Source organism: Telopea speciosissima, chromosome 9 (genome assembly GCF_018873765.1).
Source record: "Telopea speciosissima isolate NSW1024214 ecotype Mountain lineage chromosome 9, Tspe_v1, whole genome shotgun sequence".
Taxonomy (NCBI): domain Eukaryota; kingdom Viridiplantae; phylum Streptophyta; class Magnoliopsida; order Proteales; family Proteaceae; genus Telopea; species Telopea speciosissima.
The window spans coordinates 55,040,835-55,101,782 of NC_057924.1; the positions used below are offsets into that span (position 1 = coordinate 55,040,835).

General features: G+C 39.1%; 3 protein-coding genes and 1 long non-coding RNA gene across 4 annotated transcripts; 2 read left to right on the forward strand and 2 right to left on the reverse strand.

Annotated features, from left to right (window-relative positions):
• Nucleotides 1-7,999: 7,999 nt before the first annotated feature.
• LOC122639119 (disease resistance protein RUN1-like) lies at nt 8,000-17,590 on the reverse strand. Its single transcript, XM_043831948.1, has 6 exons — nt 17,267-17,590; nt 9,490-9,990; nt 9,037-9,390; nt 8,525-8,824; nt 8,077-8,438; nt 8,000-8,006 (listed from the first exon to the last, which is right to left on the reverse strand). The coding sequence occupies exons 1-6, from the start codon at nt 17,588-17,590 to the stop codon at nt 8,000-8,002; spliced, it is 1,848 nt and encodes a 615-aa protein (XP_043687883.1).
• Nucleotides 17,591-35,224: 17,634 nt separating this feature from the next.
• LOC122640138 (splicing factor 3A subunit 2) lies at nt 35,225-49,887 on the forward strand. The gene is made up of 8 exons (XM_043833283.1): nt 35,225-35,241; nt 40,709-40,901; nt 41,020-41,189; nt 48,090-48,166; nt 48,644-48,709; nt 48,840-48,914; nt 49,012-49,086; nt 49,257-49,887. The coding sequence occupies exons 2-8, from the start codon at nt 40,750-40,752 to the stop codon at nt 49,713-49,715; spliced, it is 1,074 nt and encodes a 357-aa protein (XP_043689218.1). The 5' UTR covers nt 35,225-35,241; nt 40,709-40,749; the 3' UTR covers nt 49,716-49,887.
• A 1,653-nt stretch (nt 49,888-51,540) lies between these two features.
• On the forward strand, nt 51,541-53,407 carry LOC122640682. The gene is made up of 2 exons (XR_006329721.1): nt 51,541-51,736; nt 53,061-53,407. It is a non-coding gene; the product is annotated as an uncharacterized LOC122640682 (long non-coding RNA).
• A 4,917-nt stretch (nt 53,408-58,324) lies between these two features.
• On the reverse strand, nt 58,325-60,644 carry LOC122639635 (pentatricopeptide repeat-containing protein At1g79080, chloroplastic-like). Its single transcript, XM_043832504.1, has 2 exons — nt 60,481-60,644; nt 58,325-60,354 (listed from the first exon to the last, which is right to left on the reverse strand). Exons 1-2 carry the CDS (start codon nt 60,562-60,564, stop codon nt 58,735-58,737), a joined length of 1,704 nt encoding a protein of 567 aa, XP_043688439.1. The 5' UTR covers nt 60,565-60,644; the 3' UTR covers nt 58,325-58,734.
• Between the last annotated feature and the right edge of the window lie 304 nt (nt 60,645-60,948).

The window sequence follows — 60,948 nt, forward strand, 5'->3', positions numbered from 1 at the left end:
TAATTAGAACATAATTATAATAGTGAATTGTGAACTAGTACCCTCTTTGGTAAAATTTCTCCCCCTGGGAAACCTTAATTAAGCTCGTGTTTGGATGGGCCAAAGTTTAAAATGGTACTTATATGTATACATTTTCGAGTTTCGAGTTGTAAGTTGTGCAAACTAGAAAATTTATTTATGGTAGAGTAAGTTTGAAGAACGTACCTGGATGACTCTGGTGGGAAGACAGAATGTTGTTTGGCGAAGACATTCGAGATTTTCCTGAAATCGAAGCAATAAATGTTTTTAGATTCTAATCTTCTTATGGATGACCACCACAATCAACAGAATTGGTTCACCATCTATTGACGGACCAGGCCCAACCGAATAGACCGATCCAGGTAATACCTTGCCGGATCAGTCATTAATTGGGACCGGTCTGACTAATACCGATCCGATCGGTCGATTTTTGACCGAGACACCTCAAAGGCTCAAACCAATGCTTTTGGGGATATTTTTCCCTCTCTTTTTTAAACTCTCGACCAACTTTACTAATTAAGACGATCAGACACTCTACATATGATCGAGTCGAATCAATCACTAGACTTCGACTCAGAACGCGGGAGTACAACAGTTATTAACACATGTATGTATATCTCTGGTATCAAAATCTTTCAAATGACACTCACAAACCCTGGATTCCTCGAAGGCTACATCAGAGAAGGACTAAAACCGAGCAAAACTTGAAAACAAATAGTGAAAGCTAGCTAGATGGATTATCAAACATATATAAAGCCACTGAAACTTGCTCTCACCCAAAAGAGAGAGAGAGAGAGAGATTCAAACAGAATAAGCATGGAAAATGGTATTTAATTTGCACGCACCTGAGCGTCGCACTACGAATTGATCGATCCAATTGTAGCTGGAATCAAAACCAGTATCCGGCTCTCAGCTGCAAGAGAAGACGTTAGAGAGAAAGAGAGAGATTCAAATAGTATAAGCATGGAAAATGGTACTTTGCACGCACCAGATCGAGTGTCGCACTACGAAGTGATCGATCCAATTGAAGCTGGAATTAAAACCAGTTCAGGCTATCAGCTGCAAGAGAAGAGAAGCTATGGCAACGCTCGTTAAAGCACCACGGCTATGATGAAGTCTTTTTATAAATGGGTTTTAGTCTTTTTGATAAGACAGTCAAAAAAACCAAAAACATAAAACATGAGGATTTCAGGAAACTACGCAGTGCATTTCTTTGAAAAAATTACTTTTGCCTACAAGGCGCGCCGCAAAGGAAATGGAATGATTCACTTCCTCTTTGGTCTCATAAATACCCTCCTAGGTTTTTGTATTTTCTAAAATACCCTTTAAGATTAGGGCTGTAAATGGATAATCGAAAATCCGAATTCGATCCGCATCCGTATCCGTATCCGTTTAGGGGCTTCCGTATTTGATTAGAGATATCCGGAAAAAAATCCGAATAATCCGATAAAAATCCGAATCCGAATATTTAATTATAAAAAATTAAGTAAATAACGATCTTGAGGGTTTTTGAAGATTCAATAGGTTCTACAATATGAGGAGAAGAGAATCATGATCTAAAACTATGGATTGAGAGTGAATTGTATCCACTAGGGGGAGGAAGGTTTGGGTTACACAAGGCAGAAGTGTAAACGGATGGTCGAAAATTCGAATTCGATCCGCATTCGAATCCATCCGAATCCGTTTAGAGGTATCCGTATTCGGCTAGGAAATATCCGAATCTGATTACATCCGATCCGTATCCGATCCGTTACAGGCCTATTTAAGATCCCATTTTCTTGGCTGCTAGCCTTGTAGCAGGAACATTCCTGCTACAAATGCAACAGCAAAATTATGTCCCATTTCTTTGAGCACGTTCACATTACCCGATTTTCAATCACAAATTTGCCACATAAGAAGAAATTAATATATAATAGTCTAATAAAACCAACAAATCCAGTAATGTTATTGATATTTTGAGACTTTTAGGATGAACAAGTACAATAGATTGCCTAGTATTATATGGAATCGACATCCTCTACTTCCGCGTGCGCCCTATATACAACGAGGCGTGCAAGGACCACCTTACCCCCGCTCAGGCAACACGTTTGGGCAGGGGAAAGGCAGTTTGCGCATCCCACTGTGTGTAGGGCGCACACGAAAATACAGGCAAGTGAAATTAGAGGATCCGGACTCATACAATGGTTTGTGCTCTTGGGTTAGCAAGGAAATTTAATAATATAAAGTCAAAAAACTACATTGTTGTAATTGCACCCATCAACCATGATGGATTAGTTGTGATATTGATTTTCATAGTCCCAAAGTACTACTAGGGTTGGGCATAGTCCGGAATCTGGATTAGGGTTGCAATCACACTGGGCTGGGCTGGACTGGGCTTTTTTTGGAGAATCCAGCCTCAGATGCTCAAGGCTTTGACCAACCCGGTTTGGTCAGCCACAATCCAAGAGCTAAGTCAATGCTCTGACTGGCCTGATTTTGGGTCTGAAAATCATAACTTTTTTTTTTGTTTTTTTTGTTTTTTGATAGGTCCTATTTTATCCTATTCTGTGGGGGAGGAGAGGTGGGAACCAGGAGAAGAACTCCTAGTAGCAATGGGTTTCCACAAACCACATGCTACCACGTGCACTAAGCATTTGTTGATGAAAATCTCAACCTTATTCTAGCTTGTAGTACGAAAAGCCCACTCAAGGACCTGAATTATTTGGATAGGCTCAGGCTTGCCGTGCTAAAGTTGCTCACCTTAATCAAAATGTGAGGAGTGAGTCAATCAGCTGACTCAAAAATGAATCAATAACTATATATATTGACTCAAAACTTGGTGCTGCTGAAGCCTGCGAGTGTTAGATTTGGAATGAATTGATTGCATTAACTTAAAAAGATTAGAATGAGAGAGTGAATGCTAGCTGTTTAAAATAGCACAACTAGGATCGAAGATACAAAGGAGGAAATTAGAGTCCTAATCACATGTGATAATAGAAATGCTTACATACATATATATAGATTATGGGAATTGTATTATTATCACACACATTTGTGATAAACAAAATATGAGATAGAATATATAGGAACTGTCAACACAAGTAGCAGAAGAGAAGAAATTAAGGAACACGTACACAATATATACCTCCGCCTCTAAATTGGGTTTCTAATTCTATATCTCCGTTGTTGGTTGTTATAGAAGAGCTTGTTGGCTTCTTTTAATCTTCTCAGTTATCGTTTTTAGACTTGTGCATGCGATGATCGATGATGTCTTGGAAACAAATGAAGTTTTTAGTTATTAGGCAGGTGGAGATATACAAAGAAGATGAGAATAATTAAGAAGCTAGGAACAAATTAATGGGGCAAACAAAACTAACCTGAACCACAATGGAAATAAAGAGAGAGAAAGAGAGAGCTGAACAATACAAGAATGGAAGATATGGTAATTTGCTCCTGATGCAACTGAGCGAGAGTTGTGCATGTTAGCCTCAGCTAAGAAGAGAATTGAATTGGGCAGGAGACGGTCATCCAATATATAACCGGTAAAACAAGGTCAGGAGGAAATTTCCTTCCTTCTTCCTTAACGGCGCAGGGAATAGATAGATAGCTTGGAGGATTTGTCAAAGGAGAAGGATAAATGAGATGTGATAGTGACTGGACCCTCTCCTAAAGACAGATGTCGTCATCAGAAGGCGGTGAAAAGATGAATCCATAATGTGTGTTAGAATCTAACAGTCATCACGCTGCCACGTTCCCATGGTGTGCCACATGTATATATTCCTATCTAACAGTTCCTTTTAGATTTTTCCTAAACATCGGCGAAGACGAAAATATCTGGAAGAAGATATAACGAAGGGAATTTCGAATTTTCAATCGCTTCCTTCCTATTTCCAAATGACCAGGGAATGAGAAAATAGCTTTTTACGACTCTTACTTACTTGACCAAATACGGGCTGAGTCGGAAACGGCAGTATAGGCTGGATCGGGTACCGGGTGTTTGGGTCAGATTCTCCGTTGATCCATTGCACATTTGGATCGGTACTGGCAGTCGGATCAGAATCTGCGTTCACCCATTGCTCATATTCCGTAAGGGAAGAACATATATACCACAGTCGTTCAAACTGATGATACAAATTAGGGGTGCAAGTTTGGCCTTGTAGGCCCGAACTCTCCCTAGTCCGCCCTGGGAGTGGGTCAGGGTTGGAAATTTCTAACCCTAAGGTAGAGTCGGGTTGGGCCAAGGTTGAGGCTTCAGGCTTAATCCAATCTGGTCCAGCTCAACCTTGTTTTAAGTTATTTCTATAAAATATATATTGATATACTATATATATTATAAGGGAAAATGTTCTCTGTCCGAGAGTGTGGCCTATGCCAACACTCTCATGAGTCTGTCTCTCTCCTCCCCATGTGAAAAGACACCTCTGCCCACTTGTTTTAATGAGGAGAGAGATAGACACATGGGAGTGCTGGCATATGCCACACTCCCATATAGAAAACTGCTTCCCATATTATAAATTTCAAATGTCGCATAGATTTTGTTATATAATATATTATATGTGAATACAATAAGTGATAAGATTTTTTATTATAGTGTTATTTTTTGGGTTCGAACAATAAATTATTGTGGCAAACATGAATAACGAATAGCACTTAAAGACTAATATTACAAGAGAACATATATGACACTGAAGACTAAAACACTCCTCAATTTAGATAGAAGTAGAACTTCTTTGGAGGTTGAAGGCTATTGCCAAGCCATAATCTGAAATTATAAGCGCCAGTGAAACTCCGATGACCAACTTCAGTACCCAAGTCATCCATGCAGACGTTGACGGGATAAAAGCAAGTACCAAACATAGAATTGCAACAACGACCGATGCCCCCAAAGATACATTGCAAGCAATGTAGTTGAGCTTCAATGCTGGTTTAACTTTTCCATTGCCACTCTGCACTTGCAAAAAACCAAAGATTCCGCCAATGGATACAGAATTCAGTGTTGTAGTGACCTTGAGAATCTTTTTCAAAAAACTAACCTTTTCTTCTTGAGGTCCATCTACCTCAGCCATAGGAGGTCCAGGGATGTCCACACTGAGATGGTTTTGCTATATGCACATTCAACAAGTCATTAGGAAAACACAATTAACTGCATTAAAGAAACCTAAAAAAATATTTACATTATTTTGCAAACAACTTTTAAAGGTCGTTAATTGGTTATGTGATTGTTTGAAACTTGAATTAGTATACAAATAAATGAGCAAATAGTTTACATTGCATTTTTTTTTTTTGTAAATAGAAGACATTATTTTCAACTTTTTATACTTGCTACTATGGGGAATATGGTTAGAAAAATCATCCTTAGAAGGGTTTAATGAATGCTATTATTTCTAATTTTATTTCCTGGTGAAGAAACTCAAGTATCAGATCGAGGCCGAAATGGTACAGGTCAGATCAAAATAATCAATTTTTTTGATTTTTTTTTTTTTTTTTTTTTCATATCTTCTCTATTTTATTTTAGCACTCAAAATTACCTTAATCTCTCGTATCAAGAAATTATTAAATAGATCTATTTTGAAGATATTTGACCATAGTACTAATTCATAATAAAGTTAATAATGGTGCAGGCTTAGCATTTTTTAACTGAATTTTTCTTCCTTTATTTAATAATAATAATAATAATTTATCATTATTATTCTTGTCACAAAATTGATTATTTTTTCAAATGTCACAAGGCATATATATTCCGATAGTTGACTAGAGAAAGCATCGTCCAAATCAATAATGTGCCAAATCTTAGAATCTAATTTATTAGAGGAAAAAAAAAACCCTGAAAGATAGCATAGCCCCTTGCCTAGACACTAAGAGGCACAATCGCCCAGCCCCCATGAGGCAAAAATCTCACCCCCTATTGATGCTTCTGTGTATGCTCCCATTGTGTAGAGTCACGCTGTGTTTCAAGAAACCTCTCCCTCTACTCAAATACCCTATTTGTATTAGCATATTAGCATAGCGTCATGCTGCTTTTCAGGGAATCCTCTTAATCAAATACCCGGTTTGTATTGTCATGCATATCATGCGTTCTCCAAAATTTTAAATAGAAAAGACAATTTAAATTAATAAAATTATAAAAATAGATGGTTCAGATTTTGTCTGTTTAAAACATCACAAGCCATTGCTTAGATAACTACCCTAATAACGGGACCATTTCCTTGTAATCAAATTAAAAAGAGAAAATATACGAAGTTGAGTGAATCAATCAATCTTGTGAGAAACGCGGTTGGTCAAGAAGCAAAGTGAAATAACGCGGAAACCACTCCCCATATGGCCAAATGAGGCATGAGGAGGAATGTGATCACTTATACGGACTTAAGAGCTAATTACTCAGAGCTCCTCTGACCTTTCTGACAATTGCCCTACTGACAACTACTCAGATCTCCCTTATTTTTTAAATTTGGTTTCAGTTAGCCCAAGTCCGTTAACGGTGTTAGTAATAAACTGTGACTGACCAAAATACCCTTATATATCGCCATTACAATTTATCCGGCCAACAAGTAATCAGTCCGACGACTTCTTCACCTCCGGCGACTGCAACTTCACCTCCATTTTGATCTGCACTCCCTTCTACTACCTGTTGCGGCCGCTGTGAACTGACGAGGTCGCCCTTGCCTTCACCTCAACCATGTTGGAACCTAGATGACGATCAGATTCTCTTCAGGTTGGGTCATTGTTCCCCCGTCAATGGGAGTTCTGTGATTCTCAACCATTTTTTTTCAGCCACCAGGGAGAATTAGGGTCTTTGGATTATGATGAGAGATATGGATTTAGACTTTCGAAGATCGTTGGTTCAGGATTTCTTTTCAAGACAGAGGGTTTCTCGTCGTCGGATGGCGCTGATGAAGATGGTAAGGGTGAAGGAACTGGTAAGGCGGTTTCAGACAATGGAGAAGAAGGGGATCTCTCTCTCTCTCTCTCTCTCTCTCTCTCTACAGGGGGCTTTCGTTTCTACAGGGGGCATCCTCCAACCCCCTTAAACATTCCCTCTTCCTCCTCTAATTGTTGAGGAACAGAATTTGATGCTTCAACCTCAGCTCGTGACCAACTTGATAAGCTAATCCAATTAAGAGAAGCTAATTCATCAACATCGTCCACATAGGACCAATGGAAGAAATCTGCTCCCAAAATGGGGTTTGGATTTTGTTGGTTACGCGGTTCCCTGTTCTCAATCAACACCTTCCAGAATTTCACTCTGCATTCGCCCCAAGGTTCATTCATAGCTAAAATCTCAATAGAATCTTTTCCCTGCAATGGAATCCCAAACCAATCAAAGCCATTGAAATACTGAATGTAGATTATATCTTGATCAGTTCCCTCAACATCCTCAATTGCCAGCGTATGATAACACCTGATTGTTTTATCTTTATTATGGCGGATATACGCTGTAACATGTAGATCTAGATAAAAAAACTTGACCAATCCTTTGGGAGATTGAATGTAATTCCAAAACAATGCACAGAATTAACCACTTATTATACATCCGATCATTAGCAATCAAGGAATATCTATTTTGCCATGACCGGTTGGGTAAAAGTGTTCCCTGCAAATCAATGGAAAGGTAAGGAGAAGTCAATCATCAAAGTATTAAAGTAATTGGCAGCTTCTAATAGTTTCAATTTGAATTTGATCGAGTAGGGTAAAAGCGCAACCTGTCCAAGTAGCTTCCTTGGAGTACATGTCATTTTATAGCATCTTCGTGCATTCAATTCTTCCAAGGATTCTGTTCCTTCGAGGCCTCGAATGGCCTCCAGCTTTTCGCAACTCTCAAGATATAATATCCTCAAATTTTTCTGCCTTGATAAATCAGGTAGCCGTACCAATGAATGGCAACGTTTACAATTAAGTTCAATTAAACTTGAGGGAAGTTCTGGGAGGTATTCCAACTCCCCGGATTTATCAAAGAATGCACCTTGTTTCATTGCTCTTTGTACCTTTGAAATGTCTAACTCCACTAAATTCTGGAGCATTGAAAAATCATCAGGAAATTTTAAAATACCGGTTTCTCTCAAGTTAATGGTACGCAAACACCTCATTCTCCGCATTGATCTTGGTAGCTTCACTAGATCATTGCATTCCCCAGCATCTAATACCTCAAGCTTCTCCAATAGTCCAACACTATCGGGCAATGCCTTAATTCCTGAACAATTCAATTTCAGCTCAACCAAAGATTTTAGATCTCCAATAGACTCAGGAACCTTTTCCAATGACCAACACTTACTAAGAATAAGACTTTTTAGCTGACTCAACTGCCCAATGGACTCGTCTAACTTAACTAATGAATAGCAGCATCGAAGATCTAATCGCTCCAGGTAAGGAAACCATGAAAAGTCTGGGGACTTGGACAGATATCTACATTCACTCAAATCGAGAACTTCCAACTTTTTGAACCGCTGTCAAACAAAGAGAAAACATTAAACATTACAGCAATCCATAAAAATTAATAATGAAATGAGAATAAAAAAATCAAATATTATACCTTATTTTTATCTTGAGGGATGATATTCCAAGCTTGTTTAATAATGCTCTTCGAAAGGTCGAGATAAACTAGTCTCTCATGACAAAAATTGGTTGGTAGAATATCCCAAGGGCAATTCTTCCACCTGAGCCATCTTAACGCAAAAGGAAGGCACGAAAACTCACCCCTGAATTTTGCTGAACTAATTTCGAGAAATCTTAGCCTGGACATCATCTCAAAGTGTTTACGATCTGGATAAACTCCATCTGGATAAACACTTGGTAAGTTAGATGGAAGGATCATGCCTTCTAGGTCAGTTCCCTACAAAAGAAATAAACCAAAGTAAATTGAAATTGGACACCATAATCCAAAATAAAAAAAATGGGCAGTGATAAGGGTGTAACCCATAGCATTTGGTGTCTTTTTAGAGGCAATGGAATGCACATAAATCACTGCCAAAAAAATTTTAGAATGTAAAGTGTCACACTATATTTTTGTTGTACTTGAGAGAGAGGCATGTGCTTAGGCCTTACCTTGTGTCCATCTAATACTTCCAAGATTTCGTCATGACACCATAACCTACTACGCTTAACCGGCTCCATAAGATTTTCTTCCTTGACAATGTTCCTTCCCATGTCACGGATTTGATCATGCATCCTCAAGTAGCAACCATCAAATTTTAGAAGGGACATTGTAATTAATCTCTGTATTGCAGATTCAGGATGATACCCACAAGCTTCCCAAATAGTGATTATTGTTTCTTTCTCCCATCCAATGAAAAAGCATGCAGCATCGAGAAATATGGCTTTTTGATAACCATCTTGCAGATTATCATATCTTATCTTCAACCTTCTATGGACTTCTTCATGTGGAATTTCTTTCCACTTCTGTAATGAACTTTTCCACACTTTTTTGCTTTTTACATTCGTTAGGTAAGACCCCAGTAACTCTTGAGTCAATGGCAACCCATCCGATTAGAAAGCTACATCATGTGCAAATTGTATAAAATCTTCAGGAGGTCGGTCCATTGAAAAGGCATGCAAACTAAAGAGTTTAAGAGATTCCTCATAGTTGAATAGTTGAGGCCTGCAGATTTTAGTTTCTTTAACTTTAGTCATATCTAAAATTTGTTCGTCTCTGGAGGTTATTATGACCCTACTTCCTTGACCAAGCCAGTTGAGCTTACCAACCAAAGCATCTACCTGTTTTTTATCATCCACATCATCAAGAACAAGAAGAACCTTTTCTCTACGGAGTCTTTGTTCTATCACTTTTTTTCCTCTATGATAACCAGCTATGTCACTGTTTCTTCCAAGAATATCTTCAAGAAATTGCTTCTGCAAAGATGCTAGACCCATGCATTGTGCCGCTCGTTCTCTAACGTTTGGAAGAAAACTATGCTTATTGAAGTCCAAATGAATCCTATTATAGATAGCCTTGGCAATAGTTGTCTTCCCAATGCCACCAATACCACAAATTCCCACGAACTGAACATCATAGGAATCAATATCTAATAAAGACAATAGTTTATTTACATGGAAATCTATTCCAAGGCGGTATTTACATTCAACCAACTTGGTGCTACTAATCAAATAATTTAGAACCCTTTTGACAACTAATTCAACTAGCTTTGCTTGATCCCTGCAATCATTTCATATCAAAAGTAAACCACAACAACAAATAATGTGATGAAAATACAGAGTAAAAAAAAGTATGGTTTTTGATACGAGTACAAATTGGAAGTATGCACCCTTGTATACAGATTAGGGGTGTAGTGGCTTCTAATTTAGCTCATTTGTGTTTGCATCTAAAATATAAACATAAATACCATTGGAGTGATAAAAGAGCATTAAGACAAACTAAGTTACTAGTTTATTCCAGTACTAACTACTAAGTGACTTAGAGGTATTAAATTTTTCACAACCTAAGAGGAAAACTGAATCTCTTACCCAAAAAAAAATAAGAGGAAAACTGAATCTCTATGATTAAGCTAACCACCTTGCGCTTTAAAAAATATAGAAGATCCTAAGTAGTATGTCAAAATGGGTTTAAATGTGTCTTGAACCAGTTGAGGAACAAAGGGAAGGATCTAAAACATGATCAGCTATTGAGATAAACTAGTCTCTCATGACCCAGCCGCATGATGCGCACTTGACCGCCCCCAGTACTGGGGGCGATAATTTTCCGGGGGAGGGGGGTTGAGATAGGCCTCAAGATAGTTTGAACTGATGACCTCTTATCTGAGGAATTGATGTTTTGCCAACTGGGCTAACCCCTGAGGGCCAGGCCAAATTGATTTCATAGTAGGGAAATTATCAGCGTCACTCCTTGACGGTTGCCTATATTTTAAGGCACATGCTAATTACCATATTATCAGTGCCACCCCCTTGTTTTACCAAACTAATTCCATACAGACCCCCTACCCATACAGACCCCTATCGTTTGTTAAGAGTTGTTAAGTGATGATGTCAGCTATATAATAATTTTTAAAAGACAATTCTGCCCTTCTTAGTGGGTGAAGTACCTAACCTACCCTTTCAATTAAAACACCCACAAAGCCGCCTTCTTCCTCACACTCAGCCGACAACATTGGAGAACATCCACTGCAACCTACCGTCTTCATCTCTACCCGCTTTTATTTTTCCCATTTTCATACTGAAACTCTTATTCCATCATCACTGAACCATTCTACCTCTACATTCTGCCCTTCCAAAAGAAAACCTAACCTAATCGTCCCATCATCTCCACCTTCTAATCCACTGACCAAACATCTTCTTTCTCTATTTTTCTCCCAACCAAAAACTCATTTCTCTCATCCTCCACTGGTCTTCCAAAACCCATCGATCAAAACCCCTATCCATTATGACTGAACCCATTACTAACCTTCCATTTCCATTCTACTATTGCTAAAATCACCTTTCCATTCCTCACTTTCTATTCTCTTCTATAATTTTCAGCTATTACACCATTACCGTGGTGTTTCTGTGACCATATGAACCTATAACCCGTTCTTCCCCCGTCTTTCTTCTATTTGATTTCCTCACCTTCGATTTATCCTTGTGACCCCAACTGTACGAAGAAACAACCACGGTCGTCCTCCCTGAAGTAGCCACGGTACAATCGATGAAAATAATTTTAGGATCCATGGCAGCTCAGTTCGTCCTAGGGAAGAAGTGATTCGAACCATTTGATTTTGGCGACCGTGAGAGGGGTAACATTAATTCTTCATCACGGTACCAACCTGGGGAGCTCAGGGAAACCCTTTGACTTCTTCATTGTTGCTGCTCCACCTCCATCGGATTAACCACGATTGAACCTCAACGTTTCTGCCATTGCAATTCCTATGGTTTCTGTTTAATTCTATTTGTTTGTGTCAGTTTGTAATATGAATTCCCACCCTTGTTTTTTATTTTGTTCATCGTACCATTCTGCCCGTGACTGACCTTCGTCGATCTTCTGCCACCGTTCTGCATCGCAAGCGCATACCAGGATCAGAGAGGACCGACCCCCATTGCCAATATTTGAGATTGCCACAGCTTCAGGGTGGTAGAAATGGTTGGGTACTGGTTTTCACTAGAATAACATTGTTTTTCTTCGTGGCCATGGCCGTCGCTACCATAGTTAGTGGTGTTGTGGTGATTGTTTCCGGTGCCGCTTGTTCTAGCAGCATTGTGGCTTGGGAAGTTAAGGAAGAGAGGGCTTCTTCTTCTTCTTCTTCTTCTTCTTCTTCTTAGGGGAGTATAGTGTGTCTTTAAGAAATGATTTAGGTAAGGTTTTTTTATGTTTTAGTGTAGAGGGTATTTTGGTAAAAACAATTTTAGAGGTTGACACCATTCAAAAATGGGTAACCATTATATTATGATAGTTAGTGGGTGTGCATTAACATATAGGCAAATGTGAGGGGGTGGCGCTGATAATTTCCCAAAAATAATAAGGAAAGTATCATGCAGCTTCTAAGAATTAGAAATTGGGAAAGCGCGTGGGTTCCATTGTGGAAAGGGAAGTCTGACCTGACCCTTCAGGTCAATCATCGCTGGGGAGTGCTATTGGAAATTACGATTTCTCTGTTACCCAAAAAAAAAAAACAAAAATAAAGAAACTAGGATTTCCTCACCATTTGATTTTGAATTTGTAGAATTATCTTGGGGTAATCTTTTCTTTTTTTGGGGAGAGGGGTGTCTCTTATGAAATGTTTGGGATTATGGGATTGTTTTGTACAGTCCCATGGGATAGCTATGTATAGTAGTGATGGAATGATAGTCTTATGGGCAAGAAGATTGTGTGGTTGTAGTGATAATAAAAAAGGGGAAATTATGAGTGCCACCCCCTGACGTTCAATAAATTAAGAAAAAAATTTTGGTAGAAATAAATTAAGAAACACCCTAGTGAAATTAAATATCAACCGTTACCCAATTTTAAACACATTTTACTAAATTACCCTTTACACTAAAACATAAAAACACAGCCCAACACTTCTTTGCTTGCATACTCTTACAGAAGTTGTACTGTTGTGAAGGGATTGGATTGACAATAGCCTCGTCGTCAAATCTATCTAAGGCCATGAGACTATAAAAAAGGCAACCCTGTTTTGGTTATCTGACTGTCCCCCAAAGCCAGTAAAAGACACAACCATAACCCATTAGCTTGTAGATATCAACAAGGCAAGGAGAAAGAGTAGTTTGCTGAGTAGTTGATGGTAATGAAGAGGTCCAATAAACCACTTTGAGAAATGAAGTTGGTTAAACTTTGACTGTCTTGGTGTTCAGGTTTTGGTCTTTTATTGCTTCTGGGTTTTCTAGTAGGGTTTATTGGTGCTTAGTGATATAGCTAAATAAGGCTCGTCAATACTAGCACAGCACATGGTGGACCATAACCGAGTGGAACAGCCTGATCAATCAGGCTACGGCCCACGCGGAACCCGACTGGCCTGACCAACCCAGTCAGCAAACCTAGTCATATAGGGAAATGACCCCCACAGAAAAGATAACAAAACTTCCCTATAAGGAAACAAGATCTCCCATCTATCAAGAGAATAGAAACCCCCATTGAGGGAAGACTCTTCAACTAATACTCTCCTATTAGGACTCTCACCATAACAAGCTCAGTGTGGAGCGCAAGAATCACAATCTATGCCTGGTCCATCCTATAAATAGAGGCTTAGAAATCAGGTAAGAGATCGATCACATTCTCATTCTTAAACTCTCTTGAGTTATCTATTGCTAAAAGAAACTTGACTTAGGCATCAGAGATTCCCCCGCTAGAGAAGACCATTTCTCCCTTGGTCATCTATCCCGCTTTTTGCAGGTCATACCCAAGAGAGATCCATTGGAGGTTTCTAAACGCAACATATTGGCTCTGTCTATGGGAACGATCAACTTAGTCTAACCCACACGAATCTCTGCTAATGGCTGGATCACCACTTCGTCTTAGAGTGGGTTGTCCTCCCCGCCGAGGAACACGGCAAACTCAGGGCCGCCCGACCGCACTGCCAGAGCACCAGGCAGATGCCCAGAATCCAGCAATAGGCGGGAGTAGTGAACCAATTCTCCCAACTAGTGAGTAGCTACCGCCGCTACAGCCTATTACTCAGTCTCTTGTCCCCAATGCACCAGTGACGAATGCGCAAATCCACGATCTACAACTCCAGTTATTGCAGTCCAACGCGTTATTCAGGGACTTCATACATGCAAATTATGAAAATTGAAGATTGAAAAACATCAATTCAAGACCAAGATCCATCAACAAATGGAAGAAGACATTGTACTTAGCCTAGAATAAGTCACATTAGCATGTTGTAATTTGCATATATAGTCTAGATACACCTTAGGTGGTGACAAATGACCCACTAAAGTGACCCATACTTAGTGGATATAGGTTGGTGAAAAGAAACCCAAAGTCAGATGGTTGAAATAAAGCCAAATGGTCTGACAGTCGACTAGGAAAACAAACATGCAACCGTCAGAGAAACAGAATGTTGATGGTTAGTTGATACCATTAGAGGTGACGGTCGCTTAATGGTCAACCAGACATCAACCAACAGATCTCCAACGGCTCTTTGCACCCCAACAGGAAATAGTCATATCTTGTCAACCGACCGACAGTCGTGAAGGTCGACCGTCAAAGGCAAAAATATAATCGTTAACTCGTTATAGCTTTCTCTTCACCAAAATTTTGATAAACAAAGCGCCTTTATAAAATCTATCTATTATCTTTACACCACGCCGCCGCCCGGTGAATGAAAAACTATCACGAAACATTTTTAAAATGATTGAAATGCCCCTAGATCTTAGGGTTTCAGTAAAACATGGATAACTCCCTCGTTTTAAATAGGAATTGAGTTCCGCGAAGTGCTGCGCGTTCACAGCGACTAGAGTAAACTTCCTCAAGAGTAAAAAAGGTGAAAAAAACCTTCTGCATAACACGGTTTTGCATAGAAACCATTTTGATGGTTTTCTCGATCGTGTGCACATGGGGATGCGTGTAGCATACTGAAAACATGTCAAACATACAGTGGAGAGTGGCAATACCCAGGGAGAGGTATTTCTGAGTTGAAAACCCCTTGTTTCATGGTGTTGAAGGTTTTTCATGTTTGAGAATATTGAATAAATTATTTGAGAGCGTTCAAGGTTGCAAGAGCACGTCAAGCAATTGGTTAACGGCGGGAATACACAGGCAGATGTTTTTCGCAACTTCAAAATCCCCTTTTTAATTTTTATATGGTTTGTTGACTGTTGTTAAACCATAGATTGTTGATGTAACGAGAAGGGTTTATTTTTGAAATTTTATTGTGAACCTAGCAAGTTGGGCTTATCTAGGGTTTGGGATTGTTGCCCTTGTTTGAGTTGCAGCTCAGATTGAAGCAGGGATTGGAGTTTCTGGGTTGTTGTTGCAGTAAAAAACATTGAGTAGCGTATTGAGCAATATAATAAACCTTTGGTAGGGTATTACTCCGTGGACGTAGGCAGTTTGACCGAACCCTGTAAATTTCGTGTCTTGTATCTACTTTACTTTTCATTGCATATATTGGAGTGTGTTTGATTTGCATAATGGGGTGCACTGTCTGGTAGACCTGACCACACAGTGGTTGCGAGGTGGACGTGCATGTGTGTTGTGATTGGTTGGTAAAATTAGATTTGCTTGAAGACATCTCTGTGAATGCTGCCAGTGTTGGAAATTAAGGTTTGAATTTGAAGAATTGTGTAGACAGTAGACACTGATTCACACCCCCCACCATCTCAATGTCAACCTAGGATCAACAAGGTTGTTGAAGTCGAACCCGACTGAGAGGCAAGGAAGTTTGGTGAAAACATTGCTCATGGATGCATCGGCAGCACGGTGGGGGCGGAGTTGCAAGAAGAGGAGGAAGAAGAAGAACGAAAAAAGAAAAAAAAGAAAAAAAAAAGGGTAAAATGGTCATGTTACATGAACCCAGGGTTTGTTTGGGGATTAAAAAAATGCTACTTAGCCATGTCACAACTCACAACTTAACAAACAAGGGATACATGCATAATAATGCAAAGTCGAGGGGAGGAATGTTTAATTAGGGCACATTATATGGGAGGGGGATGTAATTTTTCCTTATTTATTTCCTCGCTTACCAGTGGGATACCCAGTGGATGCCGGTTGGAGGGCACGGTGCAACTATAGTCGTGACGGACAGGGGAGTGTGTTTTCTTCGATTCCACATTAGTCATGCGATGACGACATATGTTTGGCAATCTTTGATTGGGGCGTACCTCACTCAACTTATTTTGCGCATTTGACATTCACTTAAAGACTTGACCATATGAGTTGTATTTATTTTTAAAATGGTAATTTACATGTCATGATTTTAGATAGACTTTTCCCGGTCATTCCATCGTCGCCCACAAAGGTGAGACCTATTACTTTTATCAAGGTTTGGATAGTTTACAATTTTAGACTATAAAAACACAAGGGTAAATTACACGTCACTCCCTTGTTTTCAAACGAAACTCAAATCACCCCCTAGTTTAGACCCCAATATGACAAATTAGTCCCTACCATTAGTTTTATGTTGTTAAGTGATGATGTCAGCCAGTTAAATAAATTTAAATCCCTAAACTACCCTTGACATCCAAACATAGATTTTGAAGGGTACTATTGTAAATTTAATTTTAATGTTTTAATACAAGGGTAAAATAGTCCTTTCACACCAATAACTAACACCAGACTAACACCGTTACTGTAGAGGGAGTGATTTGAGTTTTTTAGAAAACCAGGGAGTGATCTAAGTTTCATTTGAAAACAAGGGGGTGACGTGTAATTTACCCAACAAAGAAATTTGGATCCTCTACTACCCAGTAGGACCGTGTAGCGCAGACACAGCAAGGTGGGAAATGATCGCCTTACCCCTGCCCCAACGCCTTGCCCGAGTGGGCGTAAGGCAGTCATTTCCCGCCTTGCTGTGTCTACATAGCATGGTCCTGTCGGGCAGCTCGGCAGTAGAGGATCAAAACCGGGAACAAGTAGTGGCTAATGCAACAGGGACACACTTTTGCAACCTCCCACTAGTTGGATGGTCTGATCCTCATGTGGTGAAGGTTGTCAGTCTTTGATCAAGTAGACGGTATCAACAAGCATATAAAAGGCAAGAATTTGTTTTTCTTCTCGGGGTGATAAGAACACATTTAAGGTTAGAGTAGAAATAATGTAGCTAGATTCAACTAATTAACCTGGTTGTGCTTTTTGAAAAAATATAAAACAAAAAGCAAAAAAAACAAATGAGATAAAGTAATTACATACCCCTGAACCAGCAGCTGATGACTCATCTACTTCCTCCTTCACCACCCTTTCAGGAACATTGTTGCCTTCTCCAACCCCCTTAAACACTCCCTCTTCTTCCTCTAATTGTTGAGGAACAGAATTTGATGCTTCAACCTCAGCTCGTGACCAACATGATAAGCTAATCCAATTAAGAGAAGCTAATTCATCAACATCGTCCACATAGGACCAATTGAAGAAATCTGCTCCCAAAATGGGGTTTGGATTTTGTTGGTCACGCGGTTCCCTGTTCTCAATCAAGACCTTCCAGAATTTCACTCTGCATACGCCCCAAGATTCATTCATAGCTAAAATCTCAATAGAATCTTTTCCGTGCAATGGAATCCCAAACCAGTCAAAGCCATTGAAATGGTGAATGTAGATTATATCTCGATTAGTACCCACAACATCCTCAATTCCCAGCGTATGATAACACCTGATTGTTTTATCTTTATTATGGCGGATATAAGCTGTAATATGTAGATCTAGATAAAAACCTTGACCAATCCTTTGGGAGATTGAATGTAATTCCAAAACAATGCACAGAATTAACCCCTTATTATACATCCCATCATTAGCAATCAAGGAATACCTATTTTGCCTTGACCGGTTGGGTAAAAGTGTTCCCTGCAAATCAATGGAAAGGTAAGGAGATGTCAATCATCAAAGTATTAAATTAATTGGCAGCTTCTAATACTTTCAATTTGAATTTGATCGAGTAGGGTAAAAGTACAACCTGGCCAAGTAGCTTCCTTGGAGTACATGTCATTTTACAGCATCTTCGTGCATTCAATTCTTCCAAGGATTCTGTTCCTTCGAGGCCTCGAATGGCCTCTAGCTTTTTGCAATTCTCAAGACATAACATCCTCAAATTTTTCTGCCTTGATAAATCAGGTAGCCGTACCAATGAATCGCAACATTTACAATTAAGTTCAATTAATCTTGAGGGAAGTTCCGGGAGGTATTCCAACTCCCCAGATTTATCAAAGAATGCACTCGAGTGTGACCCAGGAAATGGCGCCCCTTGTTTAATTGCTCTTTCCATCTTCGAAATGTCTAACTCCACTAAATTCTGGAGCATTGAAAAATCATCAGGAAATTTTAAAATACCGGTTTCTCTCAAGTTAATGGCACGCAAACACCTCATTCTCCGCATTGATCTTGGTAGCTTCACTAGATCATTGCATTCCCCAGCATCTAATACCTCAAGTTTCTCCAATAGTCCAACACTATCGGGCAATGCCTTAATTCCTGAACAATTCAACTTCAGCTCAGCCAAAGATTTTAAATCTCTAATAGACTCAGGCAACTCCTCCAATGACCAACACTTACAAAGAATAAGACTTTTTAGCTGACTCAACTGCCCAATGGACTCGTCTAACTTAACTAATGAATCGCAGCATCCAAGATCTAATCGCTCCAAGTAAGGAAACCATGAGAAGTCTGGGGACTTGGATAGATATCTACATTCACTCAAATTGAGAACTTACAACTTTTTGAACTGTTGTCAAACAAAGAGAAAACATTAAACATTACAGCAATCCATAAAAATTAATAATGAAGTGAGAATAAAAAAATCCAATAATATACCTTATTTTTAGCTTGAGGGCTGATATTCCAAGCTTGTTTAATATTGCTCTTCGAAAGGTCGAGATAAACTAGTCTCTCATGACAAAAATTGGTTGGAAGAATATCCCAAGGGCAATTCTTCCACCTGAGCCATCTTAACGCAAAAGGAAGGCACAAAAACTCACCCCTGAATTTTGCTGAACTAATTTCGAGAAATCTTAGCTTGGACATCATCTCAAAGTGTTTACGATCTAGATAAACTCCATCTGGATAAACACTTGGTAAGTTAGATGGAAGGATCATGCCTTCCAGATCAGTTCCCTACAAAAGAAATAAACCAAAGTAAATTGAAATTGGACACCATAATTCAAAATTAAAAAATGGGCAGTGATAAGGGTGTAACCCATAGCATTTGGTGTCCTTTTAGAGGCAATGAAATGCACCTAAATCACTGCCAAAAGAATTTTATAATGTAAAGTGTTACACTCTATATTTTTGTTGTACTTGAGAGAGAGGCATGTGCTTAGGTCTTACCTTGTGTCCGTCTAATACTTCCAAGATTTCGTCATGACACCATAACCTACTACGCTTACCCGCCTCCATAAGATTTTCTTCCTTGACAATGTTCCTTCCCATGTCACGGATTTGATCATGCATCCTCAAGTAGCAACCATCAAATTTTAGAAGGGACATTGTAATTAATCTGTGTATTGCAGATTCAGGATGATATCCACAAGCTTCCCATATAGTAATTATTGTTTCTTTCTCCCATCCAATGAAAAATCATGCAGCATCGAGAAATATGGCTTTTTGATAACCATCTTGAAGATTATCATAGGTTATCTTCAACTTTCTTTGGACTTCTCCATGTGGAATTTCTTTCCACTTTTGTAATGTACTTTTCCACACTTTTTTACTTCTTACATTAGATAGGTAAGACCCCAGTAACTCTAGAGTCAAAGGCAACCCATCCGAATAGAATGCCACATCATGTGCAAATTGCATAAACTCTTCAGGAGGTCGGTCCATTGAAAAGGCATGCAAACTAAAAAGTTGAAGAGAATCCTCATAGTTGAATAGTTGAGGCCTGTAGATTTTAGCTTCTTTAACTTTAGCTACATTCAAAATTTGTTCGTCTCTGGAGGTGATTATGACCCTACTTCCTTGACCAAACCAACTGAATTCACCAACCAAAGCATCTACCTGTTTTTTATCGTCCACATCATCAAGAACAAGAAGAACATTTTCTCGACAAAGTCTCTGTTCTATCACTTTTTTTCCTCTATGATAATCAGCTATGTCAATGTTTCTCCCAAGAATATCTTCAAGAAGTTGCTTCTGCAAAGATGCTAGACCCATGCATTGTGCCGCTCGTTCTCTAACGTCTGGAAGAAAACTATGCTTATTGAAGTCCAAATGGATCCTATTATAGATAGCCTTGGCAATAGTTGTCTTCCCAATGCCACCAATACCACAAATTCCCACGAACTGAACATCATAGGAATCAATATCTAATAAAGATAATAGTTTATTCACATGGAAATCTATTCCAATGCGGTATTTACATTCAACCAGCTGGGTGCTACTGATCAAATAATTTAGAACCCTTTTGACAACTAATTCAACTAGCTTTGCTTGATCCCTGCAATCATTTCATATCAAAATTAAACCACAACAACAACTAATGTGATGAAAATACAGAGTAAAAAAAAGTATGGTTTTTGATATGAGTACAAATTGGAAGTATGCACCCTTGTATACAGATTAGGGTGTAGTGGCTTCTAATTTAGCTCATATGTGTTTGCACCTAAAATATAAACATAAATACCATTGGAGTGATAACAGAGCATTAAGACAAACTAAGTTACTAGTTTATTCCAGTACTAACTACTAAGTGACTTAGAGGTATTAAATTTTTCACAACCTAAGAGGAAAACTGAATCTCTTACCCAAAAAAAAATAAGAGGAAAACTGAATCTCTATGATTAAGCTAACCACCTTGCGCTTTAAAAAATATAGAAGATCCTAAGTAGTATGTCAAAATGGGTTTTAAATGTGTCTTGAACCAGTTGAGGAACAAAGGGAAGGATCTAAAACATGATCAGCTATTGATGATGAACCAAATTATGAATAGGGTCCATCAAAGTGATACCGCTAATCCAATGCAAGTTATTCTTCTTCCATTCCCATGGTCAGTAAAATTCATTCTAAAAAAAAAAAAGTTATGAAACGAGACTATCCTTAGAACAAGTTTGTGGAATTGAGACTCACCCATTTGCGTCGTGCTTGAGAACATATCCCTTCAGTTCTCCTATCATTCTCAAAGCTTTCCTCCAACCCTCAACGATTTCAGGCTGAGAAGAAAATTTCTTCCCATGTTCCTTAAAAGGTCCCTCAAAAGTTCCAGTCTGATTCCGCACATGCGATGGCTCAACGTCGAGGAATTCCGGGAGGATCATTTGACGTTTGGACTGGTGGCAATGAAGTATCTTAGAAAGTTCAAGGAGGCACCATTTGCTTGAAGCGTAGCCTTTGGAGAAGATAGGTATAGAGATTTTGGAGCCCTGGATCGCTCTAAGGAGGGCTGGGCCAATGGCTTCTCCAGTCCACAATTCTTCGTTATCAATAAAAACATTGATTCCTCTGTTCTTCAGAGCATAGTGAAGGAAACCAGTGAAGTTTTTGCGAGTGTCTTCACCCCTGAAGTTGAGAAACACATCGTAATTGGAAGATCCGGATGAAGACGCAGAGGCAGGGGCGGAGGAAGATGCCTCGATCAGTTCCGCCATGAGACTGCAATAGTAGTTGCAATAGTAGGAATTGCAGAGATGTTCAAAAGGGCTTTCTTCTCATCAGTAGCTTTCTTGGTGGCCAAATTGATTCCATGAGGAAAGTATCAGGCAGCTTCCAAGGAGATAAATTGTGAAAGCGCGTGGGTTCCACTCGCTCGACCCCAAAAGGACCTTTCTTTTGTTATACGGAGACTAACCATAGCAGTGGACCTCATCTGGAACTTTCATGGTGGCCAAATTGATTCCACGAGGAAAGTAACAGGCAGCTCTCAAGAATTAGAAAGAGTAAATTATAGATCCCCCTCCGGTTTTTTTGAAAACTCAAATCAGCCCTTCTATAGTAACAGTGTTAGTCTGCCGTTTAATCCTTGTATTAAAACATTAAAATTAAATTTACAATACTATCCTCTTTCATCTTCAACCTAAAATACCCCACCCTTTCCTGCAACTCCGCTTAATACATGAAAGAAATCAAAAGCAAAAGCAACTCTGAAAGAGGGAAGAACTACAAAAAAAAAATTGTGCTGGGATCAAAAAGTGAGAATTTACCTCAGCTTTGAGCTTATCTCTCTCCTTAAGCATGGATTCGTAATCGGAGAGAATGGATTCGTAAGATGACTTGAGGACATCATAATTTCTCTCTCTCCAGCTGCTTCGTCTTCCAACGAGCCCTGCGGTTCTGGAACCACACGGTAACCTACCTCGGTTGCAGACCGAGCTTCTTGGCAAGCTGTGTCTTCCTCTCTCTGTAATAGCACCTAATCTGGTTTAATAAAAATAAAAATTAAAACTTTTTGTAAAAAGAGTAATTGAAGAATTGATGCAAGTATGATAGATACGTCTGAAATTGAGAAATTGAGAGCAACCAAGAGCAGATCTTAACAATGAAATGAAATCAACAAATCCCAACTGGGTTTCTGCAATTCTATTCTCTAAACTAAACTTATATCACTTCATCTTCGGGAAACACCCATTCCAGTAAGTATTTTTTCCGTTTTTGTAGTATCTTCTCCTTTCGGTTCTTCTTCTCTTTTCTTATCCTTCTGTGGTTCTTCTTCTACAATGGTCCAGTAAGTTCTTTTTCTTTTCTTCATTTTTTCTCCGCTGATATTCCGGTTAGCTTTGGTCGATTCCCGCGGCTCGAGGTGCTCTCACTCGTCGGGCAAGCAGTTCCTTTAAAGTTCTTCTCGTTAATTATTCTCTTTATTCTCTCCGATGAAGTTCAGCTTGAGATTGAGTTGCAGGTGAGTAATAGAATGTTGTGAGGAAGAAGATAGAATTTGGGGTTTTTAATTAAAAAGGTAAAATTATAAATCAACACTGGTCAAGGATAGTTTAGGGATTTAAATTTTTTTAATTGGGTGACATCAATACATCATTACTTAGCATAAAACTAACTGTTATGGACTAATTTGACATTTTGGGATCTAAAGTAAGGGGTGATTTGAGTTTTTTTAAAAACCAGGGGTGATCTGAGTTTCAATTGAAAATTAGGGGATGATTTGTAATTTACCCAATTAAAAATTGGGAAAGCGTGTGGGTTCAATATTGGTACCAATGTAGTTGTTACCATTCAGTAACACACCATATTGCTACTCTGTTAGTCTCGTTATGTATTTAGACCTCTTATTGTTGTAATCCACATGTGATCATAACACCTTCTATTGTTATCACATGTGGAATCTCAATCCCCATAGGACTCTCGTCTATTTATACACATCTATCGTAATCACAATACTTTCAAGGAATACAATACAAACCATTACATTACAATATGGTAATCAGAGCCTTTTAGCTGAAACAAGCAATTTTTTTTTTCCAATCTACTCTATATCTTCTTTGTCTAAGTTTGCTGCTGCTGCCATGGTCGAAGGCGGCCTTACTGAGGATGCATCTTCTAGGGCTATTCTCCCTCCATCCTCAACTCCATGTCTTGGATCTCCTTCTCTCCACCATGCCCATCACTATATCTTGGTGAAGCTAACATTGAAGAACTATCTCTTTTGGCATGCCCAACTAGAACCATTCCTTGATGGTCAGGGTTTATTTGGTTATCTTGACAACACCATCCCCTGTCCGACACATCCTGTTGATGTTCTCACATAGCGATGCCAAGATTCTCTAACTCGCAGTTTACTAATTGCATCTCTATCTGAGGAGGTGTTTCCTTTGATTCTTGGTAAACGCATGAGCAAGGAAATCTGGGATTCTCTCCATACAACCTATTCCTCTCCTTCAGAGAGTCATCTTATGTCTCTCAATATGGCTAAGCAGGACCATCAACAATAACCGGATGAATCTGTATCCACTTTCCTCAATAGTGCCAAATCGATCTCTAAGGAATTGAGTGTCGCAGGCCAGCCTCTTCGCCCAAGTGCCTTTCAACATGCATGTCTATCATAGATCAAAGAATAATTTCAGCAATATTGTCTCCTTTCTTCTCACGCATACTACACCCATTACGTATGATGATTTGCATTCGATCGATGCTATTGAGTCATGAATTTCTTCATGGCACCAAGCTTTCCAAGCTCTCTCTTGCGGATTCTTCCAAGCCTACCGGTTCTCCATCAGCACTGAATATCCAACCCTGACTCACGGTCTTCTCCATCTGGTCGTGGGGGTGAGGTTCCTTACCGTGCGCGTGGAGGCTGAGGCCGCTCTAACCGTGGTGATGGACGCTCCTTCAACCAAAGGCAGTGGTGTCACTGGTGCAACCGTGACACCCATGACACAGCTCAAATGTTTTTCTAAACCAAAACCCCCTGACTATCAACCCTACCACCCCCAACCTAAAGTGACCCATACTTAGTGAATATAGGCGGGTGAAAAGAAACCCAAAGTCAGATGGTTGAAATAAAGCCAAATGGTCTGACAGTCGTCTGGGAAAACAAACATGCAACCGTCAAAGAAACAGAATGTTGACGGACAATTGATACCATTAGAGATTTAGAGGTGAGGATTGCTTAATGGTTAACCGGATATCAACCGACAGACCTCCAACAGCTCTTTGCACCCAAACAGGAAACAGTCATATCTTGTCAATCGACTGATAGCCATGAAGGTTGACCGTCAAAGGCAAAAATATAGTCGTTATAGCTTTCTCTTCACCAAAATTTTGAGAAACAAAGCGCCTTTATAAAATCTATTATCTTTACACCACACCACTGCCCAGTGAATGACAAACTGTCACGAAACATTTTTGAAATGATTGAAATGACCCTAGATTGCAGGGTTTCAGTAAAACATGGATATCTCCCTCGTTTTAAATTGGAAGTGAGTTTTGCGAAGTGTTGCGCGTTCACAGCGACGACAGTTATCTTCCTGAAGTGTAATAATGTGAAAAACCCTTCTGCGTAACACGATTTTGCACAAAAGCCATTTTGATGGTTTTCTCAATTCGTGTGTACATGGGGATGTGTGTAGCGTACTGAAAACGTGTCAAACATACAGTGGAGTGTGGCAATACCCAAGGAGAGGTATTTCTGAGTTGAAAAACCCTTGTTTCATGGTGATGAAGGTTTTTCATGTTTGAGGAGATTGACTACATTGCTTGAGAGTGTTAAAGGTTGCAAGGGCACGTCAAGCAAATGGCGGGAATACATGGGCAGATGTTTTCCGCAACTTAAAAATCCCCTTTTTAGTTTTTATATGGTTTGTTGACTGTTGTGAAACCATTGATTGTTGATGTAATGAGAGGAATTTGATTTTTGAATTTTTATTGTGAACCTAGCAAGTTGGGGCTTGTCAAGGGTTTGGGATTGTTGCCCTTGTTTGAGTTGCAGCTCAAATTGAAGCAAGGATTGGAGTTTCTAGGCTGTTGTTGCAGTAAAAAACATTGAGTAGTGTATTGAGCAATATATGAAACCTTAGGTAGGGTATTACTACATGGACGTAGGCAGTTTGGCCGAACCCCATAAATTTGGTGTCTTGTGTCTGCTTTACTTTCATTGCATATATTGGAGTGTGTTTGATTTGCATAGTGGGGTGCACTGTCTGGTAGACCTGACCACATAGTGGTTGCAAGGTGGATGTGCATGTGTGTTGTGATTGGTTGGTACAATTGGATTTGCTTGAAGACATCTCTGTGAGTCATTTTTTAAGGACTATATGGGTATTTCGGTAAATTTCCTATATAGGGTTTCGCTATACATCTGTAGCGAGAGTTCTTTCTTAGTAAATCTGAGAGAGGTGTGAGGAACAAGTGATTGTAACCCTATTCTCCATTGATAGTGAAACAGGTCTCATCTCACCGTGGATGTAGGCAACCTTGCCGAACCATGTAAATCCTTGTGCCTCTTTGATTAATTGTGTTTGCGATGTCCATTCTTCTTTGCATCATGTTAGGTTTTACAAATCATCTCTATGAGTGCAGGCAATGTTGGAAATTAAGGTTTGAATTTGAAGAATTTGTGTAGAAACTTATTCACCCCCCCATCATCTCAATGTCAACCTGGGATCAACAAGATTGTTGAAGCTGAACCCGGCTGAGAGGCAAGGAAGTTTGGTGAAAAATTTGCTCATGGATGCGTTGGCAACACAGTGGGGGCAGAGTTGTAGGAAGAGGAGGAGGAAGAAGATCAAAAAAAAAAAAAAAAAAAAGAAGAAGCGTAAAATGGTCATGTTACAGGAACCCTGGGTTTGTTTAGAAACATACTACTTAGCCATGTCACAACTTAACAGACAGGTGATATGGGCATAATAATGGAAAGTCAAGGGGAGGAATGTTTAATTAGGGCAAAGAATAGGGGAGGGGGATGTAATTTTTCCTTATTTATTTTCTCGCTTCTCAGCGGGATGCCCAGTGGATGCCGGTTGGAGGGCAAGATGCAACTACAGCCTTGACAGACATGGGAGTGTGGCTTCTTCGATTCCACATTAGTCATGCGATGACGGCACGTGGTTGGCAGCCTTTGATTGGGGCGTACCTCACTCACCTTATTTTGCACATTGACATTCACTTAATGACTTGACCATATGACTTGTATATATTTTTAAAATGGAAATTTGCATGCCATGATTTTAGATAGAGTTTTCTCAGTCATTCGATCGCCACCCGCGAGGGCAAGACCTATTACTTTTATCAGGGTTTGGATCATTTACAATTTCAGACTATAAAAACACAATTTGGATAATCTACTGCCCAACAGTATCGTGCAGCGCAAACACAGCAAGGCGGGAAATGACTGCCTTACGCCCACTCGGGCAGGGGTAAGGCGGTCATTTCCCGTCTTGCTGTGTCTGCGCAGCACGGTCCTACAAGGGAGCTTGGCAGTAGAGTTTCAAAACCCGGAACAAGTAGTGGCTAATGCAACAGGGACACACTTTTGCAACCTCCCACAAGTTTGATGGTCTGGTCCTCATGTGGTGGAGGTTGTCAGTTTTTTATCAAGTAGACGATATCAACAAGCATATAATAGGCAAGAATTTGTTTTTCTTCTGAGAGTGATAAGAACACATTTAAGGTTATAGTAGAAATAATGTAGCTAGATTCAACTAATTAACCTGGTTGTGCTTAGTATTAACATCTCACATTGAAAAAATATAAAACAAAAAGCAAAAAAACAAATGCGACAAAGTAATTGCATACCCCTGAACCAGCAGCTGACTTTTCTTCTTCCTCCTTCACCACCCTTTCAGGAACATTGTTGCATCCTCCAACCCTCTTAAACATTCCCTCTTCCTCTAATTGTTGAGGAACAGAATTTGATGCTTCATCCTCAGCTCGTCCACATCGGACCAATTGAAGAAATCTGCTCCCAAAATAGCATTTGGATTATGTTGGTCAGGTTCCCTGTTCTCAAACAAAACCTTCCAGAATTTCACTATGCATACGCCCCCAGATTCAATAGCTAAAATCTCAATAGAATCTTTTCCCTGCAACGGAATCCCAAACCAGTCAAAGCCATTGAAATGGTGAATGTAGATTATATCTCGATTAGTACCCTCAACATTCTCAATTGCCAGCGTATGATAACACCTGATTGTTTTATCTTTATTATGGCGGATATAAGCTGTAATATCTAGATTTAGATTGCCAACGTAACCAATTGTTCGGAACACTGACTGTAATTCCAAAACAATGCACAGAATTAACCACTTTTTAAACATCCCATCATTAGCAATCAAGGAATATCTATTTTGCCATGACCGGTTGGGTAAAAGTGTTCCCTGCAAATCAATGGAAAGGTAAGGAGATGTCAATCATCAAAGTATTAAATTAATTGGCAACTTCTAATAGTTTCAATTTGAATTTGATAGAGTAGAGTGAAAGTACAACCTGGCCCAGTAGCTTCCTTGGAGTACGTGTCATTTTATAGCATCTTCGTGCATTCAATTCTTCCAAGGATTCTGTTCCTTCGAGGCCTCGAATGCCCTCCAGCTTTTCACAACTCTCAAGACATAATATCCTCAAATTTTTCTGCCTTGATAAATCCGGTAGACGTACCAATGAAACGCATTGTTTACAATTAAGTACAACTAAACTTGAGGGCAGTTCCGGGAGGTATTCCAACTCCTCAGATTTATCAAAGACTGTTATCATTTGGCAACAAAGAAATGACTCTTCACTGAGGTGTGACCCAACAAATGACTGTGCTTCGCTGCTTTCATCTAAACTTGAGGGCAGTACCGGGAGATATTCCAACTCCTCAGATTTATCAAAGAATGCACTCCAGTGTGACCCAAAAAATGACTGTTCTACGATACTTTCTATCTTCGAAATGTCTAACTCCACTAAATTCTGGAGCATTGAAAAATCATCAGGAAATTTTGAAATACCGGTTTCTCTCAAGTTAATGATACGCAAACACCTCATTCTCCACATTGATCTTGGTAGCTTCACTAGATCATTGCATTCCCCAGCATCTAATACCTCAAGCTTCTCCAACAGACCAACACTATTGGGCAATGCCTTAATTCTTGACCAATTCAATTTCAGCTCAACCAAAGATTTTAGATCTCCAATAGACTCAGGCAACTCCTCCAATGACCAACACTTACTAAGAATAAGACTTTTTAGCTGACTCAACTGCCCAATGGACTCGTCTAACTTAACTAATGAATAGCAGCATCGAAGATCTAATCGCTCCAGGTAAGGAAACCATGAAAAGTCTGGGGACTTGGACAGATATCTACATTCACTCAAATCGAGAACTTCCAACTTTTTGAACCGCTGTCAAACAAAGAGAAAACATTAAACATTACAGCAATCCATAAAAATTAATAATGAAATGAGAATAAAAAAAATCAAATATTATACCTGATTTTTATCTTGAGGGCTGATATTCCAAGCTTGTTTAATATTGCTCATCGAAAGGTCAAGATAAACTAGTCTCTCATGACGAAAATTGGTTGGTAGAATATCCCAAGGGCAGTTCTTCCACCTGAGCCATCTTAACGCAAAAGGAAGGCACGAAAACTCACCCCTGAATTTTGCTGAACTAATTTCGAGAAATCTTAGCTTGGACATCACCTCAAAGTGTTTACGATCTAGATAAACCCCATCTGGATAAACACTTGTTAAGTTAGATGGAAGGATCATGCCTTCCAGGTCAGTTCCCTACAAAAGAAATAAACCAAAGTAAATTGAAATTGGACACCATAATCCAAAATTAAAAAAATGGGCAGTGATAAGGGTGTAACCCATAGCATTTGGTGTCTTTTTAGAGGCAATGGAATGCACCTAAATCACTGCCAAAAAAATTTTAGAATGTAAAGTGTCACACTCTATATTTTTGTTGTACTTGAGAGAGAGGCATGTGCTTAGGCCTTACCTTGTGTCCATCTAATACTTCCAAGATTTCGTCATGACACCATAACCTACTACGCTTAACCGGCTCCATAAGATTTTCTTCCTTGACAATGTTCCTTCCCATGTCACGGATTTGTTCATGCATCCTCAAGTAACAACCATCAAATTTTAGAAGGGACATTGTAATTAATCTGTGTATTGCAGATTCAGGATGATATCCACAAGCTTCCCATATAGTAATTATTGTTTCTTTCTCCCATCCAATGAAAAAGCATGCAGCATCAAGAAATATGGCTTTTTGATAACCATCTTGTAGATAATCATAGCTTATTTTCAACCTTCTTTGGACTTCTTCATGCGGAATTTTTTTCCACTTTTGTAATGTACTTTTCCACACTTTTTTGCTTCTTACGTTCGATAGGTAAGACCCCAGTAACTCTAGAGTCAAAGGCAACCCATCCGAATAGACTGCCACACTATGTGCAAATTGCATAAAATCTTCAGGTGGTCGGTCCATTGAAAAGGCATGTAAACTAAAGAGTTGAAGAGATTCCTCATAGTTGAATAGTTGAGAAGATCAAGTCATTACATGCTCTCCATAGACACCATACTATAAAGCCACATTAGCTTGCATTTTCACAACCTCGCTTCTTATCAAAGCTCTCAAAGTGCTTTTATCCCTTAATCCAAGAATAAATTGATGAGTCACTCGACATACTCATCCTATATGATAGCACACAACCAAACCATACCCCTTGTTCAAAATGACAAGTTAAGAAGATGTGAAATGGGGTCTCCACAATATTGCCGCATCATAGGTGTTCAGAAAACAATGCCTAGAATGGCGACTTGCAAAAGAAAACAAAAACAAAGAAGACACACAACACCAGAGATTTACGTGGTTCATCCCCAATATGGGAAGCTACATCTGTGGCCAAGCAATAGAACATATTTCACTATCTTTTGGAAATGTTACAAAACCTCTCATACAGCCCTCCTAGAGACAAGATCATTATATAGAGAAGCCCTAACCCGAGAAAGTACAGAAATGCCCCTAGATCTAAAAAATATCAAACCGGACAGGATCAGACCAAAACATAACATATATTCCAAAATATACTGTTTCGAAGATCTCGACGAGCCCAACACAGTATACCTGCCTGTGGCAATGATGTATGCCATTTTTCGATAATCCAAGGTCGTTTCGAGGCCGAAACGGTCCTCCGAAGATCCCAACTACACTTTCTGGATCAAAATCAGGCTTCACCAATAACAATATGCATTTAGAATCAATTGGGATTTACTACCATACCAATTCTTTTTCAAAATCAAATCCAATGCACATCCTTGCCAAAGAAAATTCCTCACGTTTAAATAAAATACTCTGCTATGCACGGAAAAAAAAATTACCATGAGTATCAAAGAAAAAAAAATCTTCTTCAATTCCCAAAAAGTGCAGTGCGATGCAATTTGACCGTTTGGGACTGAGAGCTCGACATTTGGTAGACACAAAATCCAACGGTGCTAAGTTCAAAAAAAAAAATTAGAACAATCGAACTCAGATTGTTAGATGTCGCGCTTGCCAGATGTCGAGATCCCAGACCCAAACTTCATCACACTACACTTTTACAGAATTAAAGAATATTTTAATCCAGTGTCAAACAGCATCATTACCCATAGTTGCCACGGACTCTACGCGGTTCTGTGGCTCCCCGTCTCTCTTCTCTGTGTTGACTTGGGAAGAGAGATAGGATACAGAGCCGCAATTATTAAAAATTGTTAAAAGTGAGGTTGACAAAATTATTTTGCACGTGTTGAGGTAGCCTTAAGAACAAAGGAAGTGCTGACGAAGAGTCATGCCTCCATCTTCATCATCCCATTTCTGATTCTTGGAAACTTAGCCAACAAGTAAACATGAAACATTCAGTTTTATTTTTTAATTAATTTTTCCTTCGTTCCTTTCCGATAATAACCATTTGATATCGAAAGCTGGTTTGATATTTCCTTTTCATTCTCTTTAATTCTCTGCAAATAGCTTATTCTCTGCTGCAACCCCCCCTGTTTTCACCAGCTCTGGTATCCAACAGATAATTAGAAACTTAACTGATTTGATAATTTTGATCATCTTATCAAATCTAGACAGAACTTCAAGGATCATCAATGGCGTCCATAGTTTGCTTCAGAGAACAAATTGAAGGATACAGGGTATGCTTAATTCCACATAACCCATCTTCTTTAATTCTTTTTTGTACAAATTTTTTATGGCTTCACGTGTCTTCTTTGAGATTAATTTTTTTTTCTTTGTTTACTTTGATACCATATTAAGAGTTTTTCATGAAAAAATTTGTTGTTGCAGGAAACCAAAAGCTTAAATGTACCAAAAAATCGTAAAGAAGTGTCAGAGTCAAAGATGAACTTGATGTTCTTGTTGATGATGACTGCTGAGGAACTCCATAAACTTTACCCTGAAGTAGTACCCAGTCTTCCAATTCCAGAACTGAATCAAATGTCCCTGCATCAGGTTTGGCTTTTTTTTTTTTTTTTTTTTTTGGAATTTTGAATGGTAAAAAAGAAAATATTAACTTAGATAAATGACATATATACAAAGTTTTTAGATTGCCCATGTATAGCTAAATTAAGGGCAATAACCATACAAAAAGGATCTCCCTTATTGTCAAAGGAGATATTTTGAGCTATACTATTTATATATAACAAGTCTTTTAAAAGATCCCAAGGCCAAGGAGAAGTAGTTGGAGTTGGAAGGAGATCAGTGATTTATTTGGTTTGAGCACCAAACTTCTTTTATCATCAACCCCATGCTTAAAGCATGATGCAGGCCTGACCGAATACTGACTAATTCTGGTTCCAAAGGAGTGGAAGATATCAAATGTCCTACAGCTAAAAAGGTCAATCTGCCATCTATCAGGAAAATATAAGACCACCCGGCCAAATTTACTCCTGGAATCTGGTACCCTGCACAAATTAAGACTCTGTTTTAGTTATGTTAATTGATGTAATGGGGGTTGTCAAACCCTAAACCGAACCGATGAACCAATTGAACAATCCCAAACTGATTCTTTATTGGTTTTGTTTCGGATTGGATTGTGGAATCGGCTGAAAATTGAAATGCACCTAACATGAAAATTGGACCAAAACGGAACCCAACCCACAAAAATCATATAAAAAACATGTTTTTTTTCCTTTGCATAATTATGTAGATAGAAAATGGTTTTTGTGGGGGAGTGTGGCGCCTGCACCCAGACATAATGGGGGTGAAATGACTGCTCGTCCTACCCCCATGAATTGCAAAATGACCACCTCGCTTGATGCTTCTGCACGTACTCTCATTGGCCTCCACACATGTATAGGGTCCAAATTCAACCACAGGATACACTTCCCCTTGTGTATATATACATGGTAAATCGTTCACTCATCCCCACATTGAAACCGATTGAACCCGACTAAAACCGGACTGAACCGACCGATTGACAACCCTAGATATTTGCATTAGTACCATGACTTTGTTACCTATTCAATGATTGTGTTCTTATAGGGATTGGCACACTTCTACAATGCTCTGAAATCTGTTGGAGATTCAGGGGTTAAGAATCACAAGTGCTTGGCCAAATTTGAATGCAAGGAAAGTAGTGAAATGGAGAACATTGATTCAGAGGACTTTGGTATGTAATCTTTCTTTCCATACAACTTATTCTTAGTAAGAAATATCATCCTAAGATCCAATAATAACTTGTCTAACTGAAGCTGTTAATTCATTGTTAAAGGTGAAAGAGTTTTGAAGAAGCTTGCTTACATGATTAAGATGGCAATGGAACTGTTTGATGAGATGGAAAAGGAAGAAGAAAAAATTAGTGATAAGAGTCCACAGGCTTCCAAATTTGAGGAGATCTTATTAAATGGTTCCTATTCAAACAATGATGGCTCATTTTGTCACTCTCCAGTCACCCCAAATTCAGTATGTGCGAAAAGTGGTGAATTTGCTTATTCCCCAACTCTTAGTCGGCCTCTTAAAACTTCATTTGGGAAATTGAAACCCATCGATCTAAAGCCTCTGCTTGCCTTCACCTTGTTGCCACATTTATCAGCTCCTGGTTCCAAAACCATGAATAAAAGGAGCAAGACATCTGATGAGAGATCTGAACCAGAGACCCAAAAACTGAAGAGCAATTCCATGGCAAAGCCAGACCCAAAAACAAAGGAAGAAAGTGGAGATTGTAGATATGAAACTCAACAGATTACAGTGTCAAGTTCTAATCATATTGCCAATAGCTATACAACTCCTAAGATGGGTGGGAACCCAGTTCCTCCACTATCAGTTGCAGTGAGTGAATCCCCAGTGCAGTCACAGCAGCCAAAACCATTTATGTTGCTGTCAAATGTATCACAAGTCTCACCTCCATCACAGCCATTAGCAACCAAGTCTAAGCCAAATGCATCACTAGCAGCTGCAGCTCCACCACAACAAACACAATTTTATTTGCTACCAAATGTATCAAAACAATCACAACCTCCACCCCCACCACAACCACAACCACAACAACTGACATTGACACGAAATGCACCACCGCCACCAGCACATCCATTGCGTACATTGCCACCGAATGGAACAGAAATCTCAGCCCCAGCCCCTCCTCCACCCACATGTCCATCAAAAGGGTCGTCACGATCACCACCCCCTCCACTGCCGTTGAAGAATGGAGGGGCTCCTCCACCACCAGCACAACCATTACCTACATTGTCACCAAATGCAACAGAAACCTCAGTCCCAGCCCTAGCCCCACCTCTACCTCTACCCACATGTCCATCAAAAGGATCGTTGCCAACTACACCCCTTTCGTTAAAGAATGGAGCAGTTCCTCCCCCACCAGCAGCACAACCGTTGCCCACATTACCAAATGCAACAAAAATTTCAGCCCCACCTCCTCCCACACATCCATCAAAAGGACTGTTGCCATTGCCACCCCCTCCAATTGCACTAAAGAATGGAGGAGCTTCTTCCCCACTACTAGCACAATCATTGCCTACATTGCCACCAAATGCAATAGAAACCTCAGCCCTAGCAGCACCACCTCCACCCACACATCCATCAAAAGGATCACTTCCATCACAACCCACTCCACTGCCGCTGAAGAATGAAGGTTCTTCTCCCCCACCACCAGCGCAACCATTGCCCACATTTCCACAAAATGAAACAAAAACCTCAGCCCCAGCCCCAACCCTGCCTCCACCCACATGTCCATCAAAAGAGTCATTGCCATCGCCACCCCCTCTACTGCCGCTGAAGAATGGAGGAGTTCCTCCCCCACCACCAGCACAACCATTGCCACCAAATCCAACAGAAACCTCAGCCCCACCTCCACCCACTGGTCCATCAATAGGATTGTTGCCATCCCCACCCACTCCATTGCCGTTGAAGAACGGAGATGCTCCTCCCCCTCCACCAGCGCAACCATTACCCACATTGCCACCAAATGCAACAGAAACCTCAGCCCCACCTCCACCCACTCGTCCATCAATAGGATTGTTGCCATCGCCACCCACTCCATTGCCGTTGAAGAACAGAGATGCTCCTCCCCCACCGCCAGTTCAACCATTACCCATATTGCCACCAAATGCAACAGAAACCTCAGCCCCACCTCCACCCACTCCTTTGCCATTGAAGAACAGAGATGCTCCTCCCCCACCACAAGCTCAACCATTACCCACATTGCCACCAAATGCAACCGAAACCTCAACCCCAGCCCCAGCCCCACCTCCACCCACACGCCCATCAAAAGGATCATTTCCATCACCACCCCCTCCATTGCCGCTGAAGAACGGAGGAGGTCCTCCCCCACCTCCTCCAATTGGTGGAACAAAAGCATTAGGTCCCAAGAAAGGAACAAAGTTGAAGAGATCAAGCTTCATGGGTAACCTCTATCGATTGCTCAAAGGAAAAGTAGAAGGATCTAGTATAGATGGTAAATCATCTCATGGGAGGAAGACTCAAATTGGGGGTTCTACAGGTGGGAACAAAAGCATGGCTGATGCTCTGGCAGAGATGACAAAAAGGTCTTCTTTTCCTACTATCAATTTATTACTCTTCCCTTTTCTCTTCTCTCCCTTCCCTTCCCTTCCCTCATTCTTCTTTTCTGTTGATGTTCCAGATCAGCCTATTTCCAACAAATTGAAGAAGATGTTAAAAAGCATGCAACAACAATACTGAAGTTGAAAAAAGCCATCAATTCATTCGAAACAAAGGATATGATTGAGCTTCTCAAATTCCACCAATATGTAGAACACCATCTAGAGGACTTAACTTCTGAGACCCAAGTTCTAGCAAGGTTTGAAGATTTCCCTACAAGGAAGCTTGAAACATTGAGAATGGCAGCTGCACTGTACTCAAGGTTACATTTAATAGTCAAAACTTTAGAGAGCTGGAAGATAGTTGATCCTCTCTGCAAGCTTCTTGACAGAATTCAGTGCTACTTCAATAAGGTAAAATGTTGTTTGTTTCACACAAATCAAAGTAAGAATATTATTCATCTAACAAATATACATACAGATCAAGGTAGAAGTGGATGCCTTGGAACGAATCAAAGATGAAGAATCTAAGAAATTCAAAAGTTGCAACATCCATTTCGATTTCGACATTCTACTGCGGATAAAGGAACTGATTGTAGATGTTTCATCAAATTGTATGGAGTTAGCATTAAAGGTATGTCATCTTTTTGAAATTTAGCCATTAACATTAACAATCCATTCATAATAAGTATTAACTTCTGAGTGCTGGACATTTGGTTTTTATTTCAGGAGAGAAGAGAAGTAGAAGCAGTCATCACTGGAGAAAATGGCAGATCAAAGAGTACTGATGCCCGATTAAAGGCTTGCATAAAGACACTTTGGAGGGCTTTTCAGTTTGCATTTCGGGTCTATACATTTGCAGGTGGACAAGATGATCGTGCTGACAGATTGTCAAGGGAACTGGCCCGCGAAATAGAGAGAGTAAATCATTGTGCAGTTGTATGAACTATGAAGAAGCTTGTAAAATTGTATAAAAAACACTTAAATTCTGCCTCATTTCTTTTCCTCAATTCTTCATTGTATCTATTTTTTGTACTATGAAGATAGTGTAGATACATGTTGTTGGCATTCTTCATTTGGTATATAATCAACCAAAGTGAGTTTCAAGTCGGGAAATAGCCTTAAAGCAAAGCAAGAGTAAAGTTACGTACATTATGACCCTCTCTGGACCCCATAATGGCGGGCCTCGTGCATTGGATTACGCCTTTTATTTAATTTGTGGATAAGTTTGAGATTTAATTAATTAATGGGCAAGAGATTGCTATCCGATCATGTAGCACCTGCACCAGCACATGGGCCAATAAGAGTGCACGCTAAAGCATTTGATTGAATGAGAATTTTTTTTAATTCACTGGGGGCTGAGTAGTAATTTTACACTGTCCAATGTCTTCGCATAGGAACCATGCGACTGGTTAACGTTATTTTTCCCTTAATTATATAAGGGAAAAAGAATCCTGAAAGGCACACCCTATGCCCAGACACAGAAGGGTCCTTTCCCTTTATTTAATTTATTTTTAAAAGGAAAGGAACAACCGATATCTCTCACCTTGATTGCCCTCTCTCTCATTCCAGAGACTAAATTATAATCTTGAGCATAGCATAAAGTCTCTTATCATTCTATCAGATTTCCAATGGCTTAACCAGATTTCATCCTTTAAAACAGTTATGTCATGTTCAAAACAATGTAAAACTGATTTTTCATCCCTCATACTCGATATTTAACATAGTACATCACTGAATGTACATGTATCTTGAATTAAATATTAATTTAATTCACCCACGCCCCTAATAGAAAGGAGAAATAAACAGAAAACATTGTGCAAAAGTACCACAACAAATACATAAAAAGAAAAGGAGGGTTCAATGTTGCAAGCAAGTGCTTTAGATTTAGGCTGGTTTAGGGAGTCTTGAAACATTTTCTCATTAGGATTTTATAGGAGGGTTAACTACGTACGCTATATAAAAGGATGTCTGTTGTCGTCATCTAAGTGGTGAACTTAGAAGTTGTAACTTTCTTTTCATTGCTGCTTGTCAAGTTCCCAAAAGTTCTCTAAATATAGGATGAAAATGAATTTCTTATATTATGTTATTGGCTTGCACATTTTTTTTCTAGTTAAAATGTGAAATGACATTACTTTACTCATATTGAAAAGGGGGAGGAAATGTATAATACTAAAACGGTAAAAAAGTAAGGTTACAACTTCTTTTTTCACCTAATTTGGTATTGTCACAATTTTTCCTTATACAAATATGGGTCCTCAATGTAGTACAATGCTTTTGTAACAAATTAAATTGTGTTTTATGCTGATAACTCCCATCGTTGGCTAAAATTTACTGTCTATTGTGTTGTTGATTAATCTGATTGGATGTCTCAATCCTCTTTTATTTCTTTGTATATAGTGTGGGATCTGCAAGATCGATCACATTAAGATCCTCTCTAGGTAGGGGGTCGTTGGGATCTTCGAGTGAGGTTTCTCCATTTGACATGTGTGTTGGAGAGGATCCAAGGTCTGGTCTCTCTCATGTGCTCTCCCAATTACTCTCTCCAATCCCTCCTTTACTTTTAATTCAAAAGCTATCAATTTTGTTGTTTTTTTTTAAGTTTTTTTTATTAATTCTTCTTCTTTTTTTTGTTGTTCAAACTTCCATTCTTTTCTTCCTCTTTGTGCAATTGAAACCACTTTCAATACTAATCAAACTCATAATCGCACTGGTACGAGACCAACCCATATTGTATTGATATCGATATAATACCATACGCGATATCATTATGATGATCTTGCCATATTGTGGATTGCGTCATATCGCGATTCCACGACAGGGGTGATCAATGATATGACATGATCATCATAACGATATGATACGATCGTTCTACCGATATCCATTTTTTTACGATACCAAAAAATAATAAGAAATAATAAATGATGAAAAAAAATAACAAAATCGATAGCTTTTAAATAAAAGGGAAATTTACACATACCACCCCTGAGGTTTGACGAAAGGATATTTTCACCCCCCAGTTTTGAAAAATTCTGCGTACCCCCCTGAGGTTTGCAAACGGTAACAAATAAGTCCATTTCGTCAGTTCATGCCTAACACTGTTAAAAATTAGACTTGAACTGACGGAATTGCCCTTACAAGAAAAAAAAAAAAAAACACCTGCAACTCATCTTCCCCAATCGATTTGGGGAAGATAAGTTGCAGGTATCCTTGTAGCCTTGTAGGGAACACCATTGAACCGATCCTGATTCACTCGCTTTCCTTTCCCTCTTCCATTTGCTTTAGGTTTTAATCCATTTGTATCTATGTTTCTAGCTTTTGCTTTTAACTCTATGATCAGTTTTATTTCTGTTCAGAATCTAGGGTTTGTTAATTGTTACCGTCTTCAAAACTGTAGTTTAAGTTCAAAGAGTAATAACTAATGGGATTTTATGTTGCTTTGATTAGGTTAAAAAATTTCGGATTCGTGAGCTGGAGTTGTCATTCACGCAAGGTCGCTGGAACTACAAACGATGGGGGTGGATTTGATCCTATATTGAGCACAAATGCGAAACTTCCCGGAGTTGAGTTGTGGGTTGTCTTCGATGTCCCCAAGATCAGGTCGATTCAACCTGGAAAAATTTGACCCACACCTTCTCAGGTCTCTTCTGTGCTTCGATTAACTTCTATGTTCGCACAATTTCCTCCCCATCTCCTTCTTCTCCGCCCGGGTTTCCTCTTCTTCTTCCTAATCTTCTTCTATTTTTTTTGCTGCACATTTCTTTGCACCACAGCCGACAATGGATTCCAGAGAGCTTGAAAAAAATGATGGCAGCCAATGGATCTGATTCTGTGTTGGGTTTGGAAACATGGGAATAAAAGAAAAGAAATAGGGATCCGATGGTTATTGGGAGGGAAAATGGAAAAGGAAATCAAAGACATGATGGGATCAGAAATGATAAATTAGTTGAGGATGGGTGTGGTCATGGCTGGAATTCAGATTGGGGTTTTGTTTAGACAAGGATGTGGGTTAGATTAGAAGTGAAAAGTAATGGAGAGGAGAATCAGTGATGGTGGGATGAGGGTTTTCAGAATGAAAAGGATAAAAAATTAAAGAGAAAAGAATAGGGATGAAAGGAGAAATAGGGGTTAGTGGAGATGATGGCGGTTTTAACAGAGATGGGTTTTGAGAGAGGGTCGGTGATGGGGTTTCGGAAATGGAAGATCTATTAGCTTTTGGGCTTGGAATCATCTACTACTTATGCTTCTCCACATTGGAGCTTTCGACCATTCTCGAGTACCCTTAGATATGGTGCTCTGCCATGGGAGGTTGTTTTTACTAAGAACCTAACTCCCTGGTTGAAGTTGCTTCCTTGTCGAGATAAAGTTGGGTTTGTTGTTCTAATGGACAGACCTTCTATCTATAGCCTGCAACTCATCTTCCCCAAAATCGATTGGGGAAGATGAGTTGCAGGTGTTTTTTTTTTTTTTCTTTTCTTGTAAGGACTATTTCGTCAGTTCAAGTCTAATTTTTAACGGTGTTAGTCATGAACAGACGGAATGGACTTATTTGTTACCGTTTGCAAAATTCAAGGGGGTACGCAGAATTTTCCAAAACGGAGGAGTAAAAATATCCTTTAGTCAAACCTCAGGGGTGATATGTGTAAATTTTCCTAAATAAAAAATAGGAAAGGATTGGAGAGAGACCCTAGGATCCTCTCTAGCACACGTGTCAAATGGAGAGACTTTATTGAGAGATCCCAGGTAGCCCCGGAGGGGATCCAAATCCGGATCGGGCTCCTCTCCTGCGATCCTAGCACCGAAGTAGTGTACAAGGAGACATCCAACGGTGCTGGACTACTGGGCACGCGGGATGTGTGCTTCCTCGGCGCTGGGTCGCAGAAGAGGAGCCGAATTCTCCAAATCCTTACAATTTACAACTCAAATAATATCTTTCTTCTGACCAATAAACCCCAACCCCTTCTCTCTCTCTTTACTTCGCTCTCTCTCATTCTTCCTTCTGAAACGATTCGCAACCGAGTTTTGCTAAAGCCCTGAAATCGCCGCCCATCAACCATCGTAGCCACCGTTTCTGCTGTACTCCGCGATTCTTTTCAACCTAATCCTGACTATTTTCGCTCTGGTTTTGTCGTCACCGGCGACCTTCAAGAGCAGCTGCAGACACCGGAGATTCAGTTTCTGATTGAACTATTCATCCAATTAAACACTTATCTTTGCTGCGAGAAGCAGAAATTGTTTTCTTGTACGGTTAAGAGAAGACAGAGAGGAGAATGGATAGAGATTGGGGTGCGAAGCCCGGTGGTGGAGGCGCAGCCTCCGCTCAGAATGAAGCGATCGACAGGAGAGAAAGGCTCAGAAGGCTAGCGCTTGAGACCATCGATCTGGCAAAGGATCCCTATTTCATGCGCAATCATCTCGGCAGGTTTGTTCTTCATTTCTTGAAAAACCCTAATAACAACTTTCTTATCCGCTTCTCATTTGGTGAGTGAACGATTGGTTTATTGTGGATTTCTTTGTTTTGGTGTGTTTCTGTTTAATAGCTATGAGTGTAAGCTTTGCTTGACATTGCACAATAATGAGGGAAACTACTTGGCTCACACACAAGGGAAGCGCCACCAGACCAATTTGGCCAAGCGAGCTGCCCGTGAAGCTAAAGAAGCACCTGTGCAACCCCAGCCACACAAGCGGAAGGTCTCCCTGCGCAAGACAGGTTCTCCCCCATCACTTATGTTTGTAGTTGGATTCTTATACTTCAGTCTGTTCACTAATTTTGTTGTTAATATTAGCTATGAAAGTTTGTGAAATGTGTACTTATTGATGTGAGTAGTATTGAAACATGAGTGGAGTGGCATGGAAATGGAGTTTCAGTATGTATAGCTTGTATTAGAATTTCATAGGCTGCATAATCTGCTTCCAAAGCTGAAATCTTGAGTCTGGGGATTCACTGAAAATAGTGATTATTCTGTTTTTGCTTTCTTATTCTTAGTTGATTAGTGTTTGACATTTAACCTTTTGCTTTTGTGTTCTCTAATGAGAAGCTAGGCTTTACTCAAAAAAAAAAAAAAAAAAAAAAAAAGAGAAGAGAAGCTAGGAACATTATTCAAACAGATTGAACAAACACATTTGCCCAAAGTTTGAGAGTTCAAAGCTGGATTCAATCATATCTGAAGTTTTTCTTGGGTGCTGCTTATGTGATAATGAAATATATTATGTTGTCTCAAAGAATTTTCACTTTACACTTTAGATAGGTTGAGTATTTTGTTGTTAGATGGTGAAAATTCCATGGGACTTTGAAAATATCTGGAGAGGAAACCCCCCCCCCCCCTTGCACACATTGAAGGATCATCCTTGAAGTGAATAGGTTGGATTTGTTCAGATGCAGAACAGCTTTGAAAGATTTGGTGAGGAAATGGAATCAATCTTGTTTTATTTGGTTGAAAATTAGGTAATCCAGAAACTTAATTGAATAGATGCTTTTGAGGAACCTTTTCAGATTAAATGGGACTAATAGACAGGGATCTGCATATCAATGGCCTCACTTGCAGTTGGTAAGAATGGTTCTGGGATTTTCTTTTTATGTTGAGAGGTCAGAAGGTCTTTTTCTTTGTTAAGGAGATTCCCTCTATCGTTTCATTTCTGTTGTAGTTCCAACAGCATTGGGTATTGCTTATTTGGGGAGGGATTGTGGGTGATTGATGTCTTATCTGTGAGTCTTAATGGCCTTCTTATTTCCTTCTTCAATCTGTAGATGACTTAATATTTCAGTTCTGATGAGCAGTTGACGTATTCTAGCTGCACCTTAAAGTGCTAGCTATAGCTGCCCCTAGAAATATTGCCATTGCTTATTACTCGATTTGTTGGAGGAAATTTTGTCAAATATGTGTCTACGAATTCAGATAAGTAGTGAGTCCTTGCACAACTTCCTTTAGGATGTGGTAAATTTTCTCCCCCCCCCCCTTTTTTTTTTTTGCTCTTTTTATGCTTATTTTAGTTTGCTTTTAGGCTTTTGATCATAGATGTCCAAGGTGTGAGCCTGTGATGGGTGAATGGAACAAGAACGCCGGGTTCTTGCAAATATATATATATTTTTTTTGGGAAGGCGAGCCGAGATGAGTGGTGAAATGGCTGGTTTACATTATCTCGGCCGAGATCTCGGTTCACTTAAGTTCCTGGCTCATATAAAATGTGGAGATCTCGACCCAGACTAGTCGAGATCTCGCTGGTCTCGACAGAGAACCCCTAGAAAACCCAATTTGCATGGTTTTGATCCCATTTTCCACTGAAAATTCATTGGATTGCACGAAGAAGCTTCATCTAACATGAGTGTAGATACTACTAGTGAGTGTCGGACATGAGTATGAAGACCATGCTTGAAAGTTTCGGAAGCATGAGTATAGATACTACTAGTGAGCTTCAATCGTGGCATGCATCTCAGCCAATATGACTATGAGTATGGCCATGAGAGCACCGGTTATGAATGTAGTGGCTATAATCAGGTTGGGCAGCCGGAGTCAGTATACTTTGCACATGAGTTTGACAGTCAGAGTACTAGGTCAGGTTTTGTGGACGGCATATTCGCAGTCCCAACCCAGCCATACATGCCGATGGTAGTTCAACAGCCTGGTGGTAGTAGCAGTGGATTGATCTCATCGCAACCGCCTCTTCCATACCCCAGGATAGGGTATCTTTAGTTAGTTGATGACAACACTTATATGAATTATGTCCAAGACTACGTGCGATTCTTCAACAACACTATGACATGGGAATCCTATGTGGCATATTCAGAGGCTTACATGATTCGGCAATATGGCTTGGGATGATAGAGGTATATGTTAAGATTGATGTATTTTACATTTCTAATGCTTATTTAAGTTGTTTTATATTAATTGTATGCTTTGATTGCTTTCTATTACTAAATTATGTGTAGAATAGGGCCTATTAGTACGTCATAGCCCACCAAACTAGGCTCCGAAGTCAAACTCCTATTTGGACTTTGATTTTGATAGTGCCATTGTGTTTAACTGGCCCAAAATAGGCTGTATACCAAGTTTCCATCAAACTAGGTCAAAAACCCACCAAAACCATCAACAGAGTTCAAAAAAAAAAATGCAACAACTCACCGAGATGTTGGTCCAACTCGGTTTTTTGGCTGGGTGAAACCAGTACCGAAACCGAGCTCTCAAACCATGGATGGGTGCTTCCTTTGTAATGTCATGCTGTGGTCTTTGGGAGGAGTAGAATGAATAAAACCATAAATTGTTAAGACCAAATTCGATCCTATAAAAGTTGGTGGAAGAAATTTTCTGTACTTTTTTGTCAATATTTGATCCTTAATTCTGAGGAGTTAGTTACTTAGTTTTTCTAATAAGTTCTTCTCTAGGCGAGAAGTTTATGATGCTTATTTTTAAAAAAGGCTTAGAAGTCGATGGTGGAAATTTTGGAGGGAAAATTACTTGATTTTACAAACAATTGTTGAATTTACCAAACTACACAGTTTGAAAAGAAAGCAAAGCTATACAAAAGATGGGTATTAATGAACTATTGATAACAGTGCTCGCCATATGTATTCTGGGCTTTGAAGATATTTTCAAACCATTACAACATTCTATCATGGTGGAAAATAGTCTGAAATCATGTGATGCACTGCAGAGATGCCACGGTGGCAATTACATTTACAAAGTACTTTAATGGAGGTCTCCAACCGTACTTTAATGGAGGTTCTAAGACCACTGAAGCAGAGGTGTCACCACCACCGTCACACCTCACACTTTTTCCCTTGTTTCAACACTCCATCCCACTTCTTCAACTGTAGCCCAAATGCACTAACCATAGCTATCACCATGTCTAGGCGACCCAAGGCATTGGATGGGGCCTGGCGACCAAGGTGCCTGGACGCCTTGACAACTATGGCACTAAATATTCTTCTTGCCTTCTCCTCGGTCAGACGCGTCTACTTTGTAAAACTGATACTGGGTTCTACCATTTTGTAATGGTTCTAGTTGATTTCGAACCCTAAGTTTGGAAGCTATGCAAAAATAATTTACCCCTAGTGAAGTAGTTTGGTGGAAAACTAAAACCACACCCAGGAATTGCTAATAGATTTAATTTTGGCTGGGAAGTGTGCTGGGCTTCATTGGTGTCGGTATTTATATATATATAGAGGGATATTCCCGACCCCCATTGATCTCTGAAACCAGACTCTAAAATGCCATTGCATAAGACCTCCAGACTCAAAATGAAGCTGAGAGATTACTCACCCACTGTTGAATTATGTACACCAGAATACCATGTGGGTATTCTGGTCCTCAGGTCCTTTTAGGTTGTTTATTTGTTATTTTATTAGGTATTGCCTGCTCCTCTTATAGAGTCAGCTAGTGTAGGGGTAATTCTGTCCCCTTTGTATTTTTCTATTTATTATAAATAAAGAGCTTGTCTGATCGATCAGATCACTCAAGCATTACATTCTATCGCGTAGTCTTCTTCCATCTTTTTTCCTCTCTAAAGTTACTGGTTACAGGTCCAAGGGTTTTCTACACCCTCCATGTATGGAGGTGATGTTGATCACAGGTCCATGTGTAGCTGTAGGAACAAGCCCTAAAACCAGCTTAGTTTAGTTGTGGGATTCAACTGTTGTGACAGGTAGCCTGGTCTGATGATGTGGTAGGTTTTTGTTGGTTTGATGGAGCATCTCTATCAAACCCATGGACGAGTTTTTTTTCAAGCGGGGGAGAATTGATGCAGATAAGTCACCTAAAGGGCTTATTTTATTGAAAATAAGCTTTGGGTTGGGTTATGTATGTATTCGGCTTTTGATCTATGTGTTTATTTTGTAATTGGCCAATTTAATAAGACTAAAATATAGGTAGAAAGTAGGAAAACGGGATTTACTTCATTAGTTTAGTTAGAGCCCTGCTTTGAGTATGTTTCTTTCATTTTTTTAGTTTCCTAGTCAGATTATGTTACCTTATTAGCTAAGGGTTGTGTTAGGCCTTTCTTTTAGTGTTTTGAGTCTGTTTTTGAGTCTTCTATGTAAGTTTATAAGGGGTTACAGCTTTGTACACGAATTTGAATAATAGAAAGTTTGCTTATGCAATGGTTTTTTTTTTTGTGGTGAAAAAGAAACTTTACTAACTGAACATAATACTTACATTTTCATCAAGTTCCTCTGAGGTAGTTGTTGTAAGTCTAGCATACCTGGCAAGTCTATCAACTGGAATAATATAAGATCTTGGTTGTTTTAAAATTCTTACAGACCGGAGGGATGAAATAAGATGGGAAATATCAAAAAGTTACTGATAAGGTCAAGGATAGTCATCTGGGTTCTCAATCCAGTCCACAAGCTCCTGCGAATCAATCCAAGCAGTTACTTCTTTGCAGTCCAATGAAAGTGCTCTTTGGAACCCTGCTTGCAATCCTCGGAGCTCCGCTTCTTGGGTGGACCCTACAGAACCAGAATACATAGAGCAAGCACAAAATTTGTTGTTATAAACAATAACAAAACCCCATCCCCCATAAGCTGTTGAAGGACAGAAACTGCCATCAGAAACAATAACACAGGTCTCGTCTGAACCCAATTTCAAGTAATCAGATTTGGAAAATCGCTGGCTAGATGATTGCGGTATGGGAGGGCAGGTAGTGATAGTGTTTTGTAAAGTCAAAGGATAGAGTTGTAAATCACATACCCACTGCATGATATTTCTCATGATCTGTTGAGGGTTGAGAGACCGATTGTTAAACAAAACTTGGTTTCTATGAATCCAGATAAAATACAATGTGATACAGATAATACCAAGGATATAAGAATCATTCGGCCAATTTGAGGTGTTCGTATGGAAGAAAAGAGTCAAGGCTTCCAGCAAAGTGTTACCTGTAATTCTCTCAGTTCTTAACCCAAGAGGACCCGCCGCCCAGATACGTTTTGAAAAGTCACAAGAAAAGAAAAGATGCCAAAGAGTTTCATTGGCAGTCAAGCAGAAAGGGCAGCGATTAGTCAACTGTTCCTGCCAAAACAGTTTGGATTGAGTAGGGATTCCATCATGAATCATCCTCCAAGCAAAAATAATGAATTTAGGTGGGATCTTTAAATGCCAGAAATGTTGAAATCCTGAGATAGGCTGGTGAGAGGCTTAGGGTGAGATGCCCATTCCATTCCCCCATCCCCTTCCATCGGTTCTTGATTCCAAACCTAGTTTGAGTCAAATTGAGTTCAAGAGTGCTAAAAGCTTCTGAGATTTCTCTCAACTGATTGTCACATCGATTTCTTGAAGATTTCTGCATCAAGAACATTGCTGCCAGGGTACAACTCCATCAACCGAATCAGCAGAGACAACCCTAGCATAGGTTTGGACAATTAATAACCCAATTGAAACAAACCCAAAAATAAATAAAAAACAACTGAAAACCATAAAGTATTTCCCTTTCATTAAAAAAAGTTGTTGTGGGGTTGGGGGCAGGTACTCTATCACCCAAAATAAAATGAAGTCCATCCTATCGGCTCCTTTATATTGGAAAACATGTTTTCTTGCCAGCATTAGGGCTAAATTATGTTGGAACAAAAAGGATAAATTCAATGGATAATAAAATATTATATTATAATAGAGCATGAAAAAAATTAGCAAACTCTGCCAGTGTTTTGCTGCCGGCTCCAAGCCCGAATAAAGGAGGATTGGTGCGTCAGGTTGGCAGCCGGCACCAAGAAATCATTAGCCAAATCATTTTTGCATGGATCCTAGAACCTTACATTTTCAACCTTATGCTAGAGCATTCTCAGAAGCGATGCACTACACTTTGATGTAGGAGTAGCGAATAGTGAGCAAGGGTTAGCTAGGGCGTCCCCTATAAGTGACGGGTCGTTTTGGTGCTCTGATGCAGTGATAAGTAGGCAAGGGTTCTCGCATCATGGGCGAGTGCGTGTAAAGAAGCTAGTTTAAAAGCGTGGGAGTAGATTAGCATCTTGGAATATAGGATCTTTAACTAGTAGGAGTCTAGAACTGATAGATGTTATGAGGAGAAGAAGGATGAGCATAGCTTGTATTCAAGAGACTAGGTGAAAGGTGGAAGGGAAAAATTCTATGAAATTGATTTAGGGGAACTTAATAGCCGGATATAAGGTTGCCATATATGAAGTACAACAGTTAGCTGACCCCATTTTGTTGGGGATAACGCTTGGTTAAGCTGTATATGAATTATGAAGTGCAACAGTTTGCATTCATGTTCCTGTCTTGTTTTTAGCAATTTTCTTGAATGGTGATTAATTTATTTCTCTAATGCAAGCTTTTGGTTTTGTAGTGTTATTTTTCTTTTCTTTTATTTTCATTGTCATATTTTTGACATGTGCTGATCGAGAAAGAGTTGTAGAAGAATGTAACCGTTTGTGACTTAAAATTACCCTTGTAACTTGGTCCAGTTATGATTCTAGTAACAGTGTTAATTCTTAAGGCTGTGTTTGGTATGCATTCTGGGTCGATTTCGCATTCTCGGATTATAAAAATAGTTGTATTTATCGTCCGAGAATGCAAAATTGACGCAGAATGCATTCCAAGAATGCATACCAAACACAGCCTTAATCTTATTTTGCAATGTAGCTAATAAACTTACATTGTGGTTGCAGTCAAGATTGGAAGGCCTGGATACAGGGTGACAAAGCAATTTGATCCAGAGACGAAACAGAGATCTCTTCTTTTCCAGGTCCTTTTTTTCCCAATTGTTTTGTATATATTTCTATAGATTGCTCTCTTTGGCATAGTTTATATTATGTTAATGACCTATTTATGAATGATCAATTATGATAATAGGTTATGGGCTATAAACAATAATCATTTGGTTACTACTAGACATAATAGATTATATAATGAAAAATAGGTTTGGTATGCTTAAGTGAAGAAATGTTCATTAATGGTTCCAACAAACGTTAACAGTTTCTGGTGATAAATCATAAAACTCTTGAGCTGTTTAAGAATTGATGCTTATATTGATTGTTTGTGTCAGATAAACATAAATTTGAACTATACCAAAGAGAGCCTTAGTTACAACTACTTTTAACTTTTGCTTAACTGATATGCTTAGTGCCTAGAGGTGAGATATCCACATTACTATTTGGATGTCATTTATGTTGTATTGTGAAATAGCTTTAACTTTCTGTGGTGATCTTGAAATATGTTGCAGATCGAATACCCTGAAATCGAAGACAATTCAAAGCCACGGCACCGTTTTATGTCATCCTTTGAACAGGTATACTCTGCCCTTGGAATTCTTTCTCCCAACTAACTTGTATGCTTGGTCATCTATTAGCAACATATTTCGAAGTCTCTCCTGGAGGCAAAACAGTAATCTCATTTCCTCTCTTTTTATGGGTACATAGAGGGTACAATCCTGTGATAAAAGGTACCAGTATCTTCTGTTTGCAGCTGAGCCATACGAAATCATTGCGTTCAAGGTACAGTAATGTTAACACAATTAATGTTATCAACCTTTTTCTCTTCCAATTATTTCAAGTAACTTTCATTGTTTATGAGTGTCTATTCACTTTTCAGGTTCCTAGCACAGAGATTGACAAATCCACGCCCAAGTTCTTTTCGCATTGGGATCCTGACTCAAAAATGTTCACGGTTCGTCTTAATTCAAAAACGTTTTCAACCTTTTTCCCTTCTAACTATTTATTTTTGAAACCTGATCTCCCAGAAAATCCAACTAGCTTTTTTTATGTTATGTCAGTTTCGTAACAACTTTATCTGTTTTATAACAAGTTTATCTGACATCAAACTTGTGTACTGCACAGTTGCAACTGTATTTCAAGGTGAAGCCACCAGAAGCAAATAAGCCTCCACCTCCACCTGTTCCTGGTTCCATTGCCAATGGCACAGCAGCTCCTGGTGTTCCTCCAAGGCCCTTGCCTCCCCCACCTCAAGCTCCACCTCCACCACCACAGGGGCTCCCTCCTGGTGCACCCATTGCAAATCCTCCGAGAGGTCCACCACCTGCTCCTGGATCTGTACCACCGCCGCCTCCATCGACAGCAAATGGTCCTCGACCCATGCCTCCTGGTGGTACTCCTCCAGTCCCACCCCCACCTCTGGTTGGTAGTGGTACGATGGCAAACTTCACTCCAGGCACTAGGCCCCCCTCAATGATGCCTCCACAAGGTTTTCAGGGCCAGCAGATGCAAGGCCAGGGAACTCATCCTCCACCACCTCCACCCCATATGGGACAACAGCTCCCTAGGCCACCAATGTCTTAACATCTCATGAATCTTCCGTGGGAGTCTTGTTGCTTAGTTTTGTTTATCTCCGAGATGAATCTGCTACAGAATCTTAATAGTTTCAGATTTACAGCGGCTGAACAATGGAAATATTTATAGTTTACCAATGAATATGGGATCTAATTAGTTAATGAGCTTTAATGTCTTGGAACATTTGAATATGGGCTCGGATATGCAATGAATACTTGCAGCCACAAATGGTCTCGGATATGTTCTAGGGTTGATTGAGAGTTTGATCGCTCTTTCTTCTCCCTAGAATTTAAGCCATTTTGTTGTGATGCTTGATCCAATGGTAGAGTAGAGAGCCCAAGGGGATTTATTTTGTTTTCAAGCAGTTTCAAGCTACTCAAATTTGAATTTTGATTGGTTAAGATGGGGGAATTATATGGATAGACTACATATTACATTTGAGACCCAATTTTATGGTCCTATAATGCTGTTTCCCTCTTTTATTTTTCAGCATATCAAACAAAAAATTACTTTGTAAAGCATAAAAAAATTATGTTGTGGACGAATGATTCTGATCTGAAATAGATCCAACTTTCAAGGTGAAATGATGATGCAAATAATGTGCCCACTAAAGTATTGCCAAGTGTCTGAAAAGCTGTTTCAGTTGCAACACTTCTCAATTGCACTTCAGATGGATCCTTGTTGCCTTTGTGTTTTAATTACGGTTATTTATTTATTATTCACAATAAGTGAGAGGGTTGGGTATGCTGTCAGCTTTCGACAAATTAACGGCATATACTAATCGCAAGGCTGGAAACAAGGGGTTGGGCACTTATGCTCAGTCTTTTCCCTTGCAATAATTTGAGGGACATTTTTCATCCCAACTTTATTTATAGTCTTCTTAATAGTAGAAGTAGGCAACAAATCTACCATGTGGTTTGCTTTCGCATAAACATGAGGTTCCGTTTGGTTGTAAGAGAAGTTAAAAGGGAAGGGAAGTGAAATTGTTTAAACCTAAAAATGAAACTTTCGTGATCATTGCAACATTATTGCATAGCCTAGTGTAGGAGCCATGTAGCCTAGCAGCAACCTCCTTCCCCAATTTGATATGAAATGATTTTAAGTTAGTAATATGATCATGTGTGGTAATAATTTCAAAAAACATATAATTATTTTTTAGATACGAAATTTTTCACTTCTATTCCATTTAATTTCCCTGATGGGTAAATTTGACTACTATTGTACATCTCAAAAACTGCATGCAATCTGTGATGAGTACTGAAATAAACGAAGGAATGTGTTTAGTAGGTTGCTGAAGTACTGATATGAGTTCCTCACTACCTCCTCCCATTTCCACCAATTCATAGTTTTTCATTGTCTGAGCCTCTAGAGCTTGCATACATTCGCTGACCAATAGGAGTGTGTGCACAAGCATCATCTTGGGTGGGATTTTCGCTTTTCCATGAGGTAGGGTGGTATTTTTGCATGCTTCTGTGTCTAGGCGTAGGAACCACGGGGGCCACGTGGCCAGGTAGCGTTCTTTTCCCCTTTATATATTATCAACATAATTGGAGCCTTCATTCCAGCTTGAGGCTTTCTAAACAGGCCTGTTTGGCTGGAATTACAGGCTCATTTCAGGTCCAATCAGGATGGTCACTTAGCCAATAAATCAAGGCCTTTCCTCAGTTTAGCCTGGTCTGGTCCATACCCTAACTCTCTATTCCAGGCTTCCAGCCCAGATTGTGTGTATGATTTCTCATAGAGTCATAGGGGGGGATTTCCGGACGGTTCTCGAAAGTTAGGGAGTCTTCTGTAATTTTGATAAACATCGATGTCTTATCTCTTGTGACCTTAAATGGATGATCTAAAATACCATTTTAGCCCTTCGAAGGGGCCATCATATGGATTAGGGTTTCGCCGTTCGTTGCTCTCCTAAAACCCTGACCTCTATAAATACCCAAAGACGGTGTCATATATTTCTTCACGACACACGGAATACTGAAACAAATCGGCGAGGGTTCCAGAGACCGCAGGCGAAGATGAGAGCCAAGGTATGGTTCTCTCAAATCTTCAATTATTTCCTTCGCTAATTTATTGTTTTCCTTTCACATTTGTTTTCTCATGGAATGGGATGTTTGATCGATGCAATAACCAGTTTTTGAGATCGATTGTTTTTACTACTTTATGTCTTAGGTTTTTCAATGATTTTGTTTCTTATTGAATAATCTGTCCTTGATTTTCTGGGTTGTTGTCTTTTTAAGCCCACGTTAAAGGTTAGGGTTTTTGTTGTTTCCATAAATCTAGGGTTTTGTAGTTGCTTTTGGTCCTGATTTATACATCTTTGTTTGAATTTTAGATTTTATTGGATTTTCGTTCACGATCGATTCTTTAGGGAAACGTCGATACGGTGGTAGCTTTTGGGAATTTTTCCACTGTGGTCTTGGGGTTATGTAATTGTAGAAAGCTAATTTTTTGCTAGCTGCCATAATTTTCTTCAATAGTTTGTTTTTTTTGTTGTAAAGTGTGGTTTCTAGGAAGATTATTTTAATTTGGACGACTTGTATAGAGAAGTTGCCAAGAAATCCCCGTAGCAATTTGGAAGTTCTGTTATCAAATGATTGATATGCACTCTTTGTGATAATTACTATTGAAATGTTGGGAACAAATTATTATTCTATTGAGACTACCATTGAACCTTGACTTTTAATGGTTCTAATATTGTATTTTATTATTTTGTTCTGTTATCAAATGAATGATATGCATTCTTTGGTAATTACTGTTGAAATGTTGGGAACAAAGAAGCATTTTTAATTGTCCTAATGATGTACCTGAACTTTGGTCACTAGAGGTTACTGGTTAACGAATTGGCAGTTATGTATTTGCTTGAAATTAATGTTTTTGGTATTAGAGGAACATTAGTAAAGGAACATAGTGCACAAGGCTACCACATTTTGCAGGGTTTGGGAGGTGTAGATGGTAGGAAGCCTTACCCCTTTCACGGAGAGATTGATTCTCAGGACTCAAACTCGAGCCATTGCTGCTGGCGGTAACGAGACCTTGCCATTGCAAGAAGTGACGAGCCCATGAATGTTATGCCATAACTATTAATTTTGCGATGCTATCATGCCGAATGTTTATTCATCTTGATTGGAACTTGATGGGGGTGTTGAAACCTTTTCAAACTGTCAATGTTATACACACATGCTTGTGTAGTCTACCAACTTAACTTTTGTGGCTATTGCGAACATCCATATGTTAGTGGCCCTTGTTTAATGTTGGATGAATACCTAAGTTTAAGAGTTTATTTTTTGACTTAACTGTATACTGAAGCTTGTTAAACCTTTATGTTGAACTTTATTAATATTCTTGTTGCAGTGGAAGAAGAAGCGCATGAGGAGACTGAAGAGAAAGCGCCGAAAGATGAGGCAGAGATCTAAGTAGATTGGAGCAGTGGCTTTGACACAAAGATGGTTCGTCTTACCCATTGCCTCTCCTCTTCCTCCATGTTGTGAAGGAAGGAGAATGTGGGGTAGTGGAAGGCGAGTCATTATTTGCGGCAATATTCCCTCTTTTCTCCGTTTTGCAGTTTTAACCTAGAAGTTTATTAGCTTTTAGTGCTGAGTGTAGACACTTGTTGAGTGGTTTCTTCTTTCAGTAAGTTGTTTCTGTTAATCTGGATTCTTCTATTGGTTTAATGGAAAATGTGTTTGAGATTTGTGGTCGACATGCCTTGTTTGTTTTACTTGAGTCAGTTTTGTTCGACAGAATTGCTCTTTGCCGACTGGTTCTTCTGGTCGGATCTATTCCAAGTTCTTTGATTTATTCTCAGAGGCGCAATGAAAACTTCTTGTGTTTTAATCGTCATATAGGCAGGTTTTTGCACTAGTATTGAGGCATAATGGGCCCATTGGTTTATTTTCCCATTCTTAGAATGTCTCATACTCAGAATACAAAATGTATTCTTACATTCAGAATGAGAACTTTGTTTAGATATTTAGCAAAATTGCGTTCTTGATTTAAAACTGTTCAGGCATTCTAAGGTGACTAATTAGGATGAATATAGTAATACAACTGCTGTAGACTCCGAAGTGGGTGAGCCTTGGTGTAACGGTTAAGTTATTGCAACCTGTTGGGGTTTCGCGTTCGAGTTCTAAATTTTGAAACAGCCTCTCTTGTGACGCAAGGGGTTTAGGCCATTTACATTTCTGTAGTGGGATTCTCTTGCATTTTGACCAATTTTTTTGGTAGTAATACAAATTACTGCGAGTACTGATGAGGATGGATAATAGTTGGATAACAACCTGATAGATTTTGTTAATAAAGTGGTACATTGGAGTCGTCTCCCAAATCGGAGCTCCCACTCCAGCAAAAGAGATTGGGATTCTAATTTCTGTTCTCCGGTAAACTGGTATTCTGCCCCATACTCAGCTGATAGGTTAACAAACTAGAAGCAAACGTAGCAGTAGAGGATAATGTGTTTTTTCTAATTAAAGAGCTTACTTGATGAAAAGAAGCATGTGACAAACTCACAAAAGGTGAAAGGATTTTGATGTTAGTCAAAATGTTTCAGTAGAACAATCATGAAAGAATGTCAAAAGATAAGAAGAGATCTTTATTGATTGAGTTTAGATAAATGAAAATAAAATTCTAATGGGCATAGCGTAGAGCAAAAGGGAGAAAGGATCCATATTTGATTTTTGCAATCCTCGCCAAGGTTCTAAAATTTGGGTTTCGACTATGTTTCGATCAGCTAGAAAACGAGTTCGTCTTGATTTCGATCATATCTCGATCAAAATTTGGAACTTTTTTCAAGTTAATTTGAACTTTGGTTTCGAGGTTCAGAAGTTTTTTTTTCTTTGATTCTTGTTGTGCTGCCTATTTTTTACATTGTAAATTCAATCCATATATTAGTTTTACACAAAGAACATTAAAAATATTACTTGTGATTTTGATCTAAGTTTGATATTGTATATTGTTCTTGAATATGGTATCAAATAAGATTTGATTGGAACATAATTCCTTTAATATAAATGAGATTTAAGCAATCTTGGATTTGTTAGAAAGTTTTGTTTTGATAGTTTTCCAATAAGTCTAAGATTGTTTAAATCTAACTTATATTGAAGGAGTTACGTATCGATCAAACTTAATTTGGTGTGCGCAAATATTGTCAAAATCGCTCTGAATGAAAATATTTTTTTGGACATCAAAACAAATAAATATTTTACAGCATTTTTGGTTTTTAACAATGTTTTACCATATTAAGATTTATGAAATTTTTAAATTTGAGAAAAAACACCAGCATTAGAAAGTTGAAAATTGCACCTACCGTAAAAAATTCAGTTTTTGTTCATCTACTGGGGGGTTTGACCTTTTTTCATTTTGAAATTTGATTTTTAATTATTTTTATTAGATTCAAATAGGTGAGGTATTTGCTTATTTATGAATAATATCTTAAGTAAATGAAACATTTACCTAATTGATATTAGATGTAACTAAGTGAAGTGTCTGTCCTGGTTTCTGGTATAAATACCTGTCTGTCCTAGTTTCGAGCCAAATTTCCCCTAGTTTTGATGGGCATGTGTTGAAACCACCGAAATATGATCGAAACCAGTCAAAACCATCGAAACCCGATCGAATCCAGGGATTTTATAAAATCTCCCTTCAACTTGTCTTGGAAACTTGGGAAACCGAATTAAATCAATGGTTTCGACAGGTTTTCGGTCGAGTTTTTGTTCCATGATCCCCACACACTAACAGATATAATCTCATACTTCTGCCAGCTTCAGTTGTCGACAAATTAGAATAATCAGATGAAGAGATTCTATGATCGGACTTGAGAACCAGAGATTTTATGATCAATCACGATTTTCTAGAAACCCATTCGAAATACTAACCTACAAATGTGATCGGACCTTATAGTTTTAACTCACCAAGAAAATCCTAATTTTCCCTTGTTCGATTAGACAAAGAAACCCTAGATGTATTTGGTTACTCTGGATCTGAGATGCAGAGAGAGGGAGTTGGAAAGAGAGATGCAGAGAGGGGGAGAGAACAGGAGAGGAGGAGATGCAAGGACCGGTAGCGGTGGGTTGCAGGTCATGTGAGAAGGAAGAGTAATGTGAGGAAGAGAATTGATCGATTTTGGGTTTTGACTTCATTACTTAACCGCATAAAATTTAACGGTGTGGACTATCTTGTAATATAGTCCTCTAATTAGAAGAGGCCCAAGTGGTTTTTAAAATATGAGGGAGTGCGTTGAGTATGGGGCAAAAAACCAGAATTATTTTGTTGCAGAAATGTTCAGAATATATTTGTGAGTAAACCAACTCAACAGTAAGCAACGATACCGATAATTTGAGCGACTTGGTTAGCAAGGATAAGATGCTTTAGGGCTTGAGAGAAGCTCAACAGATCCCATGCTTGGTTGCTTGCCTGGATGAGGCTATGCATATCGGAAAATCAAGATTCCCACCCTGAAGCATTTTTCAGTGACCCTTCCACGCTCTTCTGCAGGCATTTTCTGGAAAAGTCAATTGTGTCTTGACATTTGATAATAAATTTAAGCATGCCAAAAGGCCTTCATCTTAAGCATGTTATCATTTATCAATGTGCAGACAATCAAGGAATTAGAAAGTTACTTACAACCATGCTTGTGTGCCACTCAAAAGAATGGCCACTATTCCTTTTCCATAGAATGGCAACATCTGACAAGAAGAGGTTAAAGGGAGGAAGGACAATTTTAATAAAGCTAACTAAACCAAGTACAAGGACTAACACATAAGCCTTCAACAGACACACAGGAACCTCATTCATGAACCACATACCAGATTTCCATAATCTATAAACCAGAAGGGACAAGATAATGAGCTAAATTATTGTTACATCTCGGAATATAGACATGCATCTTGGAGTATAGACAGACTTGTGACTTGAAGGTTAGACAACCAGAGTTTGGCAGCATACAAGTATTAAATAACTACCATTGCCAACATATCAGATTTGACCCACTCAACAATCTTCTTTACATCAATCTCGATCTAAATCCCATCCCGTAGTAGTTCTCTTAGATGATTCGGTGCTGTTGATAAAGCCCCAATCTCCATTCTTTGGGTGGTGCCGCTCTATCATGTGGTTCGCATCTCCATGCTGCAGGCAAAACTTGATGTCACCATTCCTGAAGATCTATGACATGCTTCCATCTCCTCTAATAGAATAAAAAGCTGCATTCATATTTCCTGGCTCCGAATGACCAGTAAAGCTCAACCCGGTGGTTGTCATGATCATTACAGAGACCAACTCTTCTGGAACTGTGATGAATTTAGTGGATAAGACTTTAGATTCCCTAATCATTTTATTTAGTTTCAAACAATTGCAAAAAAGGATTAAACGCCAGTGTTTGTAAAACAGAATCAATTCCTTGCTGCAAAAATATGATACACCAGCCAAAGATACTGAGGTCAATGCTAAGAATAGATGTCTTCCAAGAGACTGAAGTAATAGCGCATTCAGAAAAGTGTGATCATTGGTTTCCACTTTTCTTCGGCATTGGAGGCAAACAGGTTCAACACCCCATGAAAGAGGTTACGTGGTTAGTTTATCCTTTGTTGCCAACCATGAGATAAATGTTCCTCTATAATGCATGTGATCAATGAGAAGATTCAAAATGAGCAACTCTAGAACACTTATTGAAGTATGTAGATACATTCATATTCAAATACCTTCAGATTCATATTCAATTATCTTTTATGTTATTTTACAATGAGAAAACAAGCCAAGTTTTTGCAATAAAACTGTTGGAAAATAGGGCTGAGCAAAATTAGAAGGTAGCAGTCTTTATTATAAGGCATTAAGGCATGAGTCTAATTTTTTTTCTTCTTTCCCATAACTCTTTTGTTTGGAGCATCATGTCTTATCTTCTTCACAGGATGCAAATGTGCGCATATGATTCATTATGCACCAATACAGAAATTTACTAACCAATAAATAGAATATTTCTTTAGAAACCGACTGCAGGAGAGTAATGCACAAAAGCTATAATGAGCTTTACAGATGGAAACTTGGAATATAATTTTAACCTGATTCCCATGTCTTCTTAAAATTATTAATTTTGATGGCGGTAGTAAATGCATGAACCCAACTGATATGAAACTGAGAATCACAATTAAAAATGAAAACCAATCTCTCCTAATTGTTAGACAATTATGTCCTCTTCTAATAGATATAAGATGCCTATCTGTTAGTGGTTTGTTTCACCAATCTAGCTGTATGACAAGCAAAAAGAATATAGAGAACTCACATCTCCCCCTCTCCCACCCCCCCATCCCCAACAGAAAAAAAAATTTTAAAGACAATTATCCAAATCACTCATTCTTTATTTGTTGCCATGGAACTTAAAAATTGTCTCGACACACAAATGTCGGATGGTACCAGTGAACATGGGACAACGAAGAATAGGAACATCACTGAAGCATTTAATTTATTGTAAGCTCTCAAAAACAAGATGGGCACAATATGGCAAAATAAACAGACAGAAACAGATGGCGCAGGGAGTTAATGTTACAGAAGGAAATTGGGATTGTGGGGCAGGAAGAAAGAAAATAAATGAATCTTTTTTGCCCACAGATTGGTTGAGTAATGGGTTCAACCAATGGAAAGCAGGCATTTGATTTAGTTATCCTCAATAGATTTCAGTATAGAAGTTCTTTGGTTGCTATAAAAAGTGTGGCAGACAATAAAGACCAAATGAAATCAACTAGGCATCAATTTTTACAAATAAAAAATATGAAGGATGTGCTTGAAATAATCTCACCTCCGGAATAATACTAAAGCTTGAATCTTTTCTTGTCCCGCCTTTAAACAATCTCGAGACCAGTATCAAGCTTATAACCCAAAATCTCCATGCATAACTCAATAGAAGTCATGCCTATCTTCATCCAGATAGCAGAATCTGTTGCTTCAATCATTTTTGTATCTATCAAATGTTGTGGTCTTCTCTGGCTTACTGGTGCTAAAGGTAAAGCTTTCCTCTTTTTTATTCTCCAGATCTAAGTTAAGGAGTTGATAATTCCAGATCATATTGCATCACAAGCCTTTCCACAGTGTTTAGACTCAGAAAATGTCTCTGATACAACTCCCTCAGAAACTCTGAGGCCAACTTCATTTCTTTTTCATGGGCAATGCCTTCCACTACGATAGTATAAGTTGTCTCATTAGGCATGTCACCCTTCTCAATCATCATCTCAAGGACTCCTAGTGAAAGATCTGTCCTTCTGGCCTTGCATAAGCCAAGTATAAGGGCATTGTAATTGTCAATAGCTGGTCTAAAATCATTCTCTTCCATTACTGTAAAAATCTCCACTGCCTCAGCTAGCATCCCCTCCATACACAGGCCTCTGATCAAGGATGAATTGGTATAGGAATCAGGAGTAAAGCCATTCTTTGTCATCTCATATAAGAGCTGAAAGGCTGCCATAGTGTTTCCCTTCCTACACAAGCTTGATATGACATTCCTATGGAAGTCATGCATGGAAGAGTTTGTTTTATTACCCAAGCTTTGGATAATAGAGAAGGCTTCCTGCACCTTGCCCTCTCTGCAGAGCACAGCAAGAGCGTTATATGTCCCGTCATTAGGATAACAGTGCCGATACATCATTTGGTCTAGACACTTAACCACAAGATCTATCCTCCCCTCCTTACAGAATTGAGCGAGTAATGGGTTGTAGCTTGCACCATTTGGCTTAAATCCACACCTCATCATCTCCTTCAGGACCTCAAAAGCTTGATCAGTTCGACCCTGTTTAGCAAGTGAACCGATAACGATGTTGTATGTAACTATAGATGGGGTGCAGTCCCCTCCGTCCATCTCAGCCACAAGCTTATTTGCCTTCTCCCACGTCTTCTCAAAGCACAGACTCCTCAATAAAATGTTGTAACTCACAACATTTGGCCTAAACCCCTTCAATGGTAAACTCCTGAAGAACTTAATCGCTTCTTCAGTTCTACCTTCCTTGCACAATCCGGTTAACAGAACATTGTAACTAACCAAATTAGGCTTTCCACCTTTTGCAATTATCTCATCCAACAGTCTCATTGCCTCATCCACCCCTCTCTCCCTGTAAGCGGCTTCGAGCAAGAATGAGTAAGTAAATACATTTGGGACCAGACCCTTGTGCATTAGTTTATCCAAAAGCTGCAAGCTTTGTTGCAGGTTCCCAACGATACAAAGCCCTCTAACAAGTGAATTATAAGTAAAAGTGTTGGGTGGACAACCATTTTCCTCCATTTTCTCCACCAACTGCATTGCGTACCCAACGTTCCCCCTTTTACACAACTGGTTCACCAAGTAAGCATAAGACTCGGGATCTGGCGTATTACCAGAACTAACTATCATCTCCATAACTCTCATTGCTTTTCTAAGTTTATTGGCCCTGCACAGATCATGCAAGAGCTGAATGGACTGAACTAAATCCGGCTTTTTCCCGTTGCCTACCATGTATTCCAAATAAGAAAATGCATCATTGAGTTTGAGTTCTTTGGTTCTTGGGTCATTTCTCCCATTCCTCCAATTGGGCAGAATGAAAAGAGTCTCCATAGGAGAACTACTGATGTGCCCAGAAGCTAAAACCCTAGAAAACCCCTTGTTCAGTGAAGGACTGTGAAGATTTGGAACCTGAAAGAAAAAGCAACAAGCTTTTCTTGTATTATCTGAAGATGGGTTAATGAGGGGAAACATGGGGTGCAGCCCTAAAACCCTAGCAAACCCCCTGTTCAGTGAAGGACTCTGAAGATTTGGAACCTGAGAGAAGAAGCAACAAGCTTTTCTTGTATTGTCTGAAGATGGATTAATGAGGGGAGACATGGGGTGCAGAAGAGCTGCCATTGCTGGAGATTGAAAACAGTTTCTAAAGTGAAACTGAATCAATATGCAGACACGAGCGATAATTCATCAAAACATTTGGCACCAAAAAAAGGGTGTCCTGAGTTCCTTGGATTGAAATAATACATTATACAAAAGTAAAGTTTCTGACAAGGGATAATGAAGAAACAAAAGAACAAATTTCGAAGAATATATTGATAAGGTTTAGATGATGAGCATGGAATCGCTAGAACAGAATGCTATATAAATCAAATAACATTTTTTTTTTTTGGTAAAGATAAATATCAAATAACTGCAACAGGAGAAGTATGAGAGAATTAACAAGCTGTGTGTGTATGCCTTGAGAGAGAGAGAGTTGCCAGTAGCGCACACCACTGATTTGTGAAA

What these genes read in the sequence shown, in the direction of transcription:
- LOC122639119 (XM_043831948.1), bottom strand. Translation starts at nt 17,590, where the DNA reads ATGAATGAATCTTGGGGCGTATGCAGAGTGAAATTCTGGAAGGTCTTG. An exon ending in TTATACAATTTGCACATGAT is followed by an intron (nt 9,391 to 9,489) that starts GTAGCTTTCTAA and finishes AGTTCATTACAG; the next exon opens with AAGTGGAAAGAAATTCCACA. An exon ending in TCCCTCAAGATAAAAATAAG is followed by an intron (nt 8,439 to 8,524) that starts GTATAATATTTG and finishes TTTGTTTGACAG; the next exon opens with CGGTTCAAAAAGTTGGAAGT.
- LOC122640138 (XM_043833283.1), top strand. Translation starts at nt 40,750, where the DNA reads ATGGATAGAGATTGGGGTGCGAAGCCCGGTGGTGGAGGCGCAGCCTCC. An exon ending in TTATGTCATCCTTTGAACAG is followed by an intron (nt 48,710 to 48,839) that starts GTATACTCTGCC and finishes ATGGGTACATAG; the next exon opens with AGGGTACAATCCTGTGATAA. An exon ending in CTGACTCAAAAATGTTCACG is followed by an intron (nt 49,087 to 49,256) that starts GTTCGTCTTAAT and finishes TGTACTGCACAG; the next exon opens with TTGCAACTGTATTTCAAGGT.
- LOC122639635 (XM_043832504.1), bottom strand. Translation starts at nt 60,564, where the DNA reads ATGGCAGCTCTTCTGCACCCCATGTCTCCCCTCATTAATCCATCTTCA. An exon ending in CTTGTTGCTTCTTCTCTCAG is followed by an intron (nt 60,355 to 60,480) that starts GTTCCAAATCTT and finishes TTTTTCTTTCAG; the next exon opens with GTTCCAAATCTTCACAGTCC.